Below are 65,768 nucleotides of genomic sequence, written 5' to 3' on the forward strand. Positions count from 1 at the left end.
TCTTGCAGGAAGCAGTGGCTGTTTCATCTTAAAATACACACACACACACACACACACACACACACACACACACACACACACACACACACACATACGCGCTCAGACACTACGCTCAGATAGCAAGCATTCATGTGCAGTAACAGTAAGCGTACCTGCATGCACACGAACACTGATGCACGCACACAGTTTTTGGAAGGTTGAGCAGAAATATCGTTGTCACTGTCTGGCAGAAACCTTGTATCTCCACATTTCATCTTTTCCAACATGTTTTTTTTCCTTCTTTTTTCCCCCCACACATTAACATTAATGCCCTATTTCACACACTGATCAGCTATACTGTAGTGTAGATCCGCTATTTCAGCTATTATTGAATAATGTAGAAAACAGTCTTTGCTTTTAATAACATGCCCAAAATAGGGATGTGAGGTTCAAAGTGTATACGTCTGTTTGTGGGTTTAATTAAGATTTAACCAATATAAAGTGTGAACGACCATGATTATGACTAAACAATAACCAATATGTTGGATCTATTGGAACTATTTTATTTTATTGAAACGTAATGGTTTTTGACATACTAGGAGGACATACCTTACTCAACATAGTATGTACAGTATATTTCCCACCCAGTATGTACAGCAGTGTATGTGTCTGCAATGAGACTCATACACACATCCGTTTCCGTCGGGTGGAAACCTCATATGTCCAAAGCTGTTACTTTTCAGGACTCAAATTCAAAAGTAGCAGATCTACAAGCTCTAAACGCATCGCGTTGTGGATCTGCTACTTGTCATGCTTTTGTGTGACACTGTAGTGTGGTCAGGTAGGGTGGCGTTCATTTGCCAAATCAACGAATTAAATATAGAGATAAGAGGTTTCTGCATGCGCAGCAGCGACGGTTTGCATTGAATGACTCAGTATATCTTTGCTGTCGGTCTGAAACCTAGTATGTTCAAAACCGTTTTTTCTTTTTATTATTTAAAAAAGATTGTGATATAATATTATGATGAAATAGGGCAATAATTGGACAAATAAAACGTTGAAGTTTAAATATTTAATATCGTCACTGTTGGGCAGAAACCTCGTATCTCCAAATTTCAAAATTTGTATGTTTTTAGGAAAGTAAAGCCCTGTTTCATCAAGAAGACTGTTGCACGAGACTAGTGAAAATAGCAGATCTACAAGCACACAACGCCTCGCTGTGCGAGGCGTTGTGTGCTTGTAGATCGGCTATTTTCACTATGTTAAATCATTTTTAAAATGATAAATACAAAAAGAACAGTTTTGGACATACAAGGTTTTCTCCCGACAACGATATATTGAGTTGAAATTGAGGTTTCTGCCCAACAACAACCAATGATGTTCCAATGCATCATGCAGCAACATGGTGAGTACAGTATGTAGAACATACATGAGTAAGGCTGCAACAGTTGATCAAACTAATCAATTTAATTGATTTTCATAAATATTTATAGATAATCAATAAAAAAATGGGGGTGGGTGGGTGGCGAATAGATTTAAAACTATTCTAAAAGCTCACAAGACTCATCGTGATGCCGCACGTGGTGAGGTTGTAGATCTGCTATTATTTCTCCGTCGTTTTATACCACACCGTTGTACGACAACGTTTAAAATAATAGGGCTTAACTGGTTAACCAGACTAATCGATTTAGTTGATTACAGAACAAAAATTTATTTGAATTCTTTCCATTGATTCGTTGATATATAAAAAAAAAAGGAAACAAATGATCAAGGAAAAAAGGTTAGGGCGGTAAACCTATTGGCAAACCACAGAGCAGATGAGCAATATTTCGTTGTTGTCGCGTGGAAACCTTGTATCTCCAAGTTTCAAATGTTTACGTTCTTTTGCAAAGTAAAGCCCTGCTTCATCATACAAGGCCGTCGCACAAAAGTAGTGAAAACAGCAGATCTACAAGCACACAACGCCTCGCGGTGCGAGGCGTTGTGTGCTTGTAGATCGGCTGTTTTCACTAGTTTTTAAAAAAAAATAATTTTTAAAATGATAAATGCGAAAGGAATGGTTTTGGACATACAAGATTTTCACCCGACAACGACGATTTGTAAACAAGGGTGTGGAGAGGTGTGAGAAGATGGGGAGAGGATTAAAACAATACACTTGTGAAATCATGGGTGTTAAAGCTTGTGCTGCGGGTCCATTTGGTTCCATTTGTGCTCTCATTTCAGAGTTAAATGAATGGTAAGGATTTTACTGTGCTGCTGCTACGTGTCTTGTCTCTTTGTTCCTACTATAGCGACAGTTGTACCAGTTCATATAACTGTTACACACATACACAATGTTCCCACCGGGGTTCGACGCAAGGAAATGTATTTATTTAAAGGATTTAACGGATCGAAGCGATAATACTTTAATTCATGCAATTCATTCAAGTGCAATTGAGTGCCCTAAAAGTTCCCTATAAATAAATTATGGTGTTATTGTTAACATGGTCAAGCAACCGAATTGAACATTGCACATGACGCATCTACGATCTCTCTGAAATCCGTAACAAAAAGGTTAACAGTTTTTCTAACATATTTCCAGCATACAGGGAAAAAAAACGGAAGGAGGAGTTTCGCAAGAACATCGGAGATCACGTTGGTTACCATTAGGAATGAATGAATTTAACAACTTAAACTGTATCTGTTAGTCTACAAGCTTGTAGATCTGCTATTTATTCAGTCAATATCATTTTGCCTCGATTACAATGAATGAACGATTATAAAAAGTGGAAATAGCAGATCTGCAAGCTCACGACATGTTGCATCGTGAGTCGTGACATATTATGAGCTTGTAGATTGGCTATTTTATTTGCTTTTTTCACAATGACATTTTACAATGATGTATGCTACAGTGCTAAAGTATTAATCAGCCTAATAGATTTATTTGCTTATGATTCTTTGGTATATAAAAAATTGCCCCTCGATTTTTCAATTTATCTTCATGAGCAAGATTAAGTCTGTTAAATGTCAGTTTCAATATGTTTTCGGTTAATTGGCCAGTCAAGATCTGTTACCGCCTGATCTTGGACGTTCCTTTCCGCCACTGAACATCAATCAATAAGCCCTGAGTTAGTGTAGCTCGGGTGGTGCAGAGGTGAAGTTCCTGCCCGCTACTGCGTGGAGAGACTGGTGGTTCCAAACCTCTGTGGTGCATCCAGCTTGATAAGGTGTTCAGTGGGGTGTGGAACTTAGAAGAAAAGAAAAAGGGAAAATTGTATAAAAGAAAAAGGTTGAAAAGGGTAAAAAAGGAAACTATAATTAATAGGTCATAATTTCATTCGTCATTCTTTCCTCACAATTTATAACAGAATTCCAAATTTCTCACAAATATAAAAAGAAAAGTATTAAATGTGTAATTTACATCATTTTTCCAATTTCTTTTCTCAAAATTTTTACACAACTCAAATGTTCTCACAAATGGGAGTAAGCGATTGCAACGATTAACATCGGACATCTGAAATACAATCAGAATGAACGCTCGGGCACAATTCATGTGACTTCATGTCTTAAACGCAGTGCTTCCATAATTATGTATTACCGCATGTGTCTTTAATATTGTTTTGTTTTCCCTGATTGTTCCACTTATCACAATCTCCCTGTGTGTCTATGTTTAAGATGATTGGCGGATACAGGGACGGGTAGTACAATGTGCCTCTTATGCCTATTTCTGGGTCACGTTATTCTATCATCACGTCTTCAAACACTGGGCCCATGCAGCGCATGTTTACTTTTCTCATGTACCTGTGAGGGCTTGTGCTTGTGCACTTCTTACTCTGCACCTTGGATAGCGGAAGAGAAAGCTAAAGTCATTCATATAATTAATTCAGCACGTGTGGTCACAGAATTAAATAACAACATAGTGACAGAATGAAATAACCACGTGGTACCCGAATGAAATAACCAAAATAACATATATACGTATGGGTGAACTTTGTCGCCTCAATAGCCACATGTAAGCCTTCACCTCAGACGCCACATTATCACGTGAAAAAGTATTTTGAAGTCCACGTGCCCACCCAGCCCCTCCTCCTGCGTATCAGATACGCTACCTCGGATGGTTTTTAGACAGTATCTTCTGGGACGGTAGACTATACGTATTTAGCCTAACACGGTAGAACGCACCACTGTTTCGGTGGGCTGAAAATCTTGAAAGCGTTCGCAGCTCAATGAAACTAATTCAGTATACTTTTAAGTTCCGATTTATCGGTATCACAATGAAAACAAATTACTCATGTTTTTTTATAGAAAAGAACCCCCTCAACATTTGTTTACATTAACTTTTCAATGTCCTGTTATCATTAAAATCGTAGTGTTTTGCCAATCATCTGGGGACCCCAGTGATCCTCGGCCCACGGGTTGAGAATATATAACTCATATTCATAAGTAAAGAATATCGGATCTGCACCATTGCCGGCACTACCTTACGTTGTCACTAAATGCAGGCGTGATCAGGGGTAGCCTACAGAATATTGTGTCTGCGTGGTTAATCCATTCATCTATGCGTGCCTCTCTGTGTGTACATTAGTAATGAGCATATCATTGGTGTCAGGCGGAAAACCCCTTATCTCCATATTTTTCACGTTTAGTTCTTTGGAAATTAAAGTCCTACTTGATCACACTACAGCGTCACACAAAAGCATCGAAATTGAGCTTGTCTGCTACGTTTGCTGTTTTTGAAATCGAAGCCTGAAAAGTGAACAGCGTTGGACATACAGGGTTTCCACCCGACAGAGACGACATCCGCGACACATCAGAGCAGGGCGCCGTGCCAAGCACGTCGGTATGTCACAAAGCCCGGCTCTGGCTCCCTACGACGTTGCTTTAATGTAGGAAGCAGGGCATTCCTTTGGGAGCAGGCGGGATAAAACCACCATGTTGCTCAGTCTCTCGGGACGAGCCCTTTCTCTTTTAATGTAATGTATGGCCTGAAAAGGTTGAGAACAACTGTTTTAATGTAATGTATGGGACGCTCTCTCTCTCTCTCTCTCTCTCTCTCAAGTCAGAATGTTGGGGAAAGGGTAAGGAAGCAATGTCGGTGTTATTTCATCGTGTAGGCCGGAGGGATATGACTTCAAATCAATCTGGAGAAGGGGAGGGAAGGGTTGCTTTCAAACTTTTGCCTCGATTACTTGTACTGTTTTTTGTACACCATTCTTGTACCACGGAGTATAATACGTGCTTAAGTGGTTGATCAGATTATAATCGATTTAGTCAGTAATGAAAAATAAACTATGCACTGACGTACAAGAGACGTATATTTGTTAAAACGCCATTGCTTCTCGATTATTTGGTTACGAGTCGGTTACTGCTTCTAAATATCGGTTAATTGTGGGAATCCTCCATTATGCCAGTCACTGTGTGGGCATACCTCATCTGCCAACTCTGTCTCACACCCCCCTCACACACACACACACACACCCTCCTCCCTCCCTCATTGAAATTCAGCCTGGCACACTGACAGACACTGGCCATTCTTGGCACTGACGCCTCAGAGACAGACAGAGAGTGAGTGAGAGAAAGAGAGAGAGAGAAACAAAAAAGAAAGAAAAACGAAGCAGCGAAACACCACGAGAACCTGTACCACCAATCGTCTGGTCGTCCCCGTCCGTGGAAGGGGTTCTGTGTGTGCCAGGCGTTCATCGTGTGCCATCGTGGACCAAAGAGAGACGAGGCGCTCAGTTAGGTGTTTCCTCGTGCCTCTCTGCTGCTTCCGGTGAATATCTTTTTTCGAGGAGCTTTTTGTTGCCCTACCGAGTACACTAGCACGTTGTTTTGGGGGATATGCCAATTATTTTTGTGCGTTTACGACGTTCGGACTATTAGGTGAGGGATATAAAAATCGGACCTGTAAATCTGATCCCGTTTCTTTTTTTGCTGTATAGTGGAGAGACAGCCGAGGCTTGTTGTGTGTTTGATGCTTTTGTTGTGTGTGTGTTGTTGTTGTTATTGTTTTTTTTTATTTGCTTTAGATTTTCATCACACATCTATTGATTTGTTCAGAAGAGCAAGATAGAGCTAACCCTTATTTTCATGTGCATTATGACGGCGTAGCAAATCTTATCGGCGTAGCTTAGCTTATCAAGGATGTCCGAAGTTTATAGTTAGAGTTGCAACAGTTACTTGAACTAATCGATTATAGACATTATTGATTTTAATAAAGTAATCAATTTTTAAACATACCGGATTTAGACGATATACAAGCTCAAGACGCATCGCCACACATTGTGAGCTTGTAAATCAGCTTATTCCACTATTTTTGCGCAAACATCTTTTTTTTTAAATGTTGATTTGTTGATACATACCTAAGTCTATTTATCAAAAAAGTAATCAATAGAGTGATCGCTAAGAAGATAATTGATAATTGCTGCCCTAAAGGCATTATTACGTTTTTAGTTGCCTACCTGCATATTCAGGCCGGGAACACATTTTTGTGTAGTGCAGTACATGTACAGTCTGTAGCAACATATTTGTTTTTGTAATATTTGATTAATATTTGACGTTTTTCAGAAAACTTAGGTCAGGCCTAAATGGGTTAACAAACAGTAGGGTGGCAGCCATTTTGTATCTGCACATTTACCACGAAAGAAAGAAAGAAAGAAAGAAAGAAAGAAAGAAAGAAAGAAAGAGTTTTGTGGCTGCTAACGTTGTTTGGGAGTGAAGTCATGCATTTAAACAAGATAATGGACTTTTATTATTATAAAATGAATTCTCTCAAACGATAGGGTGACATTAAGTCACCATCCGGCCTAACTGAGAACACAAAGCCAGTGGACAGGGTACCAGAAGACACAGGCCACACAGCCTTTAGAGATTACAGCTGTGTGTGGGCATGATCTGAAGAAGAAGAAGAAGAAAAAAAAAAACATCTGTTCAAAACGAAACGGAAAAAGTTCTAAATGCACAGCTCGACTGTAACAGTTAAAGCCAAAGGAAACATGTCTAGTTGTCATCTAGTTGTCACCAACGTCATCACTCTGCAGCAGGAAATGAGCTCCAGAACAACATATCATGGGTGGTCACAGCAGAAGGGAGATATCAAAGGGGGCAACAGAGGACATGGTAGCGTGCATGTTTAATGGTCGCCGGAGAATGTTGCTGTTCAACTTCTCATGTGAATGTTGTACCACTCAGCCATAACTCCACCCCGGAGTCTGACATGCAGAATGCTTTAGTCCTCTCTCTCTCTCTCTCTCTCTCTCTCTCTCTCTCTCTCTCTCTCTCTCTCTCTCACTTTCAGTGGTGTAAAGTAACTAATTACATTTACTTGTACTTAAGTACACTTTTGAGGTATTTGTACTTTACTTGAGTATTTCCAATTTCCAATACTTGTACTTCTACTCCACTACATCTGGGATCCAGATATTGTACATTTATTTGAAAACTTAGCTACCGGTTACTTTGCAGATATAAACCACTTTAGCCCTATTTTATACCTTGGCTGTTTGAAAATAGCCGATCTACAAGCTCACAACGCGACACGTTGTGAGCTTGTAGATCTGCTATTTTCAAACATTTTGTACTTTTACTTTTAATACTTTTAAGTACATTTTGATGCTAATACTTTTGTACTTAAACTCAAGTACATTTTGAATTCTGGACTTCTACTTGTAAGGGTGCCCACACACCAAAATACCTATGAGAGTGGAATCCGCATTCCGCCAATGCATTTCAATGAGAATTGAATGTTTTTTGCTGAAATCCTCTACTGGCATGAAACCGCTCCATTCTCATTGAAATGCATTGGCAGAATAGGTATTTTGGTGTGTGGGCACTGTATTTCTACAGTGACACATTGTGAGCTTGTAGGGCTGAAGTGATTAATGTATGTTTTGTAATCATAATCAAAATCTACAAGTACCTAGTAACTAAAGTTAAATCAAATTAATGGAGGAAGTAAGATTTTTTTTGATCCGAGATGTAGTGGAGTAGAAGTAAAAGTAACGTATATGAAATTGTAAATACTCAAGTAAAGTATAAATACCTCAAAACTGTACAACGTACAGTACTTAAGTAAATGTACATAGTTACTTTCCACCACTGATGGTGTGCTTTTATTACACTGTATAACATAGGAGAAAAGTCCATGGCCAGCGGCAACACAACCTAATAGGGCTCACATGACTTGACTGACGGAGTCTGGCCTTAATGTTTCCCAGCCTAGCGGCCAGTGTTCATTTCGTCAGCTAAAACTATGACGAAAAATGTTTGCCGACTACCTTTTTTCAGTGGCGAGAACTGGGTAAAAACTAAATCAAAACTAAGCTACGATGACTATAAAACTGAGACTAAATATACTGATAATTTCGTAAACAAATAAGAATTACTGTAGACTAAAATGTTAGGGAGAGACTAGTGGAGAAGAGATCCAATAGAACTAAAAGACACAGCATTTTATGTATGGTTGCACTCTGAAAATAGCAGATCTTTAAGCTCACAAGGTGTCTACAATGCGTTGTGAGCTTGTAGATCAGCTATTTTCAGCATGCAACTTGCAAGTGTAAAATCAGCCATCAAGATGCTGCCAAGCCCCGCCAAAATACATTTTTGTTGTCAAAATCTTATGGTATTTAGTTGACTCAAATTTGACCAAAACAAAAACATTTCAGATGACTAAAATATTACTAAAACTAAACGAAACATTATTCAAAACTAAAAGACTATGACTAAAACAACATTTGCTGTAAAAATCAACACCGCTAACAGCTCACAAACCCAAGAACAGTGGAAAGTTATTGTAACAAACTCTCTAAGGGGGCAAGAGAGGACATGGTAGCTTTAAGACTGTATTTCCCTGAAGACTAATGTTGTTGTGTTGTTGTTTTTTGTGTACTTTGCCATGCTTACAAAAAAGACAATCGCAACAAGAACACTATAAAAGTGAAGGTAATAAATGATCTTTGAGGTTCTTGCTCCTGGTTGCATAAAATTGGTAGCCCAAACTAATACATTATTTTCTGCTTACTATCTAAACTAAAGACCCGGGGAAACCCCTGTAAATTAACCAATACGCAATTAATCGGAATGTACTCTCACTATATAGACCTATTTAACACAATATCACTTACACCCTATTTAAAACCCATTTAGGCCTAGAATTATTGAATGCTTTAACCAGTGATAAATGGCAGATATACAAGCTCACAGTGCTGCGCTGCGAGCTTGTAGATCTGCTATTTTTGAAAAAGTTGTGAAAATGTGTTGAAATCCTCGAATATATGTATTTTCAACGTTTGTAACTCAAATTTTGCTTCTGGGTGGTCCCTGGAACTAAATATTTTGAGATGGGGGTCCGTGGCCAAATACATATCATTTTGGGGGTCCTTCACATGAAAAAGTTTGAGAACCACTGACATAATAGTCTCTCAAGAACAGACTAACTGAGCTCCAGTTAAGTGAAAAGGACCTTTTCTTTGACGATGGCTGGCCAGATTGCTGACATAGAAACATCGTTTTTTCCAGAAACCATAGAAGGATTCAAAAGACACTTATAGAATCGGGTCAAATTTCAAATTTTCACGATTTTTCAAAAATAGCAGATCTACAAGCTCGCAGCGCGGCACTCGGTGCCGCGCTGTGAGCTTGTATATCTGCTGTTTTTCAATAATTAAAGCATAAAATAATGATACACAATAATGTGTACCCGTTCTATTAAACATTCGTCATATTTGACCCAAATCCCCCTTCAACACTGTATGCTACACTGTTACTCTCTCCCTCCCTCCCCCCTGCCCGCCATGTGCTCAATCAGAGATTCTTGGCAGCCGAGCAGAATGTGTATAGATCCGTCTCTGGCTTGGTGGTAGAGGTGGGCATCATGCCAACTTGTCCCCACCCCTCTGTCTGTCTGGTCTTCTGTAATCAGACTAGCGAGGTCTACTGCATGCTAACGAGGGGCTGGTCTGGACCAAGTCTCGGGGGCTGTGCCTGCATGCTAATTTATGCAAAGTGGCAGTGCCCCTGCCCATTTTCTCTGTCTGCCCCCCTCTAACCTAGGCCTTGGCATTTAGTCTGGCACCCGTTAACCCGTTCACGCTGCCGCCGTGCCAAAGGGATGTGTCCCTTGGCGAGGCTGCAGCCTCCCATATGAGTGAGCTATAATCTTCAGGCTAAGCTCCATAACTAATATGTTCCTTGGGTTTAAAACCATATTGGTATTGATTACCTGTAATTATACTATTTGAACAGTCGTGTCCAGCTTCCTGGTCAGTGGGGTTAATCAGTTCGCGCTTGTCGAGTATTTTTGGCTGGCGTCTATCTTCGTCTATGTGGGCTACTCGCCGAGCGCCAAATCGACTCCCATCCGATTTTTTTGAGAAAGCAGTTCAAGTTTTGTTCATCCGGAAGTTTGTCTAGAAAAGGCAACGTGCTCTGGGGGGGAAATTCACATAGTAACAATCTTATAAGGCAGACCTAAAATGGCTGACGAGTGTGACCGCCATTTTGTGTTTCCTTGTTTTGTTTAGGGGAGCAGAATCCCAGCTTTGTATTCAATCAGAGGCAGCTGATGGCAGCCATATTTGCAAGCATCTGTGTGTGTGTGTGTGTGTGTGTGTGTGTGTGTGTGTGTGTGTGTGTGTGTGTGTGTGTGTGTGTGTGTGTGTGTGTGTGTGTGTGTGCGTGTGCACCTCCCGCCTGAGACGCAGCAACCAGCCTACACAGGGTTAGCCCGCTGGAATGAGCTCAGTTTTTGGCAAAAACGGAAACAAATTCCTGGCACAGTCGAGCGGCGTTTCTTTTTCTTTCTTTTTTTCCCTCACTCACTCCCTCTTTCGATCACATGCCAGAGTCTCAGGAAGCCAGTGAGTTATTTCTTGCATGGGCTTTCACACATTAACGCTTTCACTTTTCGACGACTGCGCCGCTCACCGTTAACATTATTTGTTTTCCTATCGCGTTCTTGCTTCGGATTTTTAAGGGATTTAATTTGACAACAAACTGCTGGCATGGCTGACGGTGTGCCAATTACGTGCGAGTCACCTTGGGTCTTCTCTTGTACTGAAGTGTTAAAGCGTTTTCTCTCCGAATCTTGGCAGTCGGGAGACTTGTAGTCATTAAGCGACAAACCGCTTTTCTCCATAAGTCCTGATTTTGAACCGTTTCCAGAAGCAGCATTCAAGACACACACACACGCACGCACACGCGCGCACACACACACACACACACACACACACACACACACACACACACACACACACACACACACACACACACAAATAGCGTGACAAAGATGAAAGTGAAATTAACACGACGACGAGTGTTTGAATGTTCATACATACAATCAAGGCCACCAATCAAAAAACGGTGTATTTTATGTTTTACAGAGGAAACATTTTTTCCTTTTTGCGAGTCCTCAGTCTATTCTCTTTTGTGTCATTGCAGGGAGCGCCGGCCATCACGAGGATCCTCGACGCGGAGGGAAGCACGTTGGATGCTGTCCTTGGGGCTGAGGTAGTAGATTGAATAGTTGTGGGGGTGTGTAGCCTCCCTCTGAGATAACTATGCAATCTACTGTCTTTCCTAAGGTGACAGCTGGGTCAGCCAATCATCTCCTCTTTGTATACAAAAGTACATCAGAGCGGCCATTCTCAATGGATTCTTTTTCGCCGGACCACGAGTATATTTATTTTACTGTGACCCTCAAGGAGCTGCACCCCACCTCAGCTCCCCACAACAATAAACTGTGTATTTACTAGTATATCGCCGTTGTCGGGTGAAAACCTTGTATGTCCAAAACCGTTCGTTTTGCATTTATTATTTTAAAAATGATTTAAACTAGTTAAAACAGCCGATCTACAAGCACACAACGCCTCGCGGTGCGAGGTGTTGTGTGCTTGTAGATCTGCAAATTTGAAACTTGGAGATACGAGGTTCCTGCCCGACAGTGACGATATACGTAAGAAGGCAGTCATTTCTATTTTATTTTGTTTTATTATTAATATCTAACATTACTGGTCTTAAAAGCCAAATTTATTCTTTGTTGTGTGCCATTGTTGCAGGCCGGGAATTGCTGATCTACAAGCTCACAGATTGTCTTTTATTTCGGTATGCGAAACTGTGCACAACAAACAATATCGAGCCCTTAAGAGTTAATTTCATTTCAAGATTTTTCCCCCACACTATGCCTATATAAAAAAAAATATATATATTAAATATTTAATACATTTAACCAAAGTACTAAATATATGTTTGTACATTGTACATGTTTGTACAGCTTGTGCATCTGCTTTGAATTTGTTTTTGAAAATCTTGAAAGTGTGTGAACCGATTTAGAAGACATTTGTAGAATCAGACCCAGGCCATAATTGTCTTAATGGTCTTAAAAAAATAGCAGCTGTACAAGGTTGCATCGCCTCACTTCAAGCCATGCTGCAAAGTTGTACATTATTTTTTTTACATATATATTTTTTTTACTTCAAGACATTTTTGTAGAATCGGCCTCAAGGCCTTAATTGGTTCTACCAAGTGTACACAGGAGTCCCAGCTAAACGTCACCAAGGACCTGGCTTCTGGAGTGAAGTGGACCTGGCTTCTGGAGTGAAGTGGACCTGGCTGCTGGAGTGAAGTGGACCTGGCTGCTGGAGTGAAGTGGACCAGAGCTCTGCAGGGTGAGGTAGTAGGTTGTATAGTTTGGTGGGAGGGATCACACCCTGCTCAGGTGATAACTATACAGTCTATTGCCTTCCCTGAAGAGCTCACTGAACAACGACTTCGACACATCGAATAATGGATTGCATTTTTATAGCGCATTTCTAAGCAAGTTGCGAACTCAAAGCGCTTTACAATGGTTCATTCATTCATACATTGGGAAGTGAAGCGCCGAACAGTCAACACCAGCGTTCTCACTTCCCACATTCACACACCAATGGTGGCAACTGGCGAGCTAACACCATTTGAGGCAATGCAGGGTTCAGTGTCTTGCCCAAGGACACTTCGACATGTTGACAGGAGGACTGGGATTTGAACCGTCTACCCATGGGTCATTGGCCAACCTGCTCTATCTCCTGAGCTACAGCCGCCCAAATGTATTTACATCCTTTCATTAAAACCGTTACGTATTTTTCTGAACCAAATAAATAAATAAAAGCTTAACTTTGTACTGTAAACTGTGTTTTAGAAGTTGTTGGAAAAATATGCACAACTCAATAAAGTTTGACTAAAAAAGAAGGGTTCATTGTCTTCTGATCAGTGAAAGAGTTCTTGGGATTATTTTTGAAGTCATATGGCTCAAATGGATAAGAAAGACAAAGTTTATTAGTGGGGAGCACCCTCTAGTGGTGCTGAACAACCTTGACAGGAACAAAGAGCATTATACACATAATATAAGCCAGTGGTTCTCAAAGTGGATTTCAGGGACTCTAGGTTCCTTTATGGGGGTCCAAATTGACCCATACAAGTCTGTAACTTTCACAGTGTAGAAATGGAACCAAATGACCCTAACAGGTCCATTTGGTTCCATTTGTACACTGTTAAAGTTAAGGGGAGACCTTCAAATTTTAAAGTTTGAGAACCACTGATATAAACTACACAGAAAGTCTGTTTGAGTACATAAACCATTTATGTACACATAATGTGACTTAGTGCATGAGTTTGTGGGGAGTGCTGGTTGACAAACCCTCGCGCTCTGGCAGCATGCGCTGAATTTGAGCCATATAAGAATACTTGGAGCTCCCAAAACGTCCCAAGCGTATTCTTCCTCCACCCGTTGAGTTCAGGGCGTGTCCCTCTCCTCTGATCGGCACAGCTCTGTGCGATTGGCTCGGCTGCCTGTTATTGAGTGTTCGGTGTGACGCTCGTCCCCCTGCGGACAGTTCAGCCCCATCAGGAAGTGCCTCCATATCTGAGAGTAGGCCTGCCGGATCTTTGGAATGCGATACGCATAGACCACGGGGTTGACTGCAGAGTTGGCGTGGGACAGGAGGATGCCTGGAGATTGCACATATGTTAACAACAACATTTGCAATTAGCCTAATTGCTGATGCATAATACACTACTGTGTCTTCCATAACGGTGTTTGAAATAACAGAGACAATAGCCATACAAGGCTGTACAATGTACATACACTGTCAGAGTTAAGGGGAGACGTTGAAATGTGAAGGTTTGAGAACCACTGCTCTATAGGGTTTAATAAGTGGTTACAGGTAAATACATGAAAACACACACATAGCTGTAGCTCGCTGTGTCACCTGCCTGCATATAGGGCCCCCTGCGGGACCGCTTCGGGGCCACCGAAGAGCAGCAGGCAGTTCATCAGGTGCAGGGGGACCCAGCAGCCGGCGAACAGCAGCAGCACCAGGGCCAGGGAGCAGGCCAGCCTCCTCTCCCTGAGCAGGGAGGCCCGGGTCTGCGAACAGCAGCTGTCCTCCTGCCGCTGCAGACGCCCCTGGAGGCTCCAGAAGACCCGGGCGTAGAGGAGGGTCATGACCAGCAGGGGCGCCAGAACGCACCCCAGGAAGTTGAAGTAGACCATGAAGGGGAGGGACACCACGGAGAGGAAGGTGCAGGGGGGAGACGTGTGGGAGGAGGAGGACTGGTTGGAGGACTGGTTGGAGGCGGTGTCAGCGGCCTGCAGGGAGGAGGTGTGGTTGTTGTGCCAGCCAAACAGAGGGGTGAAGCCCAGCACGCAGGACAGCGCCCAGCACACACACACCGCCCAGCAGGTGCGCCCCTGTGTGGCCAGGTCTTTGTATCTGACTCACACAGAGAGAGAGAGAGTAAGGGCAGGAAGTTATAAGCACACAGCGGCAAGTAGACATTTTAGGGCAATGTTTCTCAAACCTTCAAACTTCAAGGTCTCCCCCTAACTCTGACAGTGTACGAATGGAACCAAATGAACCCTTACGGGTTCATTTGGTTCCGTTTGTACACTGTCAGAGTTACAGACTTGTATGGGTCAATTTAGACCCAACTAAAGGAACCCACAGAGTCCCTGGAATCCACTTTGAGAACCACTGTTTTAGTGTAATAGTGAAATGAAAATTATTATTGTAAAGAAAAACTTTTTAAATAATTTTTAAATAACTAAATATAATACATTATACATTATTTTAATTATTCATATTTTGATAACTATTAACACAAATAGGCTATTCCTATTATTTTAGTGTGACACTAAGTGAACATATTTTTCCAGAACTATTATTGAAATTATTATTTTGGTGTAACACTAAATGAGCTCCTCATCTCACTTCCCTCATGTTGCTCATACAAGGAGATGTGTGCATACAGCAGTGCTGGAAAAAGTACTGACATTTCTTACTACAAAGTAGAAAGTAAGTAAGTGCGGTAAACACAAATTTACTTGAGTAAAAGTACAAAAGTAGGCTATTGGCATCAAAATGTACTTAAAAGTACAAAAAGCAGAAAGTACTACTTTCAATATATTTCATATTTTGAAAATAGCAGATCTACAAGCTCACAATGCATTGTTGGGCTTGTAGATCGGCTGAAGTGGTTAATGTATGTTTTGTAATAATAATCGAAATCTACAAAGTAGGCCCAACTAAGTCCAACATCTCATTAGTCCTACATTGGTTGGGATTAGGGTTAGCATTCACCAGGTTATCATTCACCAGCGGCGGCAGGTTAGCATTCACCAGCGTCGGACTAATGGGACGTCGGAAACAATGACTGCACCAACTAAAGTTTTCAAATAATTGCAGCGGAGTAAATAAAGTACAATATTTGCCTTTCAGTGGAGTAAATAAAGTACAATATTTGCCTTTCAGTGGAGTAAATAAAGTACAATATTTGCCTTTCAGTGGAGTAAATAAAGTACAATATTTGCCTTGCAGTGGAGTAAATAAAGTACAATATTTGCCTTGCAGTGGAGTATAAAAAGTACAATATTTGCCTCAGAGATGTAGTGGAGTACAAACTAAAATTGGAAACACTCCAGTAAAGCAAATAATATCAAAAAATTGTACTTATTGTACAATACTTGCTTAAAAGCACTTATAGCTACACTCCACCACTGGCATACAGCATACACCTCTACCTGAGTGGAGTGTGCAGCTCCACACACACACACACACACATCTACCTGAGTGGAGTGTGCAGCTCCACACACACACACATCTACCTGAGTGGAGTGTGCAGCCGCAGGTATCGGTCCACGGCGATGGCCAGCAGCGACAGCACGGACGCCTGCGTCAGCACCAGCACCACGCAGCTGAGCAGCAGGCAGAGGCCGGGGGTCAGGCGCGCCCAGCCGTCCAGGACCACCGCCAGGGGCACGGCCGCCACGCCCACCAGGAAGTCGGCCGCCGCCAGCGACGCCAGGAAGCAGAAGGTGGGCTCCCGCCGCAGGGAGCCCCGGATGCCGACGCACACGGCACACATCACCAGCGCGTTGCCAAAGCAACAGGCCATGGCAACCAGCACTTCCAGCGTGGTGTATGCCGCCCAGCTCCACTCACCCATCACTGAGAGCTAGAGAGGAGGGAGGGAGGGAGGGTGATGATGATGAAATTATGAAGAAACTTTTTTATTTGTGTGTCCTCACAATGAAGGCTACAGGAAGCTATAGGCAGACTCTCCAGGCTTCTGGAAGCTATAACAGCTCACCCTCCCTCAGCTATAAGCAAGACTCCATAGTCCATACTGTACGCATAAGCAAACTGTCCACTGTGATCCTTTTGTATGCCTTGCTGCTGGAATAGTCCTGTTTTGTTGTCCCGAAAGGCTTCCCTGCTTTAAACAACCAAGCCCTAAATAACTAGAAAAATAATGAGCCAGGCCCCCGGCCTTTTTTATATGCACACGTGCATGCGCAAAGTGAATGTGTGGTGAGTGTGCACACACAGACACATGTGCACAAACGCGCACGCTCACTCACACACACGCAGACACACACTCCACACACATAAGGAGACAGCATCTGTATCCTATCAGTGAATGAAGATCCCACGCTAGAGCTGTGATTGAGGGAGGGTCAGTATCACAGTTATTATTATTGCTATCAAAAGTGGGACAAATAATTCACTAATTGTTCATTGTAAGACAACTGGCTGTAAATTTGCCTCATACCTGAGTGTCATGCCACGTCCACCTCATAAGTAGAGGTAGACCTAGTACTGTAATTATGTAGAGAGGAATGAAGTGTTCATTTATCCAGTAGAATATGATAGTGTATTACATGTTTGAGATGCAGTACATTGAAAAAAAAGAAGCTTGGAATCTTTTATTCAGAGGTGGGCGACCCATGTCTTTTTTAATCCTGATAGATCAGGACAGGCTTCTAAGTAGATCATCCCTTAAAAATGTGTATCACTGGCTTCCTTCAAAACAGGCCAGAAAATCCATCTTTCGGGAGACCAAAAGTGGACGTAAACTCTCTTTTCCCATAGAAAAGTGATGGCGTTCATGTTTGTCTTTTGTCCCCTTTTCTACTTTTTCTTTACAAATAGTGTTTTATATTTGTTGCTGATATTATATTTTGGTTATATCTTTATGCTATGTTGATGAATTGAATACATATAGGACCATGGAAACAAGTGCCTTTTTTCACTGACTGTACCTTGCTGTTTTACATTTCTGTATAATAATTCAATGAATCAATAAAAATAAATCTAACTGTCATGACTAAAACCCAGGTAGGACCCATGTGAGCAGAGCAGAACTCAACTACAAGGAAACAAGGATTGAACTTAAAGCGCTTTACTTGAAAAGGGAAACGTAAACCTCAAGCACTCACCTTTCACACAGGGAAAAACAACAACACTCGAGTGCACAGACAAAAAAGTGAAAACCTGACACACAACTCAAAGCACTGGCAAAGTCCCAGAAAGGAGCAACAAATTGTCTCTGTCGAGCGGAAACCTCCAAAACTATCACTTTTCAGGATTCAAAAAGTAGCAAAGGATCTACAAGCTTTCGGATCTGGTACTTTCTGATGCTTTTGTGTGTCGCTGTAGTATGATCAAGTAGGGCGTTCATTTGCAAAAAAACTGAAAAGGTTAGAACAGTAGTTCTTAAAGTGGATTCCAGGGACTCTGTGGGTTCCTTTAGGGGAGTGTAAATTGACCCACACAAGTCTGTAACTCTGACAGTGTACAAATGGACGGGTTAATTTGGTTCCACGTTGAAATTTGAAAGTTTGAGAAACACTGGGTTAGAATTATGGAGATGGGAGGTTTCTGTGACAAAATCTCAGTCAGACAGCGTGGGTAGCCCTTCTGTACATGTACTGTAGTCTATGGGGATTGTTAAGGGGATCAGACACAGGTATAGGCTTGCAGTGACAGGGACCTGGACCTCCATTCATATTTTTTATTTTATTTTACTAAAGTACCACAATATAGAAATATAAATACTCTGTTGCAAGTAAAGGTATTGTATTCAGCATTTACTTGAGAAAAACAATGAAAGTATTGGCAAACGAAATTTCATTTTTTTCAAATGCATAAAATGTACAAAAAAGTATTTGCTGCGTGTCTCTCCCAGTCTCTCTCTCCCTGTTTCCTAGTCTGCCTCTGCTGTCTAAAAAAGAAAATAGTCGGACTGCAAGCTCACAATGCGGCACGATGTGATGCTTTGTGAGCTTGTAGATTGGCCTTTTCCGAATAACCAAAGTATACTGTATTAGGGCTGAAGTGATTAATATATGTTTTGTAATAATAATCAAAATCTGGAACAGAACAGGAAGTTGAAGTAACTAGTAACTAAAGTTTTCATGTCATTGTAGTGGAGGGTAGAAGTATAATATAGAGTAGAGATAAAAGTATGTAAATACAGAAGGAAGTTAAAAATACTTCAAATTTGTACTTAAGTACAGTATTTGAGTACATGTACTTAGTTACTTTACACCACTAACTGTATGTGCGTGTTCACAGTGCAATGTGTGTGTATGTGTGTGTTCACAGTGCAATGTGTGTGTAGTACGCACAGTGTGTGCGTGTTCACAGTGCAATGTGTGTTTGTGTGTGTAGTACGTACAGTATGTGCGTGTTCACAGTGCAATGTGTGTACAGTATGTGTGTTGTTCACTTGTACCCTGTGACAAGGGGGGGGGGTTGTAGATTTGTAACTGATTAACAGGATAATGTTGGTGGCCGTTTTTCAGTGCCTGCCGGTACTTTGCATACAGCCTTGAATATGTGCTTAGTACAGGTAAATATACTATGAATGGATAAACAAGACTTGTATAAATAAACTCTGAGGATTTTACTGTGCGTTGAATGTCTGTGTGTGCTGACACATAGGCCTACACTGTGACAAACTTTGCGGCATACTGTGAAAAAAGTATTTAGGATTTATTATGCCTTTAAAAAAGAAAGAAGACACAAACAGATCAAGCTGATTAACAAGTCCTTAGTCTACAATACAATGTGGAAAAAATATCCAAGAAACGAAATAACAGTGTTGTAGAAATCAGCACATTTTTTTTACACATGATTCAAGTTCTACTTATGAAGTAGATTGTATATGACAACCTCTGAGGTTTACATAATAATTTTTGAAGCCAGTTGATCTTTAAACATCATTAAACTATCCTTATAATCCGACAGATCACCAAAAAAAACGAAGAAAAGAAACAATGATGAAAATATTTCAAATGACTCGCTGGGAGTTTACACAGGTAAATCATCATTTTCAAGCACATTCCCCCTTTTGCAACCTCCAAAGACATTTGGCGCCTGCGCTGGCTTTTTCAAATACTCAGTATTTATTTGTGTTTCAAGGTGGGCTAGCAGGGAATGTTTCATTTAAACACACACGTAGGGGTCAGAAGTACAGACATCCACCGCATGTTTTTCTGATACAAAATTAGCCGTCTCTGGAATGTCTCTTCCACCACAGCTGTATCTGCGCTCACCATCCCACCCCGACCTGTTCTCTGACACTGTCTAAAGCCGATCTACAAGCCCACAACACGCTGCGGATGCCACGTGTTGCGAGCTTGTAGATCTGCTATGTTAAGGGCCCTTCACGCCAAGCACTGTAACTATATTGTTCGCCATTGTCTATAGTTGTGCTGTGGACTCTGCCACGCACTTGAGTTAGAACTCCAGAATTACATTTATAAACCATTAAGACCTGAGGTCGATTCTACAAATGCCTTTTAAAACAGTAGTTCTCAAACTTTTTTGTAATGCTTTCCCGGTTCTAATGGCATAAAACTATAACTTTCTACTAGTGGTGTCCAACGATTAAATATTTTAATCGCGATTAATCACATGATTTATGTAGTTAATCGCGCGATTAATCGCAAATAAGTCATCAGCTTTTATCAGGTCACAAAGTAACTTAGAGGGATGTCTTTCAAGTCTTTCGTGGCCCTATTAACTTGGGAGTGGAAATATTTGCTGGATTTATGCGAAAGTATGTTAATCTTTTATTCGAAATCAATTAAAAACCAGAATAAGTCATAACGGTATTGCACTAAACAGACTAGTGCTGATGGGTATAAGGATCTGCTAAATGATTACAGTTGTGTCCACCTTTATGCTTTAATTATACTTTGTATTTTTTGTTACATCAACAGGGATGGACCTTGTAGCCAATATAGCCGATATTGTAGCCAATGTTTGTAAATATGTGATTAATTGCGATTAAAATAATTAATTGCGATTAACATAACGGTGAGTTAATTGCGATTAATTTAGTTAACTCGGACAGCACTACTTTCTACACAGCTGTGCTGCAAGATTGTACATCTGCTATTTTTGAAAGTTTATAGCATAATAATACAAATTTTGAGATGGACCGGACAAATATAAATAATTTTGGGTGTCCCCTGGCACGAAAAAGTCTGAGAACTGCTGATTTAGAAGGCAACACTCAGCCATCGGCGCCTCCCCGAGATATAGTTACACCGCAGTTGTCGTGCTTGGTGCGACCGGCCCTTTCGCCATGAACTCTTCCCTCCCTCCAACACCTCCTGCTCGGAGCCTCCCTCTCCCTCTCCCCACCTCCTCCTACTCCAGTGGTTCTCAACCTTTTCAGGCCTCGACCCCCAAAATAATCATATTTGAACAGGGGACTCCCCCACCCTGATGAGCACTAAGAGTTGAGGCATTACATTATGTACCGTATAACACGGTTCTATTGTGAAAATAGCAGATCTACATGCAGATCTCCAACATCACTTCTGAGACTCTACATTCAATCCCTCATGCCTTGTGAGCATGTAGATCTGCTATTTTCACAATTTCTTCCTCTTATATTTGTCAATTTGGCCAAAGTTTAATTTGTCATTTCAGAGGTATTAAATTGTCACTTTAGAAATGTGCATATACCCTCTATACACTTAAACTTTATGTTGGCTTGTTTACTGTCGAGTGAGAAAACAATGTTGCACATTAAGTTAATCATCTGGGGACCCCCCAAAAATAATTTGGAGACCCCCCCCCGGGGGTCCCGACCCACAGGTTGAGAACCACCTCCTCCTACTCCGCCACCTGCGAGTCTCCTTGCAGGCCTCGGAGCGTCCTCTCGTTGAACTGGTAGGTGAGCTTCCTCTTCACCTTGGAGATCTCCCCAGTGCGCGAGTAGTTCCGCAGCGCCCGTGCCATCTTCTGGTAGGTCATGGTCTTGCGGTTGCCCTTGCGCCGGCCCCAGAGCTGCGCCAGGCGCTCCTTGTTCTGCGAGGAGAACTGGAAGGTGCCGGAGGACGTCTGGACCCACCAGATGCAGCTCCGCATGGACGGGGTCTGCAGCATCTCGAACAGGAACTGGAAGAGACGCTCCTTTCGCTTTCCTGTGTCCCGGTAGGAGAAGGACATGTCATAAGTCATGTTTCCATAAACGTATTCGAAAATAGGAAGCGAATTATCAGAAATGCACATTAAGACAAAGCGAATTTAGCCTGTTTCCATTTGCGGGTGTCATTCGAATTAGCGACGGTCGCATGAGCCGACTCAAGTCCCTACCTCCTTGCCCACCACTGGTTCTGTCGGAGGCTGTCTTTCCACAACAGTCTGTATGCAGAGCTACAGCTGGCGCGTTGTGAAAACGGGAGGAATTTACACACGGTCCGTGTCATTCCGTGTGTAACAACCGGTTTGTTTTGTAAGGAAAAGTAAGGGAAAGTGTTAATTTGGAGGACGATGGACCAGAACGTCATCATTTATTCGCATTTATTGTCTGACCTGTTTCCATTAACTAATGCGCATTTAGTTTTTTCGATAAAGCCTCAAAATCCACCTCCTTCAAGCGCATAACAGTTTTTGCGGATAATTAAAGTTTATTCGAATTTTTAAGTGTTTCCATAAAAAGATTTATGCAAATAAGCCTTAAAGAGCATTAAGAGGCTATGGAAACGCCACTATAGAGTGGTAAGTACACGTGATGTGTATGTGTGTGTGCGTGTGTCTGTTTGAGTGTAGACTGCTGACTCACACAATTTAAATGCTTCCGTCATACTTGCAACAGAAAAGCAGAAAAGGCGAAGAAACTACAGCGGAAACTACAGCCCCCCAGCCCCACTTCCGTTTTTTGTTACAGCCTGTCTGTCATGACAAGCTGAACCGCTTGTCCTTGAAGCAGCTAGTATAACTATGGCCTGAGCCCTGCGCTCGTTGGCAGAACTACCATACCACCGATCTGTGTCAGACTGTGTGTCTAACATGCTTCTCCCCATAATATCATGCACATTAAAGCATATTTCACCATCTAGAATAATGTCTCGGACTCCTCTTGACTCAACCTGCATAATAAACGAACGAATGTCTGTCTGATATACCCGCATGCTGACATCACTGATACTAAACTGTGCCCAAATTTGGAGATAACTGACATCACTGATACCGCCGCCTGCACTGCGCATGCATCGCCGCCAAGGTAACAGCCGCATGCTGAAACAGTGCCCAAATCACTTCTGAGGTAAAAAAAAAACAACACATTTTAAGGTCGGTTGCCAATGTTCAGCAAATCAGGAAAGAGCAGGCTACCCATTTTCTGTTGGAGAGAGCTGGAGAGACATGGAGACTCATGTTGCTGGACAAACACACTCTAGCAGTAAGTCAGATATAGAGCTATTTAACACTTATTTGAACCCAAAAATATCACGTTAAGTGGTCAGAAGCGTGAACCACAAACACTTTCATTGCTCTAAGCTGTAATCAAAGAACATGCATTTACGGTAGGTTGTATGTGTGTGTGTGTGTGTGTGTGTGTGTTTGTGTGTGCACGTGCTTGTGTGTGTGATGTACCTGAGAGTGGGGCGAGGGGCAGGGAGTCACTGTTCTTCCTGCCTCTCCTCTCGGAGGGAGGGGAGTGGGGGTAGATGTAGTCCTGGTACTGAGACCCGCTGGACTGAGAATCTGAGTCACTGTATGTCTCGTAGGAATACACGCTCTGGTCCTGAACATACACAACCACACACACACAAATGTAAGCTACCGCAATGTTTCAAAGAGCTGGTCAAGTGAATGAATGAATGAATGAATACTTGAAACATCAAAATGAAAGGAAGATATCGTCTCTGTTGGGTGGAAACCTCACCAAAAGCATCAAAAGTACCAGATAGACAAGTTCAAAACGAGTTTCCAGCTTGGAACTGCTACTTTTGATGCTTCTCTGTGACAATGTAGTATGAACAAGTAAGACAAATTTACGAAAAAACACAAAAAGTTGAAATATGAGATAAGAGAGACGGTATAACGGTATATTCTACATCAGTGGTTCTCAACCTGTGGGTCGGGACCCCCAGGGGGGTCCCCAAATTATTTATAATTCATATGATTAACTTAAATGTGCAACATTGTTTTCTCCCTCAACAGTAAACAAACCAACATGAAGTTTAAGTGTATAGGGGGTATCTGCCCATTTATATGTGACAATTTAGGGACGTTTTAATACCTCTAAAATGAGACATTAAACATTAAACAAAATTTCAAATAGTAGAGGTAGAAATTGTGAAAATAGCCAATCTACATGCTCACAACGCGAGGCGTTGTGAGCATGTAGATCTGCTATTTTCACAATAGAACCGTGTTATAAAAATGTAATGCCTCAACTCTGTCAGGGTGGGGGGGAGTCCCCAGTTAAAATATGATTATTTTGGGGGTCAATGCCTGCAGGTTGAGATCCACTGTCCTACAGTACATCACTGGTATTGTGAGCGTACCCAGTGGTTGTCATGTGGACTGGGCCAGGATGGATGTGGAGCCTGTTCCTCACAGTCATCATTGGGGGTTTGAGGTCCGTAATGCCACTCATACGCATGTTGTCCTGACCAGCTATTCTCTGTGGAGGAAAGAAAAATACAGCATCTTGTATAAGCAAGATTACAGTATACTGTATTTCGTATTGGCCAATTCTGAATACAGCTTCTAAATCCTGACAGTTTTCAGAAAAACTTCAACACAGGTCTTGTATATTCATATCTAAATGTGACACAGATGCTGTCGTGGATTGAAAGGTATAAACAAGTATAGGTTAAAATAAGTCTAAATGTAAACACAGATACAGTACAAACATGCAAATATTCAAGAGACACACACACACGCTGCACGTACGCACGCACGCATGCAAGCAAAATCACCATCATCATCACCACCACTCATAATCACCATGATGCCATTATCCTGACCTATGATGATGTCCTGGTGGGAGTGTGTGTGTGCGTGCGGGGGCGGGGCGCTGGGCGGGCTGGCGGGCCGGGTGGCCGCAGGCTGCACCTCCAGAGAGTGCTCCTGCAGGTACTCCTCGATGACCTCCAGGTCCACCTCGGCTGAGGAGGAGCCCCCCCCTCCTCCCATCATCCAGGCCCCCCGGCCTGCTCCTCCTCCACCGCTCAGCAGGCCCATGTCGGGCACGTAGGCCATCTGAGGAGAGAGGGTGCCATAGATTTAGACCTAGAATTATTGACTGCTTTAACTATTGAAAAATAGCAGATATACAAGCTCACAGCGCGGCACCGAGTGCCGCGCTGCGAGCTTGTAGATCTGCTATTTTTGAAGAATCGTTAAAATTTGAATTTTGACCCGATTCTATAAGTGTCTTTTGAATCCTTCTAAGGTTTTTTTGAAAAACCCTATGTTTCTATGTCAGCAATCTGGCCGGCCATCGTCAACGAAAAGGTCCTTTTCACTTCACTGGAGCTCAGTTAGTCTGTTCTTGAGAGACTACTATGTCAACTTTTTCATGTGAAGGACCCCCAAAATGATATGTATTTGGCCACGGACCCCCATCTCAAAATATTTATTTGAACACATTGTCACGACTTTTTCAAAAATGGCAGATCTACAAGCTCGCAGCGCGGCACTCGGTGCCGCGCTGTGAGCTTGTATACCTTCTAGGCCTAAATGGGTTAATCCAGTTGGTTCTCAAACTTTTTCAAGCCCCCCCCCCCCCCCCCCCCCAAATTGATATATATTTGGCTGCGGACATCCCCATCTGAAGTGGTTTTGTGCCAGAGCGCTGAGAGCGGGACCCCCCGGAAAATACGTTTTGTGTTTGGACCCCTGTTGTTCCTAGACCCCACTTTGAGAACCACTGAGTTAATCAATGAATCGATAATTGCTCATTTAATCAAATCATTTATTAGTAACCATTCCCTATTTTGGGAATATAATAGGCGGAAATCCTATTTGTTTAAAAAAAAAACTCCAAAGCTGCTATGCTCACAATTTTTTGCACAAAACCATTGTGTGACGAAGAATGAAATCATCGATTTCTTCATATTTAAAATGTCTAAATATTTACCAAAATGTTTTCAATGAATCTACAAAAAGTAATCAATAGCATAATCACTGAGAATCAGTCAATGATCAATAGTTGCAGCCAATCTGAGACACACAGAGACAGGGACATTTGGTGATCAAGGCCTGATTTATACTTTAATGCTCGCCGGCATCTGGCACCAGAAATAGCCGAACTACAAGCTTGTGAACTTTTAGATCTGATATATTTTCGACGCGCAACACCGTGTATAACAACAGAGTAGCAACAAAGCAAACAAAGTATTATCAAGCCCCCTTATGAAGAAGAGAAATCACTTTGCATGAGGGGGTGGCGTTTGGTTTATGTTCCATTAATCCAAGCCTGGGGCAGTGCTGCTAACACTCCACTGTATGAGTCATGATAACCTGCTGCTGCCGGCGCTGACACAGGCCTACTACTGTATGGAGCTCTGTCAAACTCTACTGCAACAGGGGGTCTGGGACCCCTAGGGGGTCATCAAAATCTTTGTGTGATAGAAACTTTTCTTCTTCTTTTTTATATCCATGCACTTGAACCCTATAGTGTCCATATTCTGAGAACTTTAGCCAAAAATAGCTTATAGAAAGCTTATAGAACGGCTATTTTCGGCAAAGAGGTTTGGTGTAGAGGGGAAAAAGAGCAGACTAAGTATATAGTGAAAGGTCATGTTTATTAAGTATTGAAGGTTCAAGTGGTTAAATATCTGAAAAGATTTAGACAAACCCAAAATATTGTGCTGTCAAACGATGAAACTAAACAATATGGTATCTATGGGTTTTAGGGGGTCACTGCTACATCTCTCTCTCGACAAAGGGGTCCTTGGCCAGAAAACGTTGAAAATCCCTGCTCTAGGAGGACAAAAAAATCATTTGAAATGGCGGTCCATGGTCATTAGACTCTAGTCTAATGGGAGGTTATCTGTGCCATGAAGAGGTTCACTGATCAAGAGCGAGGTCAGGAGTGGAACCCACAACCCCAGGATGTTACACCAGCTCATTATCTGATTCAGTCGCCACAGAGTTCTTAAAAGATCCCTGTTATTACAGCAGAGCATTTTATAATGGTGCGAGGGACTTTGCATGGCGGGCGCACGTTACTGATCTGAAGAACAACAAACTCATGGTAGTCAGCAGGTTGCGGGCTGGTGTTTGGAAACATTCCAGGCAACAATACTGTGACCCTAGCGTGTGTTTTCTACTTTGACTGGCAAATTTATGCAAGTGTTTTTTTTTTTTTCTTCCCCCACTCCGTGACCTGACCGGGTAGGGTATAACGCTGTATAGTTCTCAAACCTTTACATGCCAAGGACCCCCAACTTGATATATATTTGGCCGAGGACCCTCTATATGATTTTTCTTTTGTGCCAGGGACCCCCAAAGAGAAGATCTGTGTGCAAAAAATTCTAAATGATTAAAAATATTTTTGATATTTTTCCAAAACGTAAAAAAAATAAATAGCAGATGTACAAGCTCCCAGCGTGGCACGAAGTGACGTACTGTGTGCTTGTATGTCTGCTATTTTTGAATAGCCAACAAAATGCATAAAGTGGTTAAAATGATTTGATGATATATTAACACATTTTGCTGGGGACCCCCTGGAACCCCAAGGGGTCCCCGGACCCCACACCTTTTGCCCAAAAAGGGATGCCATGTTGAAAGTGCTTGATCATTCTAGATCAGTGGCAGCTCACGTGAGCAATCAAGGCATCCCTAATAATCCAGTGTTACTGTATCAGTGCATTGGAAACCTTGTATGTCCAAAACCGTTCCCTTTTTATCATTATCTTTTAGAAACATTTAACAAATAATGAAAATAGCCGATGTACAATCTCACAATGCACCCGGCACATTGTGAGCCTGTAGATCTTCTATTTTCACTACATTTGTGCGACACTCTTTTGATGAAGTAGGGCATTCATTTATTTAAAAAAAGAAAAGAAAGTTGAAATAACTGTAGAGGTTTCTGCCTGACAGCAACATGCAGTCAGTGAACACCTGTATATATGACTAAGTAGATGGTATAAGGTAAGGTATAGTGATACCCACTAAGCACGCCGTCTAAAAGTGGTCTAATAGTGGTATAGATTTTAAAGTTTTTTTGTCGTCTAAACTTTAGACTAGACGACTAATAGACGTCTAATAGTCGTCTAAATATAGACGGTCTGCATTTAGACGACTATTAGACGTCTATTAGTCGTCTAGTTTAAGTTTAGACAACAAAAAAACTTTCAAATCTATACCACTATTAGACGGCGTGCTTAGTGGGTTAGTGTCTATGTATTAGTAGGCAATCTCTCCTCATGCAATAAACCTTCTTTATTCTATACAGTATACACTGAATCATGATAATTATCACCTTCAATTTAAGTAAGTATTAACACATAAAATATATTAACAGTGTACAGTACACTATCCCAGTGGCTACTAGAAGTATACAGGATAATAGATACACACTGGAATGAGGCTATACTGCAAAAACAACTGTTGTAGCCTGTGTGCTTCGTTGGCAAAGAGACAAAATAAAAGAACACACACTCACCGTTTGCAACGTTGCCAGCATGCTCTGTGTAACCTGAAAAAAGAAAAGAAAAGAAAGAGAATGCATTCATTAAATACCAGCGGAATACCTGAGGAAGTGAAAGTACAGTGCGTCAGCCTATGTCGACTGTATTCGCTACACAACAAAACCAGCATGCAGGGCAGGCAACACAGTAAAGTCCTCGTTGTATCAATTTGTAACTCTGAGGGTGGACAAATGTTCCTGTAAACGGGTCCATTTGGTTACATGTGTTCAGTCTCAGAGTTCGAGGAGTAGTTCACCCCCAAAAATACTTGTTTTCAATCAGTTACACACCCCATGAAGTCTTGAATCCATGGAGATTTTACTTTTGTTTTTGTCGCAATCTTGAGCCAATAATTTGATGACCGGGTCAACGGTCAGTTAGAGAGACCCCAAATTGTTGGCATGTGGATCCGACAAAACAAAACAACCTCCACCAAGGCTTCAATTACAAAGTCTGTAATTGATAGAAAAACAGGCAATGCTTTGGGTGAACTATACTCCTTTAAATAAATTCTCTGAGATTTTTTACAGTGCAGATAAAAAGAAAAACACAAATATACACAATGAATGTGGCAGAGGCAGATAGACATGCTGTATACCTTGTGGTCTTGCTTCCACTCCAGTAGACTCCTCAGAGCAGCAGAGAGTTAAATAGTTATCCTTCAGACAGAGACCTGTAGAGGTGTGAGAGACGCTCACCTGTGTGATGATGCTCAATCCTCACACAACCTCTCTTATACGCTCTGAGCTTGTGTGTTTTTTTACAGCCCTCTCTCTCTATTTCCCTCCCTCCCGTCCTCCCTCCCCCTCCTCCCCCATCTCTCTCTCTCTCTCTGGCCAACTCTCTTATCAGTAAAGAATTATTTCTCACCATCGTGCCAGGTGAACGCTGCATGGGTTGGTGTGTTTTTTTCCCTCTCCACCCCACACCCCCTGCCGAACATGAGCTGATTGTATCTCTCTAACTGTGCAGAGGTATTATAATATTGTCTATTATCTGCAGATGCCAATTGTTGCCTAATTATTCTGTGGTCTATTATTTATTAGATTGTGATGGTTGGCTTATTTATCCAAGGGAGATCAAATATGTTGCTGTACCTCTGTCTCTGCTATACCCGTCTCTCTCATTATCTTTGTGTTAAATGAGGGAGACTTCATGTTTGCTATGAAAATCTGACTTTTTTTCATTAAACAGTTTAAGTTTGACTGAATTCTTGTAGCATATCATATTAGTTTCAGTGACATTTCTATAAAATATGTTGCAGAACTGTGGTTTTCCTATCATCGGTATAAGAAGCATATCTCCCCTACTAATACGTAGTTTATTAAAACGTTAAAATGTAGGCCTACAAACATGCACGGCATGCAGTGATGCAATAAACACACATCACCACATCCCTATGGGAGTCCTGCTTCGTAAGCAGTTTCAGGTCCTCAGTGATTCCATGGGTCTGTTTCATTGTCATCATCTCTGTCGGCCGGAAACCTCATTACCTTATGTCCAAAAATGTTACTTTTCAGGATTCAAATAAAAAAGACGCTGCCAGGTCAGTATGATATCGTGGCTTCCTGGTGGCACTAGGCATAGGCCAATGTGAAAAGGGTGCAATGTCTTCGCGTTGATATCATTCAAATGGGGTGGATTTGAGGCATTTTGTTCCAAAAAATGAGTTTTGCAAAAGGCGACCTGCTGGTGGCACCATAACAGGCCATGTGAAAAGGGTGGCATTTGTGCCTTGACCTAGTGGGAATGTGCGTGCAGAATTTCTCGGAAATCTCAAGCTGCGTTCATGATTTGACTTTGGCATATGTAGAATCGGGCTCAGGTCTTGAAAGTGAAAATTACATTTTTACATCAAGTCTGAAATGCACACCATGTTGAATCAAAATCCCATGCAGTGTTGGTGGTTATGACGGGCAGTAGTGGCTGTACATATGAATTTGTTTTGAATCAGTCCCCATTGTTAAATGGAAGTAGTGCAGAATATCAACAAAAAATCCATCAATGACACCTCCTGATGCCTCTTCCTTTGAAATGTAAACAAACTGGTATTGCATCAGTCATTGAACTTCACTCACTTGTGTGAAGTTTGAAACACTTGTTTATTGTTTGTTCCTTTTACTGTATGTATGTGTTGTATTGAACTAGACGTGGTTTCCTGACCCTGGCAAGCGTGTGACGTGTGTAATTTATGGTGTGTGTGTGTGTGTGTGTGTGTGTGTGTGTGTGTGTGTGTGTGTGTGTGTGTGTGTGTGTGTGTGTGCGTGCGTGTGCGTGTGCGTGTGTGTGTGTGGCTCTTTCAGCTGGGGAATTTCCTTCCCTCTCATAACGTGAGAAACGTTACAAAATAATGCTGAGCTTGCAAAAGATGAGTTATGAAAACATAGGAAAAATGTATAACTTCACATGAAAAAAAAAAAAAAAAAAAAACAACAACTAACTAATAAAAATTAGAGTATAGCAAATTATTTGTATGGCAATTAATTCCTCCACAAACAATTATGAGGAACAGTGAGGAGCCCCCACCGGGAGGACGTAGCACCTTTGTCCAACTCCTCCCGTTCAACATTCCCCATGGACAGGTCGAAAAATACATATATTGTCGCTGACGGGCAGAAACCTTATCTCCATTATGTTCTTTGAATGTCCTACTACCTAGTACCTACAGCGTCACACAAAAGCATCAAAAATAGCACGTCTACAAGCTGGAAACGTGGCGAGAAGCGACACGCTTTGAGCTTGTAGATCTGCAATTTCTTTTATTTGAATCCTGAAATGATATATGAGGTTTCCACCCGACAGAGACAACATCATTATGAGTATTTTGGCATTTTACTAAACTGAAATATGTGAATATTTACTGTGTACAGTACATGGTACAGGAACAAAATGTATGATGAAGTTCACAAATGAATTGCTTAAAACAATAATGTTTTTAAAAAAAACAACATTTTAAAAGACTTGCAAGGAATGGTGTCTGCCTTTCTGTCAGCATAAATCAGTTGCCCAAAGGCGGCAAATACCTTATGACCTCATTGAGTGATACTGTATGCGAGGCATGTGTGTGTGCGTGCACATGCGAGCATGAGTGTGTGTGTGTGTGTGTGTGTGTGTGTGTGTGTGTGTGTGCGTGCGTGCGTGTGCATACGCGGTGTTTAAACAGTGTGCTGTATTATCTCAGCATGTCCATATTGATAAACACCGGAATGGTCCTTACAGGAAAAAACACACTTTACAACTTGTCCAACCAGATTTAGAATGGGAATTCATCACACTGATATACTACCTGTTCCCTGTAAACCTATCAGAGGGCCTGGATTACAACCCATAATACTGTAGATGTATGGTAGTGGTTAGGAGGGTCACCAGGTGAAAGTGACATAACAAAATAATGATGGAATGCATGCAGGGGTGTCACACCAAATTCTGGGCCCTGGGTTACAAGGATTCACTGCGGGCCCCCCATGAATATTCTTCATAGGGGGAGGGGGTTTAACCCATTTAGACTGGGAACGCATTATTTTGTGCTTTAACTATTGAAAAATAGCAGATATACAAGCTCACAGTGCGGCACCGAGTGCAAATACATGTCATACCCCAAAATGATATGTATTTGGCCACGGACCCCCATATCAAAATATTTAGTTGCAGGGACCCCCAGAAGTAAAATTTGAGTTACAAATGTTCGCTTTAAAAATACATATATTCAAATATTTGTACGCATTTTCACGACTTTTCAAAAATAGCAGATCTACAAGCTCGCAGTGCGGCACTCGGTGCCGTGCTGTGAGCTTTTATATTATCTGCTATTTTTCAATAGCTAATGTATAAAAATAACGAAGGTCCCTCCACCTTGGGCCCTAGTAACACAGTACCACTTTTCCCTCCCTTGTGACGCCCCAGCACATCACTGTGGCCTCGATATGTAACTCAGTCACAATCAGTGCTGTGAGGGAGGCCACTTAGGAATATGGAAGGTTTCCAGGTTTGATCCCCGGCTCATCCTGGCTTATTGTCGAAGTGTCCTTGTGCAAGACACTGAACCCCTAACTGCTCCCGATGAACAGGTTGGCGCCTTGGAGGACAGATTACGACTATGCCACCCTCTAGTCCAGTGGTTCTCAAACTTTGAAATTTGAAGGTCTCCCCTTAACTTTGACAGTGCACAAATGGAACCAAATGGACCCGGTTCCATTTGCACACTGTCAGAGTTACAGACTTGTAAGGGTAATTTTACACCCCCCTATAAGGAACCTAGAGAGTCCCTGGAGTCCACAGCCAGTTTGATGTGACTTGCATGTGACTTGCATGGATGGGGTAGATGTGGTTGCTGCTTTCAGACTGAGTCAGATGTCCTCAGATCCGGATCGGATTTGAAACCACCTCTGGATGTGGTTTTTCAAAATCGGATTTCATCTGACATGCATGTGACCTGTCTGGATTTAGACTATGTAAAAAAAATCGGATTCCACTTTTGATGTGACTCAGATCTGATTCAGGCTAGATTTCAGTGGCAGTGTAAAGCCGGCCTTTGAGAACCACTGTCCCAATCTTTATGAAATGACGCTTCTGAATGAGCATCATAATAGTTATGTTCATAAAAACAAAACAAAAAGAAACCTATAATCATACTGCAATCACAATTTTGATTGACTTATTTATTTGAGGAGCTATAGTATAATAGTCATTTTGGTTGAATTTATTGGACGAAATCTCTAGCTGAATCATTAGCTGAATCAAGGTTCTACTTGATAGTTACGTAATTGCATGTCTAAATTCATTTTAAAGACACAAATCTCAGGTCAAAGTATAATAGTATAATAAAGTAACAGTAACAGATAAACAATAAAACTGTAAACCACTAACTATAAAACATGGGCACTGTAGCTGTGTTTGAGCTTGTAATTTAGCAGTAAGAGTGTAAATAAGTCAGTAGACTCTGATAGAGGGAGGTATAGTTAATTCCATAGTGTCACGAATGGGATCTGATGATTTATTTATTTAACCCATTAAGACCTGAGGCCGATTCTCATATACAGCATAGATCGGGGTCTTCAATATTTTCAGTTGAGAGAGAGATGAAGCAGGGACCCCCACAACCTTCTCATAGATTCCATATAGTTTTATCTTTTGACAGCACAATCATCAGTGTATTTTTGATTATTGAACCGTCAATACTTAATAAACTTGTCCTTTCACTCTATACTTAGTCTGCTCTTTTCCCCCTCTACAACAAAGCTATTTGCTGAAAATAGACGATCTACATGCTCACAACGCCTCGCGCTGCGAGGCGTTGTGAGCTTGTATATCTGCTATTTTTGGCTAAAGTTCTATGAATATGGACGCTAGGGTTGAAGTGGTTAATATAAAAAAGGAGGAAAAAAGGTTTCTATCACACAAAGATTTGGAGGACCCCCTGTAGTAACTCCTGTGTCCCTGTGCACACTCCTGTAGTAACAGATCCCCATATGAAAATGTTTTGGGACCCTATGCAGTAGAGAAGATTAATGTTTAGAAATTCAAAATTATTCAACATTTTTCATACTTTTTTCCCCAACAAATTTCAAAAATAGTACAGGCTGCGAGCTTGTTCATTTTGAGAACCACTGTTCTAAACCACTGTTCTAAATCTTTTTATTTTTATCGTTTTATGTATGTTAAACATGTAGCTAAAATCTAAAAGGGCAACGTTCAACAACGCTCTGCCTTTCACATGAGATGTTAACCGTGTACAAATGCAAGGTGATGAGTGGAGAATTCTAATATTTCATGTTCAGTAATGTCTGCTAAACAGGTTTCTCCACTGACTCTACACTCTTAAAATCCCTATACTGCCACTGACTATGTAAAATCACAACAGTGCACTTAATTGATTAATCATTATAGGATGTAACTTTGCTCTGTGTTTACAAAACACACACACACACACACACACACACACACACACACACACACACACACACACACACACACACACACACACACACACACACACACACACAGTATATATATAGTTTGTTTTACCAATTGTTTTGTTGTGTACACAGGGCTTACATATTACATAATTATGCCTTTAACTAGAAATTAAATATGGTAAGGATACATTTGTGTAAATGTAGGGTGCCAGCATACTGTATGTGTGTGTGTGTGTGTGTGTGTGTGTGTGTGTGTGTGTGTGTGTGTGTGTGTCTGTGTGCGCGCGCGTGCGCGCACATGCATTCATTTACATCCATTCCCATTTGCATGAAGTGCTATTGTCTGATAAGAACAATCCCACAAATATTTTTACACCAACCACATGAGCGCAGCGACCGTATTCTGTGCATGTCATACAGAGACATACTGTAATACTATACTGTGTGTGTGTGTGTGTGTGTGTGTGTGTGTGTGTGTGTGTGTGTGTGTGTGTGTGTGTGTGTGTGTGTGTGTGTGCGCACATATTTGTCTACGTATGTGTGTGCTTCATAAAGACAGCATTCTCCAGATGGTCAGCCTGGCGGTCACACCAGGGAAAATCACTGGTGCTATTGGCTCAGCTGCCATGCTTTTTTCAGCTAATAAATACACACATGCACACACACACACACACACACACACACACACACACACACACACACACACACACACACACACACACACACACACACACACACACACACACACAGATCTCAAGCTTGTGAGCTTGTAAAATGACCTGGACGAGAGATGCCTGAAGAACGTCTATTGACCGAAACGTTGCTTAAATAAGTGCGGACGGTGTGCAGGTCCTTTTATTTCATTCTATACGTCTGATCCCTGCCTACACATCCGTCTCTGAGCTGATCAGGTGCGCATAAGACTTAGTTTTCTTCCCCATTTAAAATGACGTGCTCAAAATAGCGAGGTTTTAACGTGATTAATGAATGTATGGTTGCAGAAAGAAAACAAGTGTCTAAAGAGCACCGAAGTCTGACGTAATATGAAGCATCAACTGACGGCGAGAAAACGCTAATGTGACTATCATATAAACCAGGGGTTTTCAAAGTGGGTGACGGGGCACCCTGGGGTGTCGTGACGGCAGTCCAGGGGTGCCGCAAGATAATTTGATAATATTTGTATATATATATATATATATATATATTTAGTATAATTTTAAACTTGAAGTTATTTTCAGTCAGTTCAAACCAAAATGGCTATTATCTGGCTATTATCTGGCTATCTGGCCTCCCAACATAATCGCTAAAATATGCTATAAATATAAGGTGCTAGGAGTGAAAATTAGGATCCGAGGGGTGCCTCGGATGAAAAAAATATTTATAGGGGTGCCCCGAGCCGAAAGAGTTTGGGAACCCCTGATATAAACGATACAGAGCCACCTCCACGACAATATTGCTGAGACAATTTTTTTACTCTAAATTGTATTTGTTACCAATTTTTTCACCCGGTGTCAATTGTCTAATGTAATCCTGGGCGCTACACTCCCTCTGCCAACCTGGGGAGAGCAACGGACTGACCTCATGCTTCATGAGGAGTCCAAGCTGCTTCTTTTCACCTGACAGAGGGAGTTTCCCCGGTTGGACGTAGCGCATGGAAGGAACACTTTATGCCAAACAGTTCCTTTCCCCTCCATCAGGCGAACCCAGGACCTTCTAGCTGTGAGGCAACAGCGCTATCGACTGCGCCACCGTGCCCCCCGGACCACAATTCTTATGTGAGACGATTCTAAAATGACCCAATGTTATTCTCCATAGAGAAAAACCTTCGCGACACAGGGGATGAACGAGTGACATTGGTACTCTATAAGTGACTGATCTAAGAAAATCAGATTCATTTGCAAAAAAACATTCAGAGGTGTAGGAAATATAAATAAACCAGGTTTGTTCCCCTGGGGAACATAGAACCTGCATGGGGTAGGGCATTAACGAAAAAGTCGACAAGTCGACTCAGCCGACTTCATTACAAAAGTCGACTCCCACGTACCAGACAAAGTCTAAGTTGGAAAAAATACTTTCTATTGTGAAAATAGCAGATCTACATGCTGAGCATGTAGATCGGCTATTTTCACAATTTCTGCCTCTATATATTTGACAATTTGGACAATGTTTAATTTGTCATTTTAGAGGTATTAAAAAAGTCATTAAATTGGCACTTTAGAAATGTGAAGATACCCTCTTATACACTTAAAGTTTATGTTGGTTTATTTACAGTTGAGTGAGTTAATCATCTGGGGACCCCCCAAAATAATTGGGGGGTCGTGTGTGATGTGATGACGTCATCAAACGATAAAGTCGACTTCAACTCAACTTTTTACTGAGTCGAGTCGAATTGCAAAAATCACAAGTCGTTCGTTAATGCCCTAGAACATACGGTATAGGGATGACCCCCGATTGCCAACCCCAATTGAACCCCACTGTGCTCATTCTATTTGATAATCCATCTCTGTCAGGACAGTGCAAAGTCAATTCATAAGCAGTAGCAACATGCATGTCATCCCATGATAACAGTTAAGACCACATTGTTTTGGTTGGTTGTTTTTCATTGGCACCATGCCAGCTCGCCTGTGCTGTGGGCATAACTGCAACACACGACACACACACACACACACACACACACACACACACACACACACACACACACACACACGCACACGCACGCACACACACGCACACACACACACACACACACCCATACGACACACACATGCATGTGCAGGCTCATTCTTATTCAAATATTGGTCTTCATTCATCGTCATGCGTTCATAAATGATTGTCATACACATAATTGATTTTTTTTTTTTTTTACATTTTCTGAACCGAACAGCCCGACCCGTTCACCTCTTGTTTGTTCTCCTTTAATCATTACGGAAAATGTAAATGACACTACTCAAGACGGCAGCGCTGTATAAATAGACTTGATAAACACGTTTGGGAAAACCCTCGGTCCGGAGAGAGAAATGAAGTGGCGGTTAGGATTCCAATAATTCAGCGTGCACCTGTAGACGTAGCGCGCTGAGAGGTGATAAGGCCATGGACACATATAGGATTGGTCCTGCGCACACAGACATAGGGGATGGGGCGGAATCTGATCCCTGTTGTTTAACCATGTCGTGCAGTTACGTACCATTATCTGATTGATCTTCTCAATAACTGCTGCAGTGTTCATTTCGTGGACTAAAACTACGATGAGAAAAGATCGTTGACTATTTTTTTTTTCACATGTGGGGAAAGCACTGGGAGCTAAGTATATCTGGACGGAGCTAAATATAAACTCTGGGTAAAGTACCGACTGCCCGAGGTTCTGCAAACGCAAGCTTTTGAAAAAGATAAGGAAGGAAGGAAAGAAGAGATTTTGGAATGTCTTCGAGGCTGATATATCACGGGTTAATTTGCGGTCTACAAATACAGGAAGAGTTTGAACACATCAAAGAAAAATACTTCAACAATGTAGCATCTGCGGTTGACGTATTAATAGTGACATCCTCTGTGTTCATTAAACACAAACGCAAACACACACACACACACACACACACACACACACACACACACACACACACACACACACACACACACACACACACACACACACACACAGAGAGAGACACACACACGATGCATTACTGGATTCAACTGCTATTTTGCCCTACAGTATACGGCAACGGAGAACCAATATCACGCTGACTGGCCTGAACAACTCTGACCAGCACACACACACACAAACGCACCACACACACACTCACACACACTTTCATCTTTGAACTGGTCATGTGTGTAAGTGTCCAGGTGTAGTGAGTTTACAGTTAGAGGCGAGCCCTCAGGATTACTGAACACTCTCCATACGCAAATCACCTGCACACACGCAGGCTTGTGGGGAAACCCCCTCGCACCCTGGCACAAAGGGGTGTGTGTGTGTGTGTGTGTGTGTGTGTGTGTGTGTGTGTGTGTGCGCGCGCACACGCGTGTGTGTGAGTGTGAGTGAGTGTAAACCAGTGTGTCCAGGGACAAAGCCGCCCCCCCCACCCCCGGCCCAGTGGCTACAATGTTTGGATTGGGGTTTGCGCTCAATTTTCATAATAGCCACTCAAGGGCATGTTTATGATGGTGGAAAAAGTGCATGGTGAATGATTCACAATAGCCATTACATTGGACCAGGGATTCTCAGTTATCTACTTGCGCGTCAGTGACGCATCATACAGCCGATCTACTTGTAGATCTGCAATTTTTTCGGCACGTGCCACTAACTTGCAACCAATTAGGATAAGTGACCCTTTGTGCACTATGCACTATGTGGCTGAACCTGACACACACTGATACCTTATACCTTCTGCACCTTAATGTCTATATCATGAGCAGTATAAACCAGCACTATCCTCATGCAAATTATGTCTAAAATGTACACTATATGAAATGTAGAAATGTAGATAACTTTTTTTTTTTCTTTTTTTTTTACCCTCTGCGATGTGTCTATTAACACTTTGACCGCCACGGAGGTCATATGACGTCGCGCTTTTACACCCCCCGCGCTGCCACCGGCGTCATATGACGCCGGAATGTCTTTTTTTTAATTAACACAAGATTAGGAGCATATGTATCACTGACGCTTGGATTCAGCCGTCCTGGGCCCTGGAATGACTAAAATCACCATGGTTACCATTGTGTGGCCAATCAGCTTGTGTTACCTTGTGTTACCATGGTGATTTGGTACATGACCGTCCTCCCCAGGCCTGGGATTGCTGGATGGACGGCAACTTTGGCAAGAAGCAGCAGCCATATGTGTTTGGGGGGGGGTTTAGTTTAGTGCTTTACTATACTACTGAGGACTACTTCTACAGCCGTTATGTGATCTGAAAAGTTTTACTGGATCGTCATGGTTCATCGACCAGGCCACCAGGGACCACCGAGCCGCGGCGTCGCAGCGAAAAGAAGCAGCAGCCATGTGTTTGGGGGGGGGGGTTTAGTTTAGTGCTTTACTATACTACTGAGGACTACTTCTACAGCCGTTACATGTGATCTGAAAAGTTTTACTGGATCGTCATGGTTCATCGACCAGGCCACCAGGGACCACCGAGCCGCGGCGTCGCAGCGAAAAGAACTGCTATATAAAGTAAGTGGTTGTTGCTAGATTGATTGATTGATACATACAGTGGTGTATTGGCGTGTTTGGGGGGTCGCGACGTCGCTCCGAGAGCAAGCATGAGATGAGAGATGATTATGCTCATCTCGGATCACAACAGGTGGTCCGCGACCACCGATCGAGCAGGGCGTTTAGCTCAGCGGCGTCAGTTCAGAAAAAGCTAAGTTATGGCAACTTGACTGGTGTCTTTCACGCGCGCAAGACACCAGTCATGTTACATACCTTTACAACAGGCACGATTACAGTACATTTTATTATATTCCCCCTGTAGCCAAGGTATGGCAGCTGCCATAGCTTGCCATACCCAATTGACGCCTCTTTAGCTTAGCTTGGTGAGAAAGGAGGACAGATGCTCCATTTAGTGCAAAACAAACACATCCCAGCAAAACAACCACTATAAGTCACTCGCAAACGTCGCAGTCTGACCAATCCAGCGAGATGGATTGGTCAGACCTTGTACCAGTTCACTGGTACAAGGTCTACTAAAAGGAGATCATGAGATCCATGAAAAGACTAGGCTTATTTCCATAGTAAACCATTGCAGTATCTCATATAACATTGAATGACAGACGGATAGAACACAGTACTATGCAGTAGATATAGTCAGGAAAAAAGGGGGAAATAAAAAACAGTATAAAAAACATACAAAGAAGGGATTGATTGATTGATTGAAGACTTTATTAGAAGTTTGCATAGGAAAAGGTACAGTTTCACGACGGTACAGTTCACTGGTACAAGGTCTACTAAAAGGAGAGCCATGAAAATACTAAGCTCATAGTGCCTTGCTGGGCTATGAGCTTGTAGATCGGCTATTAGGCATCATATGTAAATGGCAGATCTACAAGCTCATAGCGCGGTGCCGGGCTATGAGCTTGTAGATCTGCTATTTTGGAAATATATGTACCTGTGTATATAAAATGTATAGCAAATAATTATATATACCTTATGGTAATTATGTTTTTTTTTTTTTTCATAATTACTCTTACTTGCAGTTGCCTGGTCTGGATTCTAACATGGTGAAGTTTGTCACAGTTGGCTTGACTTTGTCAATACAAACATTTCCATATGAATGTACATCAATTTTTATTTAATTTTATGTATTATGACTTTGAATTGCTCAGGGTAGTTTGACCGTTTTAGTTTGAAGTGACTAAAATGATGATTGCAATGGAACACATCTACAACTATACTGAAGTGAAACAGCAATGTAAAGTTTTTTTTTGTTATCTTTATCAGAGTTTTTATCTTTATTTTTGAGATGTCTGATGTCTAACTGAAGGCTTGAATAAAAAATCCCAGGTCAAAACACAGTGGATTCTACTCTGTCTCTCCTTCATCCTGGGAAGATGAAAAAAGAGCCTCTGTCAGTCTCCTGGCTTCTTCCACTTTCCTGCCTTATAACTAGACCACGGTACAACTTTTTTTAACTTTTTTTTTTACATTATTATGGCCTGCACCCTGTTCTTCATTTAGAGGTACTGTGTGTTCTTGTACCATTTACCAATTTGTTTCTAGGGCTTCTGAAAGTTTTTTTCCTTTGACCTCAATTATCTCAGAAAGTAAATTTCTGATGCTCCTTTTTCATCTGTACAGCTTTCGCTCTCCCTCAGGTTTCTCCACAGCAGAACACCACAGCAGGACGAAATTTTTATGGTGAAAGCTAAGGTTCCGACTCTATATTCTCTGAAATTTTTGTCAATTTTCGTACATCCTACCATTTTCAATTTATTCCGTCAAAAATGAATGGCCGTCTATGGTGGCAAGGGTTTTACCCTTAAAACCCTTAACATTGTGGCAGTCAAAGTGTTAACACTTTTGCCTCCTCTCATTTTGAAGGGATGAATTTTCCAAGCTGCTGCGTCGTTTCCCCCCTTAGGCCATCACTCTTATTTTGAAGGGCCGGGGCCGCTGATTGTGGCCACTTTACTTTTTTTCAACTTTGCCCCCATCTAGTCCCGGACTAGTGTGTTTACGAGAGGGTGTCATGGCGGCCACCATGCGAGTGCATTTTTAGCCTGAAACCTGCCAGCCTTGGGATCAAAATGTTTTTTTTCGAGTAAATGAAGTCTCTTTATTGCTAGATCAATGGATTTCTATGGAGGAGCTTCACTTCACGTGTACGCCAACGTGCGTTGTAAACAAATCGCGGACATTAGCAATCACCACTGGACAGCCTAGACGTACAGTAAGTCATAACAGTTTTACTGTATTTACAGGGAGTTTGACGGTGATGACTGTGAGATCTTGATTAAAAATCGATTAATCGCCCAGCCCTACTGCTGGCACATGACCACACAAGAGAAATAGTAAAAGCACGGCGTGTATAATATGGAGATAGGAGGCCACTACCCCGACAGCAACGATATAATCCGCAAGTAACACAACACCCGACTATGCAAATGTGGACAGTATAGTGATGCCAGAGGAATTAATGATCTGTTAATCACTGTGTGTGTGTTGTGTTTGGTCACACACCTGTGTGGGCGGGGCAGGGCTGGTTGCCAGGTGAGCTGACTCAGGGAACGGTCTGCTAGACACCCAGACAGGGGCAGGTGGTCCAGGTTGGACATCAACACTGCGACAGTGGGGAGACGTCAGATTACGTATGAAAAAGTCCCCTATAGTCCGTGCGCGCACACACACACACGCACGCACGCACGCACGCACGCACGCACGCACGCACGCACGCACACACACACACACACACACACACACACACAGGTTTGTTTTACTCTACTTGGGAAGATATCAATCTTTTAGGAAAGCGATTTTATGAATGCCATATTTTTTTTGTACAAAACAACAGTGTGACGCATTGTTTGCTTGTAAATCCGCAATTTTCCGGTATAGCGCAACACCAGTGTGCAACTAAAGACCAATGCAACAAACCCATTTTAGAGACCGTGCAGCGGTCTGAACTGACTGACCAGTTGCAGACAGGTGCCATTTAAGCAATATTACACGAGAGGCACAGCAGATGTTTACATTTGATTAGACCTGTGTGGTAGCCTAATGCTCATTATTCGCACAGGTAGTTGGTCGGAACTACCTGTTGTATAATAGGGGATAATGGTTGCAAGGAGTTGAAGTGGCTACCCATCTTAACAAAACCTTTACCACCACAGCCCGTAAACTGGTCGAAAGACTGGTTGCCCCATCTGGGCGGTATGGTGTAAAATTTGTTAAAGAATTCTACAAAAAACTGGGCGTCAGAAAAAACAGTTTTAAACTTGCCACAGTGACAACTGATGAAGTGTTTAAAAAACTGAGTGCCCTACCTCAACACAAGGCCACTGGCCTTGATAAAATTCCAGCTAGATTTCTCAGAGATTCAGCCGCCACCATTGCTCCAATCATTACCCACATAATTAACCTTTCCATTGAACAGGGTCATGTCCCCCAGGACTTCAAACTAGCAAAAGTAACCCCCCTGCATAAAAAAGGTAGCAAACTAGACCCTGGAAACTACCGCCCTGTTTCCATTCTTAGCTCCATATCCAAAGTCATGGAGAAAATAGTCTACGAACAGATTGCAAAATATCTTGATGAGAATAATCTGATTTACGAGTTCCAATCTGGATTCAGAAAATCTCATTCCACTGACACATGCCTTCTCTATTTGACTGACCAAATCAAACGCGAAGCGGATGACGGCAAATATAGCGGCATGGTCATGATGGACCTCCAGAAGGCATTTGACACCGTAAATCATTCTATTCTGATTGAGAAACTAAAAGCCATCGGTCTTGACAGCGCAGCAGTGAGTTGGATGCAATCTTACCTGGTGGGGAGGGAACAGGTGGTGGAGATTAACGGTACCCTGTCCCCCCCCTCCCAGTAAGCTGTGGTGTTCCTCAAGGTAGCATACTGGGGCCTCTGTTGTTCCTAATATACGTGAACGACATGGCATCTGCTTGCGACTGCAATCTGTTCCTGTTCACGGATGACTCGGCTCTCCTAGTCTCGGGCAAGGACCACTTGCAGGTTGAAAAGACACTTAACTCTGAACTAAGTAAGATCTGCACATGGCTTAACGATAACAAATTATCAATTCACTTGGGAAAAACTGAGTCCATCCTCTTTGGAACAAATCATAACCTCAAAAAAGTTGATAACTTCACAATCAAAGTGGGCGACAAGGTCATAACACGAAAAAACGAAATCTCTTACTTAGGATGTATCCTTGAAGCTAATCTTTCCAGCGAAAAGATGACTTCTAAAGTAATAAATAAAATCAACCAACGAACTCGCTTCCTACAGAGGATCGCCCCAATGGTCAATTTCAACACACTGAAGACCATAGCTGGTGCAATAATCCAGCCCCTATTTGACTACGGAGTTCACGTATGGTATTGTGACGCCCCACAAGCCCTTAAAACTAAACTCCAAACAGCCCAAAATAAACTAATTAGGGTCCTGCTTAACCTTCCCTATCAGACTCACCTCACCGCTACTCACCAGTTAAGAGTGGGGTGGCTCAGAGTAGATGACAGAGTACAGGCAACTTGCAATGGGCCTGGTGTACAAGATACACTACACCACTATGATACCCAAGTACCTGTCAAAATACTTTATAAACATTAAGGATGTCCATAATTACAACACCAGAGGCAGCGCCACAGATCACTTCCAACCCAGAGTCAAAACCAACAAAGGGTCAAACTCGTTTTTCTGCTATACCACCAAAATGTGGAAAGCCTTACCGAAGGCCATAAAGGAGTGTGGATCACTAGCATCCTTTAAAATTGCCCTGAAAAACCACTTACAGGCAGCAGCCGTTCGCAACTGGTAAAAAAATGAACCTAGCCCAACCCTACCCTCCCCTGCCCCTTCTTTGTATATACTGTTGTTTGTTTAGACTTACTGTTTTCTTTTTTGTTTTTCTTTACATATCTACTGCATAGTACTGTGTTCTATTTGTCTGTCATTCAATGTTATATGAGATACTTCAATGGTTTCCAGTGGAAATAAGCTTAGTCTTTTAATGGATCTCCTTTTAGTAGACCTTGTACCAGTGAACTGTACCGTCATGAAACTGTACCTTTTCCTATGCAAACTTCTAATAAAGTCTTCAATCAATCAATCAATGCATTGGAGTGGACTGGCCTTAAACTCAAGTCAGGCATAACAATCTCTAATCCTGAAATCTAACCTCTAAATGTCTAATCCTAACACTAACCCCAACCTGAATCTTCTCCCAAACCTATCTCTAAAATCATAATAAATGAATAATGATCTTGTTAAGATGAGGAAAATGGTCCTCACAACGTCTATTTCTCAGATTCTACTAAACTTGTGGGGTACATTTGGTCCAGGCCCGGCGGCGCGGGTTGGGGGGGGGCATCTGGGGCCCAGCCCCATCACGCGGACCCGCCAGGACCCAACAGTAAAACTGGCAAATACTCGAAAACAAAAGCGTAACACAGTTTGCATAGCGATCGCAGCCTTAGGCTCACGGACGGCCCCATTAGCCATTGAGTCCTGGCGCCGGGGCTGATTTGATCCTCACAAGTATTGTAATAGCCTACAAACACTCGTCTCCCTTCTCTTCCATTGATACATGTAGACCCTGGTGTTGCCGGGAAGGACTCCAATTGGTTGACAATGTGTGATAGGTTGAAGTCAAAAAATAGAAATAGCACAAAGTACATGCAGTACTGGGGGTCCCCAGCAAAAAGTGTTAATATAGCATAAAAATCTTTTTAACCATTTTATCCATTTGTTTGTTGACTATCGAGAAACGGTAGATCTGTATGCTCACAGCAGCGCATCACTTTGTGCTGTGCTGCGAGAAAAATCATTTTAAATACTGTGGCATTACAAGGGGTGGTAGATGTTCTGCACTGCCTCACACTACCCTGCTTTATACCTCTCATGACATTGCAATACATTTAAATATTCTCTTCTGGGGGTTAGCCTGGCAAAAAAAAAAAAGAAAAAAAAAAATTGGTTAGGTATCTGCGGCCAAATACATATCAATTTGGGGGTCTTTGACATGAAAAGGTTTGAGAAGCAGTGGTCTATAGATCCCATTATCATCCCATTTGGAGTGAATGTGTGAGTGCTGGAGATAAGGAGGCAGATTGGGAACTGGCGAGGTCCAGCATTCCCACGGAACACTGCTCCTGTCCTTCTGTCTGCCGCAATCCCTGGGTGTCAATAAACCCTCATAAACACACACGTACACGCACACGCACACGCACACACACACACACACACACACACACACACACACACACACACACACACACACACACACACAGGCCTTATCAGACCATAGCATACAGTATAAAACCTGAGTGGAATACGGCACATAAATCATCTGTTTTCACAATGAGATAATAAGGGACGTGATCAAATAGAGAGAGAGAGAGAGAGAGAGAGAAGATAATGACAGAGAATTGAACGTGAGCTTGCTTTTGTTCCAACTCCATCCAAGGGAAAAAGAGAGGGGGGGAATGGAGAGAGAGCAAGGAGAAACAAAAGGGGATAGGAGAAAAAAAAGCTGAAAAAGAAACTGTCAAAGAAATGTCAAAGAAAAGAAAATCAAAGTATGGATCGTAGGTTCTATGCCTATTTATGGAACCCTCGCATCACTGTCGCATCATAATATAGGTCAGTTTTCAGGCCGCGACCCCCAAAATAATCATATTTTAACAGGGGACCCCCCCCAACCTGACGAGCACTAAGAGTTAAGCATTACATTTTTTATAACACGATTCTATTGTGAAAATAGGTGATTTACATGCTCAAAACGCCTCTAGAACCGTGTTACAAAATGTAATTTCTCAACTCTTAGTGCTTGTCAGGGTGGGGGTCCCCAGTTAAAATATGATTATTTTGGGGGTCGCGGCCTGAAAAGTTTGAGAACCACTGCAGTAGTGCACATCAACAAAATGCACTCCAAACGTACAAAGCTTGGCTGGAGTACATTGTGTCCTGGTGGTTGGGGGCCTAAAACACCTCCACACAACCACAGCTGGGGCCACGCAGGGAGTGGTGGAGCAAAACAATAGAGCTCTCTTCTATCAGCCGCCCACAAGTGAAAGAGTCACCTCATTAGCAGCACGCACACGCACGCGCACACGCACACGCACGCGCACGCGCACGCACACACACACACACACACACACACACACACACACACACACACACACACACACACACACACACACACACACACACACACACACCATGCTTAGCTTTGTGAGATGTATTGATGCAAATCTTACACACGCACGCACACACACGCGCACCCCCCCCCCCACACACACACACTATATCATTGCTATCTCCATGTTTTAACTTTTCGTGTATTTGTTTTTTAAAAGTTTGTAATTAAAATGTTTTTTATTGTATTTTCCTTAATACAAAATGTGGTCATGGTAGTGCAGCACAACAACAACAGTCAGTCCAAGATAATACAGAATAAACTAGAAGCAGTGCTCTTCCGAGCACAGGTCTCCACCAGGCCACACAAATCGGCCTGTTATAGCGCCATCATGAGGCTGATTTAAAAAATGTGGGGCAGAGGTTCTGAATTAGCATCCAGGGAGTGTGTGTGCTCAGTTTGGCAGCGATCGGGCCAACGGCGCCGGAGATTAGCTGGTAACAACCAGGCCACACAAATCGGCCTGTTATAGCGCCACCATGAGGCTGATTTGAAAAATGTGGGGCAGAGGTTCTAGATTGGCATCCAGGGAGTGTGTGTGCTCAGTTTGGCAGCGATCGGGCCAACGGTGACTGAGATTAGCTGCTCACAAACTGCGAGGACGCACGGACGCACGCACGGACGGAAAACATACTCTCCCTCAGCCTTCGGCTGGTGGAGACAATAAATAAATAAATAAAAGTAGAAACCTCTTCACATATAGTGAGTCATATACGTTCCCATATCTCTTTCATTTTTCCCATACCATTCACTCTTCCCAGCATGTACTCATGCAATGTAATTTTGATAATTTCCTCATTCCACTCTTTGAACCCAAAGCTTGTCAACCTATGGAAGTCCCTGTGTTCCCTGTGTTTTGCTGCACACACACACACACACACACACACACACACACACACACACACACACACACACACACACACACACACACACACACACACACACACACACACACACACACACACACACACACACAGTTTTATCAAGTTCAGAGTCAACACATCGATCCAGCCGGGGATTTTAGAGCACTTCCATAGGTAGACATTAAGCTTTATGGAGATGATGATATCCTTTAGCCAGAAGCACTTGGCACCTGCCCACAGAGCCAACTGGTGTGCTGACCATGGTATTACTGGGCTTAACTGACCAGTAACTGGCCTGACCTGAACCCCACAGAGAATCTGTGTTGTGTTGTCAAGAGGATGATGAGAGACACCAGACTCAACCACACCGATGAGATTAAGGCCTCTATCAAAGCAAACACCTCAGCAGTACCACAGGCTGACCACTTTCATGAGACGCCCCATTGATGAAGAAATTTGTTCCAAAACTATTCCAGACCAAGTACTGAGTGCATAAATTAACACAACCTTTCAGAAGTTTGACATTTTATATTATAAATCCTTCTTTTGAGTGGTCGTGTGTAATATTCTAATATTTTGAGATGTGAATTTTTTGGTTTTCATGAGTTGTATGCCATAAAAATCTAAATTAATTCACTGCATGCACAATTAATTTAGAATATATGAAAGTTAAAAAAGATTGATGTGTATACACGGACGCGCACGCACGCACGCACGCACGCACGCACGCACGCACGCACGCACGCACGCACGCACGCACGCACGCACACACACACACACACACACACACACACACACACACACACACACACACACACACACACACACACACACACACACACACACACAGCATATATAGAGGTGGACATTACTTTACATGTCCTGTACTTCAAGAAAGAAAAAAAAGAACCTGTCTGTGCTCAAATGATTCAGTGTAATTATTATTTAGTCATAAGCTCTTGTTAATACTTTTCATAGGTTCATTATTTATAAAACCCAAAGACCGATTTAACCACCTTGACCTTCACTGTAAAATAAAAGGTTGCAAGTCTACAACCTCACAATGAACCCTAACAACTCACATAACAACAACTAAAACAAAAAAGAAAAAGGTTTAGAGAGAGAGAGAGAGAGAGAGAGAGAGACACACAGAAAAAGAGAGAGAGAGAGAGAGAGAGAGAGAGAGAGAGACAGAGAGAGAGAGAGAGAGAGAGAGAGAGAGCGAGAGAGAGAGGGAGAGGATGTTTGGTTAGCTGCCATATATTTTCCAAAGGAAAATACAGCAGCAAACCAAAGTGGCACCATGCATGCACTGGACTGTCACCGTGAGCGGGATGGAACTGAGCCACCAACGGTTAGCTACGGATGGTTTGGTAAAACTTTACGGCTGAGGAGACACTGGACTTGGAGGGAGCAACAATTCACAGAGCTGAAAACAGTGACCTTTGATGGTTCACAGAAAGGCTGCACAATGGGCGAGGCAGGCAGCCAGCAGCACCTGATTTCAGCCAACCCCCTCCCCACACTGTTGGGGAATCCCCCAACTACTATTTTATTCGCCAGGGCAGTTCCTTGTTTACTATAATATTGTATAACCTCATGTCCAAAACAGGATTTCAGGATTAAAATTCAAAAATAGCTAAAGTAGCAGACCTACAAGATCAAAACGTATTGCTTTGCACCACTTTTCGAGCTTGCAGATCTTATCGTATCTTTTGATACTGTTGTGTGATGCCGTAGTGTGATCAAGTAGTAGGGTATTTATTTACGAAAAAACACAACAAGTTAGAATATGGAATATGGAGGTTTCTACCCGACAGCAACAATATATATATATTTAAAGTGAACATTTTTAACTAAAATCTTTGCTTCTGGAGGTCCCTGTCACTAAATATTGATGGGGGCTCCCAGGCAAATATATATAGAAGTAGCACGGCGATAGCTAACGACATGTTGTGTATTAGCGTGACACACATGCTCACTCACAGACCTCAATCACTCAATCATTTTGGGGGTTGTGGAGTGTCGCTGTCTAGATGCCCAGGTGAACGTTTCCACCATAGTTTAGCCAGAGCTCTGAGGGAAGGGTTCAGCACCAAGGCCGACCTATAGGTCTGTTCTTAATCAGCTTGATGTGATGACACCTGCACTCTAACTTACAGAAGCTGAACTCCACTTGCTGTCTTCCTGAACTCTCCCCCACAGTGGAGACATTGTCCACGCCATTCATTCAGTCCGTTCACTGTCCTCATTGTGACACTCTGACCAACTGAGGAAGTGCTTAAGGAGAAGTGATATACAGTAACATGTTGTATTTATTCACCATTCACAAACACAACGACCTCTATACTGTTTAGGCATTATGTGATTAACATTATGTGATTCAGACATAAAACCAATCTTGTGTTTTCTTTTTGTTTGTAAGCCAAATAGGACACTCTTACGCTTAATTGAACGCTACAAGAAGTTATGTTTGATTATCTCCCCCCACCCTGCCGTCGAAAAGAACCCCGGCGCCCACCAATAAATTGTGACTTGAACAGCCTTTGCATCCACCCTGTAGACAATATGCCTTCCGGTTGGTTCCAAGATTTCTAGCGGAAGTGCTGCGTTTAACGGAAGTTGCGTTAGGGGAAAACCGGGGAAGCTCACTTCCGGGGAAGCTCACACGGCGGAAGTTGACCGCTTTCTGCCTTATATTGTCACCAGGCTTTTCCCTTCGCAGATGAGTAAAGCATGGCTACGCGAGGCTACTTTGCATCTGTCTTGGTCCGATCAGTCAAATTATGGTGGAGAATACGGGTAAAGACTGATCGCCGTCAACCGCAGACATGCACAAGCCCTCAATGCTCTGCCAAAGTCAGACTGTACTACAAAATGCAGGAGCTGTTTAAGAAAGTTGTCAGACAATACAACTCCACAAGCCCCTGGTGATGTGCTAATCCAAGTACCCTAAGAACGGTAGAATGGTACTGCACATTATGAGGCTTTAAGAGGCATGCATGACTTTCACACTTGTAAAATTGCCATGAAGGGGGCTATGCATTCCATCGGCAAATTGGTCTATACCTTATGGAGACCAGGCCCACTACCAGTCCCACATGCAGTCTATAATGCTAAGATGACCATCACCACAGAGAGGACTGGAGGCGACCGAGTATTTCCCGGTGAATCTGTGCGCAACGGTGGGGGCTTGGGAGTGTGGGGGACACGAACCACTGACTATTGCTGATGATGGAGAGGTTATATAGTTTAGCTTTTATGTATTATGTTATGTAATGTAGACTAATCTTGCCGATTTAGTTAGAGACTCGTCGCCAATTGCAAGATATTTAAAAGTTATTTGGGGCCATGATGATATCCTTTTCTTCCCACAACTAGACTAAGGATTTATATTGTCTGTGTTATTGTTTACAGCCACAATTATTCACGTGTGGCAAGATCGCGGTTCACTAGTTTTTAGTAGGCTATAGTGTAGGCTTAGAAGCCTTAATGATTTCCTTTATCCTCATCTAATCTTGCGCTAATGCACGCAACTGTTTTTTCCATGTTTTAAGGCTGTGTATGCTTTTCAGAAGTTAATTTAATGTTTTCCATTAAATGATTTCCTTTCTCGTCATCTTCCTCTAATGCACGCAACTGTTTTCGCCAGGTTTTCAGGTCTTATTTTAGTTGTTTCTCATAAGCTCGCGACCCTCCTTGCCCATCGGCCCCCACCTTTGCGCACAGATTCACCGGGAAATACTCGGTCGCGGACTGGATACCCAGTTGACCTCCAACCACCAGCGAACATTGACCCTAGTCCTGGTGCTAAAATGTCCTCCAACGGAGGGACGGCTGTGGACAGATGGCTCTGATCGTTACTCCTGGCTGTGTCTCTGTCCACTGCCACATGCCGACGAGCTCATCGAACGACTGGGGCGACTGGGGCCCTCTTTGTCAGCACCCTGGATCTGACATAGGGCTACTGGCAGGCCCCTTGGCAGAGAGAGCCAAGCCAAAGATCCCTTTTGCGACCCTCAGCAGGCTTTTCCAGTACACTGTCCTTCCCTGCGGTGTCCATGGCTCCCCTCGCCCCACCAACGACATGTGCTGCCCACCTGGACAACATTATGATGTACAGTTCCACCTGGAGCAGTGTTCATGTCATCGAATAATGTTCGTCGATCACTGACAAGCTATAATGACTATGTCTGATACTAAATGTATTGATAGTTTCATCAACAAATAAAAACTAGACTAAAATGTTAGGGAGGGACTAGTGGAGAAGACATCCAGTAGAACTAAAAAGACAAGTAGGCAAATTTTATGTTTGGTTGCGCTGGGGTTTTGCACTCTGAAAATAGCAGATCTACATCTCACAACTTGTCGCAGATTTCAGCATGCAACTAAGTGTTAAAATGAAGACTGCGGCGAACGCAAGGAAGTGTCGCCTGGGGCTGAACGAGACCGACTATCTTGCCTACACCATAGGACGGCGGTGTCTGAAGCCACCAACTCCAGAACTGGCAATGCCCAGCTACAAACAAACAGGTGAAATCGTTTCTGGGTCTATCGTACTCTCAGAAATTCATTGCAAGCTTTGCTACTGTTGCAGCACCTCTCTATGACCGGACCCGAAACCGCCTACCCCACCATGTTAGTGAGCTTGTAGATCTGATATTCTTACTAGTTTGGGTCCCCCAAGCTAAACAGCTTGCATGGGAACCACTGGGTTCAGGCTACTGTGTGTTTGCAGTATGAAGGCCATTCATGTACCGTTTACACTTGACTGAAGACATTGGAGACATTGTCCTCGCCATTCATTCAGTCCCCTCACTGTTCTCATTGTGACACTCTGACCAACTGAGGAAGTGCTTAAGGAGAAGTGATATAACACGTCGTATTTAGTCACCATTCACAAACACAATGACGGGCCGGCAGCTCCTCTATACTGTTTAGGCTAACGTTATGGGAAGTGGAAAGGGTTTTCCCCCCCTGTTGCATGCAGACAAGTTGTTGAGACACCATCAAAATCTATGTTAGACGAGCCTAAATATGCCGACGCTGTGGTTCTTCGGACCCCCACAGCCGTACTCTCCTAAAGGTGCAGAAATCACACTGAAAAAAAAAAAGAGTAAAAAACATAACGTCATAGCTGGATGTAATTTCCATTGAATTCAACAGATAAAATGTCTGGTAATCGTTATGATATGCCATTCCTGCGGTGCTACGCTTTCCTCTTTTCATAAGCGTGTGAATTTTATGTGTGTTAAACTATTGCACTGAACCTGTCTGTCTAGTACAGTATGTGTGTCACTTTCCACTGTCACTCAATACACTGTATCATCATGAACACAACACAAGACCATTGAGTCCTTGGTGCATTCTTTTTCCATCTACACCAAATCACTTTGTCAACAAATAGCAGATCTACAAGCTCACAATGCAGTCATATTAGACTCGTTGTGAGTGTGTAGATCTGCTCTTTTTGACGAATGTCCCCCCCCTCCCAGAACAGGGATGCTGGGGTTCAAGTGGTTAAATGTATAAAGTCATTTTCAATCTGTCCTAATGGAAACGGATATTCTCTCAAAAACCTTCCTTGTGACATACTGTATCTTAGGGGGAAAGTTTTACATAGTTACGTACCGTAATATGAATCTAAAGTACCGGTTACAACATAATTCAGGGGTGCCCTGAGCCAAAGAGGTTTGAAACCACTGCTAGAACTAAATCTTTGTCATATTCGTGGTCTATATGTCATATTTGTGGCCAAAGGTCGATTATTGATGAACACATTGTAATACATAACTATTCATCATAGAAAACTGAGGCTGATTGCATTTGAAAGCTTGTCTTAATCCATTTCATTTCTCTGCACCCATTTTCCTAGATGATGTAAGCTACGTAAATTCAATTGAAGTTTGAATTTCGGCATATACATAATATTTTACCTTCATACAAATAAACACTTCCAGACATAAATATATATATATATATATATATATATATTAGGGGTGCAACGATACACAAAATTCACGGTTCGATTTGGTTCGATATTTTGTCACGGTTCGATCTTTTTTCGATACAAAAAATAAACAGAAATGTCCTTGATTTATAAATGTATTTTTATAATTACGTATTTTTTTGTTTTAACTTTGAACAATACGGTACCCAACCTCTAGAGTAGTGGTTCTCTAAGTGGGCTCTGCGGACCCCTAGGGATCCTTGAGGGGGTTCCAGGGGAATGTGGATGTGGAGTGGTATTGTATTGTATTGTTCGGTACAGGGTCATGCGGTTCGGTACACCCTCGTATTGAACGGTTCGATATCGATACATGTATTGTTGCACCCCTAATATATATATATATATATATATATATATATATATATATATATATATATATATATATACACATACTGTTAGACTGTTATTTTATAACTAAAATAGCAGATCTACCAGCTCACAATGCATCGCATCGCAACACATTGTGAGATTGGTTATTTTCAAATGGCCTAATTGTATAATGGGCTGAAGTGGTTTATGTTTATGTATGTTTTGTAATAATAATCAAAAACTAGTAACTAAGGTTTTCAAATTGTAGATGAGTACAAGTAGCCTATAATGTTTGTCTCTGAGATGTACTGTAGTGGAGTAGAAGTAAAAGTACTGAAAATTGGAAATGAAGTTACACCACAACTGATTAGGTGCAATCAAAATGTGCTCACTGCTAGTTCCAGCAGAGATGTGCAGACTGATTTATTGGACTGCAGTCCAAATAAATAACATTTCTTAGATAAAGGAAAGTGATTATTATAAAGTTATTACAGGCATTATCTCGCTGATAAAACTGATAAAAAAAGGATCAATACTGGACATTTTCCTCCTACTCAAAGCAAAACAATACAGACATATTACTGTAAATGCTTATCGCTGTTGTTTTGGGAGGGGATGTTTGTTCCTTGATCAAACAAAAAGGGAAAAAGAAAGCACCTCATTTCTCTTTTCTCGAGAACTGCAAATAACTTCCACATAATCTGTGGCCAACCCCGAACGCTGGCCGTGAGAGTTTATGATTGAATGTATTTTGCTGAGGGCCGGACGCCCATTTCAATACTTTGTGCCAGGGACCTCAAGAAGCAAAGATTTGAGTTAAAATGTGGCAAAAATTCTCAAGATTTAGCAAAAATAGCAGATCTACAAGCTCAAATGACTGCACAAAGTGACACGCTATATGAGCTTGTATATCTGCTATTTCTGAATATCCAAAATAGGTTAAAATGATTGTGATGTTATATGGTCTCCACTTTGAGAACCACCGTGATAAGCGACACACTTTGTTCCTTATTTTTGGGAATCAGTGACACATCTTACAGGTTCAAACAACTCTCATAAATATATAATACGGTTTGTAAAACAGCTCTCATAAATATATAATACGGTTTGTAAACACAACTTTCAAGACTTATAGTAAACTTGTCCAAACGTCTTTGCAAAAAAATAGCCGATCTACAAGCTCACAACGCATCGCAATTGCAATGCGTTGCAGCTGTAGTGGCTGAATTGTTTCAAGGAATACAAGAACACTCGCTCCAGGTCAAATCCGGTGAGAGTGTAAACTATACCTAAACCTAAAGTAACCTCAGTTGCTGTGGTTCTTTAATAGCTCTGGGTTTTATAATAAGGAGAAGGAGGGCTGGTGCCATCATATGGCCATATCTTCACATAGCATTTCCACCACCTTTTATGATGTTTCGTGTTTTGGCCAGAAGATGGGGCTATTTCGCCAGATTCATAAGCATCCATCCAATGTGTGGCCGCAGTAAACAGCAGTTCACTTCAGACTGTCATCATGTTTATGATTTAATAAGATTGCAGTAATCAAAGCTTTCAGTGATGACAAGTTTCCTACTTCCCGGGCGCCAACATTTTGTTCTGGCCGTAATCTTTAAAAGACACCCCTGGAACCAGCAATAATAAAAAGCACCCGTTCCTCTCTCTCTCTCTCTCTCTCTCTCTCTTCGTGTGTTGAGTCTCTCTCACAATCCTATCTATACGGTTCTGCTTGGCTGGGAGTGTATGGAGACAGTCCCAACACTCTCAGTCACTGTTAACATTCCACATCAGTCTCCCTCCAACACTAAACATGGCTGATACAATCATGCACAAAACTGGGCCCGACTACAGAGACAAATGCAAAAAAACATTCATCACTCACACACACACACACACACACACACACACACACACACACACACACACACACACACACACACACACACACACACACACACACACACACATGCACGCAAACATCAGGGCACGCATGCACATGCAGCACACACACACACACACACACACACACACACACACACACACACGCGCACACACACACACACACACACACACACACACACACACACACGCACATAAACACTGCTGTAGGCACAAACTCATGCATAGATGTAGAGAAAAGAAAGAAAGAAAGAAAGAAAGAAAGAAAGAAAGAAAGAAAGAAAGAAAGAAGGCATGATTTGAAACTCTGACACGCTATTCCTTCTATTCTCCCACAGTAATTACAACTTCTTTCTCTCTGGGCCAATCAACTTTTTATAGGCTTTATTTACAGCTGCCTATAATCTTCTATATTTCTTCAAACATAAAGGCATGCACGGACACACACACACACACACACACACACACACACACACACACACACACACACACACACACACACACACACACATAGAGATTGCCAGTAGTGCCAGTGGCGTTGCTTAGAATAGCATCAAACGGAGCACATGCTTCTCCCTCTGTGGCAGTGCGTACAGGTGCAGACCTGCCTGTGCATTAGTCTGCATATTTCGCCATATTAACCCTCGTATATCACACTGTCTCTGCAAAGACAACAAGCCCAGCGCGGGGATCAACACACTGAAAGGCAGCCTCTTCTTTGTACAGTCGCACACTTGGTCAAACAAGAATCGGGCAAAGTATAGGCTAGCCCACATACTGTTACAGTATAGGCTATGTCAGTGGTTCCCAAACTGGGGAATCCAAATTATTTTTTGGGGCCCCCCACATGTTTTCTCAGTAAACCAACATACAGTAGGCTATAAGTGTGTGCAGGATATCGGCACGTTTCTAGAGTTACAATTGAATGACTTTCAAGGTCTTTTCCAGAACAAATTGACCAGATTGTCAAATATTACGCAAGAAAGAGGCAAACATTGGGCAAATATAGTCGATATGCAGTTAAATTGTTTAACATCTGCATTACTTACAAGAAAGAAAGAAGTACAAGAAGTCTACACAATTGGAGAATCTAGAAGAATTGTTATTTTGCTCAACTTTTATCTCTCCTAACACATCAATAGAGCATGGAATTGTGGACAAAATCTTTAACGATAACGGTTAAGGTTTCGGGTTAAATCTTTCGGGCTAAATCCGTGGCTCAAATGCCGAATAGATAATGGACCTTGATATGAAAAAAGTTGAAAACCACTGAAGTAGAGCGTCAATTAATAATTCAGGAAAAAACAAAAAGTTAAAACGTGGAGATAAGTTTCTGCTATAAGGTTGGCCTCCCGGCCTCCTTCCTACCCTTGCATCCTCATCCCCCACCCTTTTATTCATTCACTCCTCTCCTTTGTGCTGTTTGAGACAGACAGACAGACAGACAGACAGACAGACAGACAGACAGACAGACAGACAGGCAGACAGACAGGGAAAGAGAGGGAAGTGGGGAAGGGAAGGACAGGAGTGTGGGGGTCTTTTGTTGGCTTCAGGTGGTTTCACATGAAAAGAGGGAGAGGAGAGGAGAGGAGAGGAGAGGAGAGGAGAGGAGAGGAGAGGAGAAAACAGACCTATACAAGCTGTCTCCGTCGACGTGCCAAGCAGCGCCGTCTCTCCCTCTTCCGCCGGGGCCGGGGCGGACACACCTGAAACGTGCCTTCAATCGCTAGTACTCCCATTATACACCCAAAACATGCTGCAAGTAAAGGCTGCACACACACACACACACACACACACACACACACACACACACACACACACACACACACACACACACACACACACGCGCGCGCACCCTTACACACACACACACCAATCTCCTGTTGGTCTGTTTGCATCAGGCGGAAGGGGTTGGGGGTGGGATTGTGGGTGCTGCTGCAAAATATAGAACTAACATTAGTAGCACTTTTTAAGTTCAAATGTATCAGGATCATAATCCAACGTTATTGAAGCGGTGAAAGCCGCTTCCAAGGAGTGGCTTTGTCTGTCCCGTACAGTCAGTCCCATAGGCTTCCAAGGAGTCCTGTGTCCGTGTCATGTCCCGTGCATGCAGTATTGAGGATTGGTCAAGCTTCACATGACAATTTAGCCCTCCAGACAAAATCATTCATTCATTAGGATATAAAAATATAGAACTAAAACACATAGAAAGTATAGATCCAGAACACAGAATGTATAGGTCTAGAACACAGATTTCATAGCTTTAGAACACAGCGCTTCCCAAACGTTTAAGACCCAAAAGAGAAATTTGTGGTGGGGAAGGGGGGACTATCTATTTTTTAAATTATTTAAATCTTTTAAAAATTATAATAATTTTAAAAGAAACCAAAAAGGGGGGGACTGTTACTCACGAGGAGTAGTGACCCACAAAAGTCGACCCGTCGACCCATTTGTCCGCTGCTTGGGAAACAGTGCCCCTCCATTATTAAAGCAGTGTTACTGAGCTCCAGTCCCGGGGACCCCCGCTACTGTTGGTTTCCTCTTCCACCGCAAAGTTAATTCCTTACACCTGGAGTCCCAGATGTTAATTAGTCCCTGATTAGACGGTGAAAATGTGGACCAGAGGTTCTCTGAGGCCAAGCCGGGGCCGGGAGTTGGCTTGGGAAAGAATGACGTCTGCTATAGAAGGAATTTGTCTCTAGCTGTGGTTGGTGTATATGAGGTGGTGGTTTCTCACAAAGTGGATTTCAGGGACACTGACTATAGGTTGCTTTATGGGGGTCTAAATTGACCCTTAAAGGACAACTTTGCTTTTTTACAACAAGGGTTCATATTTTAGATTGTAGAGAAAAGAAAAGATGAGTGTTAAAATGTTTTCATTTACTTCTTTCTATAGTTTTAGCGATTTCAGTGGTTGGGGGCATGCATGCAAGTGGTAAAATGTCTTTATAGACACAATAAGCCGGCGATTTCTTTATTATTATTTACAGTAGCTCCCATAAGTTACATCTGCCCATGAAGGATTGTGGTACATCTTGGGAATGGGCTTATTGTGTCTAAAAAGACATATTTAGCCACCTGCATGCATGCCCCTAACCACTGAAATCAAAGAATTAAAATCGCTAAAACGATAGAAAGCAGTAAATGAAAACAATTTTAACACAATGTTTTTTCTTTTCTCTAATTACAATCTAAAATATGAACTCTTGTTGTAAAAAAAAAAAAGTTGTCCTTTTAAGTTACAAGTCTGTAACTTTGACAGTCTCCAAATGGAACCAAATGGACCCGTGCATTTGTACACAGTCAAAGTTAAGGGAGAACCACTAGGCATAAGGCAGTGGTTCCCAAACTGTGGGTTCGGCAGTGCGAGGCGCTGTGAGTTTGTAGTTTGGCTATTTTCACAATATTTATCTGAGGAACCGAGTCACATTAAATGTAATGCCTTCAATTCCAAGAGCTTGTTAGGGTGAGTGGGTCACCCGTTCAAATATGATTATTTTGGGGTGTCGTGGCGTGAAAAGTGTGGAAACCCTTGGTATAAGCCTTAACCACATAAAAGCCCTATTTTAGACTTTGGTTATTCCAAAAAAGCTGATCCACACAACCCGTTGAGAGCTTGCAGATCTATCCACTATTTTCAGCAGATGTTCTCCCCTTATCTGTGTGTGTGTGTGTGTGTGTGTGTGTGTGTGTGTGTGTGTGTGGTGTGTGTGTGTGTGTGTGTGTGTACGTGCGTGCGTGCGTGCGTGCGTGTGTGTGTGTGCCGCCTGCCACGCTGGCTGCAGTGGAGCACCTGCTCATGCAGGCTACAAAGCTTCAGGGCCTGGATTCCTGCAGAGGTGCTAGCACACACGCACACACACGCACGCACGCACGCACGCACGCACGCACGCACGCACGCACATGCACATACAGTATGCCTGTATGTACATTGTATACACATATATTATGGACATGCAGACTTCATGTCTATGAATATACAAGTCTCTGTCTCTTGTTTCTCTGATTAACACATGCGCGCACGCACACACACACACACACACACACACACACACACACACACACACACACACACACACACACACACACACACACACACACACACACACACACACACACACACACACACACACACACACAGCACTATCAAACGCTCTAGAATAGATCAAAGCAGCCGCTACCACTCCTTCCCTCTCTCCCTCTCTCTCTCTCTCTCTCTCTCTCTCTCTCTCTCTCCTCCCTCTCCATCTCTATCCCCCCCCCCTCTCTCTCTCCGGGCTGTAAACCCTATCCAAAGCAAACGGCAGAGCCTTGAAGACACAAAGACAAGCAGCTACCTGACACCTGACACTGACTTGAGAGAGAGAGAGAGAGAGAGAGAGAGAGAGAGAGAGAGAGAGAGAGAGAGAGAGAGAGAGAGAGAGAGAGAGAGAGCACTACTCCACCGTGGTGTATACCTGGGAATGGAGAGCGAGCGAGGAGCACGGACCCCCGGCTACCTGAGCTCCTTTAGCACAGCGAGGGGACAGGGTGGGAGTCATGGGCCATTCAGCACTGAGTGCCAGAGAGAGAGAGAGAGAGAGAGAGAGAGAGAGAGAGAGAGAGAGAGAGAGAGAGAGAGAGAGAGAGAGAGAGAGAGAGAGAGAAAGAACACAGAATAGCCACACAGTCTCCAGTACACACATAGGGATGGGGACGATATGAAAATGTCATATCACGATTATTGTGACAAAAGAAATCGCGATTTACATTATTATCGCGATAATCTAAATCCATTATCCTGGGGCGGAACATTTGCCAAAAAAGACGTTTGATAGAGAGTGAAAAAAGGACTGTATCAAGTACGTATATTACAGTATAAGTACCTTTTACCAATTATAGAGGGTTTAAGTGGTACCGGATATGCAGCTCATCAAATAAAAGGTGAATTGATCCCAGAGCATGACGGAGGACGATATCACGAATTAAATCTCCACTATACGATTATCGTGAGTGTTTTTCATCACAATAAACAATAATATCGCTTATGGTCCCATCTCCAGTATACACCCACCCACCCACCCCACCCTAACCCGCTTTTTCTCCACGTCTGGGCCAGGACCCTTACAACAGCGGTTTTCAAACTCAAGTCGAGGACCCCCACCAAATTGATAAGTATTTGGCCCGAGGACCCCCATCTGAAAATGTTTTGTGCCAGGGACCCCCAGAAGAGAAGATTGATTTTGATTAAAAAAAAATAGCCCCCTCCCCCCAAGGACCCCTTGGAGTCCTCAAACCCCACTTTGAGAACCCCTGGTCTAGGGTTCCCTCCCAGACTCACACAGCTTCTCCATCTCTTCAGCAAGTTTGGTTTCTCTCTCTCAAGCTACTGCTCCTCACACTGTGTGGAATCATATTTTATCTGTCCAGTGAGAATCTCTCCTATAATCCTATATTAAAATTGGCTACTGGGAGGGCCAGCGACCACGGCCACGTCAGTATGACTCAGACATAACCATAAACAAAACCGATACACCCATCTATAGGCATATATACGGACATCCAGTTTTCCAGAGCCACAGATCTGACCGCTATGAATATGGTCAATGGTCATGTGCATGTATTGGATCGACTGACTTTGAAATCTATGCTCGGAGGACTCGAGGGAATGCAGTGTTTCTAGAACTACCGATCCAACCAATTATGTCCACATTATTATTTTTAGCTGATGAATAGTGGCAGAGTGCATGAAACATGCATGTGCAAGATTTCCACTGCCTGAAAATAAGATTCAAAGTGTTCTCATTCACATATCATGTGGTAATGCACACTGGTGGTTAGACAGTCTGACTGCGTGTCAAAATTGAAATTTGATGATTTTGGGGGGTCCCCAGAAGACAGTGAAGTGTCAATTTAAGGACTTTTAAGACTTTTTAAATATCTTTTCTTTTTAAATAAAAGAAAAGGACCATTACTGCATCAAAAGTTATCAACAAAATACACTATAAAAGCAGGTCAAACACTGTCCAAAGCACTGTCAAAGCACCTCACGCTGTGAGGCACTGTGAGAGCTTGTATATCTGCTTTTCACAATATTTATCTGCAGAACAGAGTCAAACAAAGTTGAATGCCTCAACTCCTAGTCCTACATTCCAAGTGTGTGATCATTTTAGGCTGGGGTCACAGCCTGAAACGTTTGAGAAACACTGGTCTTATAAGGTTCATTCCCACCGGACACGATAAAGATAAAGATAACGACCTGTTGGCGTTCACATCAATTATGACGGCTTTATCTAAATTGACCCTTACAAGTGTGTAACTTTGACCGTGTACAAATGGAACCAAACAGACCAGTTAGGGTGCATTGTGTTCCATTTGTACACTGTTAAAGGTTAAGGGGAGAACTTCATATTTCAAAGTTTGAGAACCACTGGTCTACTAAAGGGTGTCAGGATGACCAGAAACACCACTGGTTGCATCATCCGTCGGTCAGCGTTTAAAAAAAATAAGAATGTAACACGCACATTCTAAAGCTGCTTTGGATAAAGGGTGCTATAGAAATGCAGCATCAAAAGGAAAAGGTGTGCGCCAACAGCTTGCTGCTCCAATAATTTCCCTGCATGCAGGAACAGTGTTTTTGTGTTTTCTGCACGGTGAAACTATCGGAGCAGCAAGGCGACTTGTGCAGACCTTTTTTTCCTTTTGATGTTGTAATGTATTTCGTCTTGCACCGGCGCCAAAAAATTAGCGTGCAGAAAGAACATCTCCTTGGTGAGCTATAGAAACGCAGAGCGATTTGCTTACTGATTTTACAAAGCATACCCCTCGTTTGTTTGAATTTCAAAGTAAGCCATTCATAATCAGGATAGTGTATGAACATCAACTTGCAGAGACTTGAACCCTGCTTATGATAGGTAATTAAACACAGAGAACTTTATTGTACCAATTTGTCCAAGTTTACTTTTTATCTTTCATTTGAATGCAATTTACAGAGCAGATTTTATTTGAAAATCTAGACAAAAATGTATCCTGGAAAATGTATTGATTTAGATTCCAACATCCATGACCTCTTGCAATGAGGTTTCGTCAACATGGATTGATTATTCAGGGAAGTGTTTAATGGAAAAAATAATGAAAATAAATAAGAAATAAAGCCATTATTGTCTGGAAATGTGTCTATGTTTATGTACGAAATAAGGCCAAAGCTATCTAGTAGATACTAGTAAGACTCCTCAGGGCAACATCCGACCTCGCCCTAAAGGGCCATCTGGCTAGTGATGTATATTGGACCAGTTACCCCTGCTACCCATATATGGAGATCCATATATGGATAGATAGATACCTTTAGATATGCTGTGAGAGCCCAAACATGCTTACTCAGTTATTCGTTATGTGAAAGTCCGTACTGACATCATACCCTCTTATGCCCATACATCCCAGGACGGAGACACAGAGAGTAGTGAAGTCCAGAAAGAAACACAGAGAGAGAGGTAGAGAGACAAAGGGAGAACTTCCTCTCTTTTCTTGTTTGGTTGTATTTTTAATTTGCTCCGTGCAGAACGTTGGTTCGACCTTGGTCGTTGGAAATGTGCCTTGTATACTGTGAAAACGTTTGAATTATGGGGAGAGCAAGACAGAGAGAGAGAGCAGGGACGTACAGAGAATGTTAGAGAGGCAGGGGCTGAGATTTCTAAAAGGGCCTTTTGGTGGAAATATCCACACTGAACTAAGCATTCACTACTTAAGATGTGATAACGGCATGGATTTCTACACAGAGAGGGCAATTCTTTCAACACAAAACGCTGCATTCAAGTTCAGGAAATGTTTTGGCAATTCTCTTGAATGTTGCCTTCATGTATGGAAATAGGGCATTTTTAATTCGTTCACCATAGTAAAAACAGCATTCATGTACTGGAGAGGGCACTTTTTACAGACCGGTAAAAGGGCAGGGGCTCAAGCCCCCTTTGATGTCTATGTGTGCACGTGCCTGAGAGAGAGAGTGAGTGAGTGAGAGGAGAGAGACGAGAGACAAACAGACAGACAGACAGACAGACAGACAGACAGACAGACAGACAGACAGACAGACAGACAGACAGAGAGAGAGGAGGGAGAGACAGAGAGGAGAGAGAGGAGAGCAGACATGCCAGGTCTTTACAGTAGGTTGGGTTTTAAGGCTCCCCCTCTGGGCAGGACAATTAAAGAGCATTTAAAAAGATGACAGAGGAGAGGGAGAGGGGGAAGTGTTTGCAGGTGTATAATGTGTCCCTATGTGTGTGTGTGTGCGTGAGTCTGTGACTGTCTTTGCTTTTGTCATTATGTACTGTACACACACTGCAACCAAGATTGATTCACAGTGTGTAGGAGGAGGCAGCGGCGGTAAGAAGGCTGCTCACGCTAACCATTTTTCTCACACACGCACACACACACACACACACACACACACACACACACACACACACACACACACACACACACACACACACACACACACACACACTGATTGTGACGCAACACTTGATAACAATTCATCCCACGCAGCATTTGCCAAACGCTCACAATAGACAGAGAGGCATTCCATTGAAAATGAATGAGGAGAGAACAGAGTTGGGGGGGAGCAAACAGAGAGAGAGAGAGAGGAATACGTGGTGGGAAAAGTATACTCTCATCTCCATATTTTAACTTTTTGTCGTTTTTTTTGTAAATGAATGCCCTACTTGATCATGCTACAGCATCACACAAAAGCATCAAAAGTAGCAGATCTACAAGCTCGAAACGCGCCTCGACGTGTCACATTTGGAGCTTGTCGACCTGCAACTTTCGCTATTTTCTCATTTTAATTCAGTTTCAGTAAGTAACAGTTTTAGTATGAGGTTTCCACCAGACAGAGATGATGTAACTATACTCTGTTACAAAGTGTTTAAAAAAAAATTCTACTTCAGTAAAAGTACAAACGTATTGGCATCAAAATGTGCTTACATTACGAAAGTCAAAATACACTAAACCCTTTCCCAAAAATAGCTTATCTACAGGCTATAACAACACGTTGCGATGCAACATGCTTAAGAAGTATAAAAGAGGCCTTAAATGGTTCATGTATGTTTTGAAATAACAATAATCTAAATGTGTAAAGTAACTAGTAACTATAGAGTCAATTGTCATACAATTCACCCTTTGTCCCGCCCATTGTCCTGCCCCTCTCCACAACCATTGGTTGCTGTGTCTTGGTGGGACATTCAGTGGGACATTCCATCCACTGCCATGTTAATTCAGTTGCTTCATATTGATATTCTGTGTGCTCAATTCTAATTTCAAACTTTGTTTCAGTCAATTGGAGCTGCTCAGTGGCAGCATAGTGAATCAGCATGTTTTTAAATGTTTTTATTTCTCCAAAAATTATGTTTTAGCTAATTCAACATAAAAAAGGCGGAACCAGGGCAGGTCAAGGCAGATAGAGCCTGCTGGTTGGTCAGTCAGGGACCAACCAGGAGGCTAACAAAGGGTGAATTGTGGTGGAGTATGAGGCATTAAAAAAAAGGAAAATACTGAAATAGATCGGCCACTTTTGATGCTTTTGTGTGACACTGTTGTATGATCAAGTAGGTGTTAATTTACATTTAAAAGAAAGAAGAAAATAAACACATTAAAATACAGAGATAAGAGGTTTCTGCCCGACAGCGACGAAATGTACTTAGTTACTCTTCCACCACAGAGAGAGAGAGAGAGAGAGAGAGAGAGAGAGAGGGAGAGAGAGAGAGAGAGAGAGGGAGAGAGAGAGAGGGAGGGAGGAGAAATAGAGTGAGTCCCAGTGAAGAAGGGCTCTCAAAGAGGTTTTGTGGGCCGTAACAAAGACCCCTCAGAAAACACAGTGGCGTAGGAATGTTAATTAATTAATGAGGGACGATTCAGGCCAGAGAGGAGGGATGGAAGCGGAGGAGGGAGGGGGAGGGGGGGAGGAGGAGGTATACGAGTGAATGTTAAATGCATGAAGGCATTTAACACCGTTGTACTTCCATTCAAATTGCGATCTCTTTTATTTCCCCACATGGTTAAAGTTAACCATGATAATCTCAGACTTTTTCCAAGTCCAGGACCTCCAAGTTGATACAGATGTGCCATTTCAAAACTTCACACATCCTGTCATTGGCAAGACGATAGATTTCCAATGGATTGGCGGAACATTGAGCTTGTAGAACAGTTATTTTT

General features: G+C 42.4%; 2 protein-coding genes across 2 annotated transcripts; both read right to left on the reverse strand.

Annotated features, from left to right (window-relative positions):
- Positions 1-13,726: 13,726 nt before the first annotated feature.
- LOC308290788 (adenosine receptor A1) lies at positions 13,727-16,437 on the reverse strand (the record flags this gene model as incomplete). The annotated part of the gene is made up of 3 exons (XM_080732697.1): positions 13,727-13,941; positions 14,206-14,705; positions 16,097-16,437. The coding sequence occupies 3 exons, from the start codon at positions 16,435-16,437 to the stop codon at positions 13,727-13,729; spliced, it is 1,056 nt and encodes a 351-aa protein (XP_080588823.1).
- Positions 16,438-21,404: 4,967 nt separating this feature from the next.
- On the reverse strand, positions 21,405-60,127 carry LOC308290789 (uncharacterized protein; the record flags this gene model as incomplete). The annotated part of the gene is made up of 5 exons (XM_080732698.1): positions 21,405-21,715; positions 23,169-23,319; positions 24,086-24,204; positions 24,551-24,785; positions 60,044-60,127. 5 exons carry the CDS (start codon positions 60,125-60,127, stop codon positions 21,405-21,407), a joined length of 900 nt encoding a protein of 299 aa, XP_080588824.1.
- Positions 60,128-65,768: the final 5,641 nt, after the last annotated feature.

This window comes from Nannobrachium achirus (genome assembly GCF_963921795.1).
Source record: "Nannobrachium achirus genome assembly, chromosome: 9".
NCBI classification, from domain to species: Eukaryota; Metazoa; Chordata; class Actinopteri; order Myctophiformes; family Myctophidae; genus Nannobrachium; species Nannobrachium achirus.